The 72089-nt window shown below is 46.3% G+C and overlaps 1 protein-coding gene, 1 long non-coding RNA gene and 1 other non-coding gene across 3 annotated transcripts; 2 read left to right on the top strand and 1 right to left on the bottom strand.

Moving 5' to 3' along the window:
* Positions 1–2792: 2792 nt before the first annotated feature.
* Positions 2793–33115, bottom strand: LOC115329452. Its single transcript, XM_040211118.2, has 8 exons — positions 32984–33115; positions 10558–10595; positions 8668–8749; positions 6828–6856; positions 6648–6702; positions 6084–6127; positions 4304–4397; positions 2793–3103 (listed from the first exon to the last, which is right to left on the bottom strand). The coding sequence occupies exons 1-8, from the start codon at positions 33036–33038 to the stop codon at positions 2961–2963; spliced, it is 540 nt and encodes a 179-aa protein (XP_040067052.1). The 5' UTR covers positions 33039–33115; the 3' UTR covers positions 2793–2960.
* A 375-nt stretch (positions 33116–33490) lies between these two features.
* LOC121834570 lies at positions 33491–52475 on the top strand. The gene is made up of 3 exons (XR_006077260.1): positions 33491–33502; positions 34150–34153; positions 52345–52475. It is a non-coding gene; the product is annotated as an uncharacterized LOC121834570 (long non-coding RNA).
* Positions 33991–34078, top strand: Trnay-gua. The gene is given in 2 exon segments: positions 33991–34027; positions 34043–34078. It is a non-coding gene; the product is annotated as a tRNA-Tyr (tRNA).
* Positions 52476–72089: the final 19614 nt, after the last annotated feature.

Here is a 72089-nt window from a genome sequence, read left to right on the forward strand (position 1 = left end):
CTGGTTCCATAAAAATGTTTTTTTTTTCCTGTAGAAAGCGCCTTCATGAGCTTCGTCAACACGTAAGTATTCGCAAGAAGCTGCAGTTAAGCAATGTTAAGCACGCTAAGAGGTTCGTCCTGTGCTAAGAAAAAAAAGTTTATTTTACCCTTCGGGTTGCGTCAAAGTGAATAGATGCTTCACTCGCGAGTTTAGGGCCGCCATTGCCGACCTTCTCTCGTCTTACCGAGATGCCGAACTACTGAAGCAGACGTTGACAAGCCTCCACAAAGGCCTATGCTGGGGAGGAGGGCACAGTGGCACATAACGTGACAATAACCTGTCCTGCTCTGGAAATGATGAAGTGAAGCGAACGGAATAAGTGGAAACATAAACTGAACCCTTTCGAAATACTGCCCTTTATTGGCAGCTGTGGAATTCCTGCAGAATGGTGGACTGAAACTTCAACGTCGCGGCACACCGGAAAAAAAGACACCATAGAAAGCGATGATGAGCACAGTAACGTTCCACTTTCGACGCTGTTTGATTGGCTCGTCGGCTCGTAGTGTTGGCCACGCTCCGACGTTTGCTGTCTTATGAAATTACTTGCACGTTTCTGGAGGCAGTTATTCCGCCATTGTGCAGTGGTTCCGGCTTTCTGCTAATCGGCACGTGACTTTCGGAAGGGGTCTATATCGGGCAGACGGGAAGGTGTGTCAACCACAGGTACAAAAAGCATCATTTGAAAGTGTCACGACGCTCAGCTGAGTCCTATCACCCCGTTGTCGGGCATGCCACACATGCAATAACAGCGTTCCATGTTTTGAGAACACTAGAATTTGCTAGGGCATATTAACAAAGTTGGCAGGGAAATCATTGAATCATTCACCATGAACACTGTTGACAATAACATGTCTGCGCCATCACTTGTTCTTTCCAGAAACGAGATCGCCTACTTGCCTTCGGAACGAGCGTAGTTTCTAATCACTTGCCCTCAAACTGATATTGCAGCCTTTGTTTCAAGTCATCTATTATCTTTTAAAAAATATCTATAACTTTATGTATACACTTTCCTCTTTCTCTTTTAAATTTGCCGGGTGGAATTGCAAAGAAGGCTTTCATGTTGTTCCGAGTTGAAATATATGTTCCTCATCTCTTGTCCCGATTCTGTTTTATTCTTTCTGTGCCGAGGCAACCTTACCAACAGGCACCACCTTTTATTTGTCAAAATAAATGTGACCCCATCTTGCCTAGACTTGTATTACGCTGCGTGGCATGCTTGAAAAGCGTTACGTCAAAGGAACACCGAGGAAGCTCAACGACCGCAACCTTAGTGATGCGTCGTAGAAGCGACGGCATACCACTGATTGCACAAGAGAGTCAGCGTGCCGACTACGCGGTGTTCTATCTTGATACTGATGAAGTTGTTGATTTTTTTGACCCGCCGGCTGCAGTGCAAAGCACTGCAAAACATGAGTCATGCCGTACTTATTTCCGCTGAATTACCACTGAATGCGTCATGAGTCGTGACCATCATCAGTGTTCCTGATTTGTGACGTAACCAGGCTCACATTGTACTAATTATGTGAGGTGATCAAGAAGGCCACTAAGGTCATTTGCTAAAAAAAGGGCAGTTTCTTTTTTTACTTACGACATTTGTAACTGCATACGCGTATGCTTCGAAAAAAAAGAAGAATAAAAGTTGTAACGTGCGTATCGAAATGAAGTGTATACCAAGCATCACGCGGCTGGGGATATTGCCTCGTTGACTTCATTCTGCAGTTTTGTAGACGCTCGTTTCGTTTTTTGTATCTTTTTTTTTTTAAATTTAGCTGCAGTAGAAGTTGACGCGGAAATTGAGGGGGAGGGGGTGTAGCTCTCTGTTTTATTTAAAATAAAAAGTACTGAATTTGGTTTGTTTTGAAGGTTCCCGGCTTCTCAAAAACTCAGCGTAGTGAAGGTGCACAAACTGCAAACGCGGCTGCAGCCACATTACCTTTGCGGTGTCGCGACCAAGGGGTTCCCAGGCTGGATGAACTCGGCTGCGATTGTCAGGAGCCGAACCTGGCCCAGGGCAGGAGCGACAGGAGGCGGGGTCTCGTACAATCCTCATTTATTTACATAATATATACAAGTAAAGTGGTTGAAAGGCGACAACCGAGAGGCGGGGTGGTACCTTTAGTCAGATGTTTTTATACTACGGATTTTCCCTTGGTCCCCAGGTATGGACCCCTATGTCGTCAGAAGGAAACCAATCTATGTGAAAATATAGTTGTTGCTACCCTTCTGTCTTCCCATCACAATATTACACACAGACGTAAGGCGATCTCACACACTGTCTCGCAGACATTCGGCTGATCTGATTGTCTGAATGCCGTTCTCCTCTACCGGGTAGCTCAGATAACCCTGCCCCAAACGTTTCCTGCGTTCGGGCGGGTGAAAACTTCACAACGAGTCTACGACGCCGGTCGGACGACTTCACAGAGATCAGAGTTCGAGGAGGTTGATCGAACACCTGTGGTAGCGTAGGATGACGGCTGTCCTGAAAAGCTCGTCGCTCACCGATGGGAAAGTTTTGCGAGAGCAATCCACGACAGCTTGAGTTCTCTTCCGCCGGATCACAGGCATGATTCGAACGCCGATCGTAACAGCGGTAATATATATAAGGCAGGAATTATTTCGACATTAGCTGACTGATATCGATTTATATGGTAAGCCACTTTTTTCAAAAGTAGTTTTATTTCCCTTCTAGTAATTGTGACTTGTGTGAGCTGACAGTGGCAATGTGGCCATGGCAGTTGATAACCCGGCATTTAACGTGAATCACGCAACAACGTGGACCATAAAAAGAATTTGTTCGTGCCATATTTTATTGGTTAGCACTTTCATTCATATATTTATTGATCCATGCTGCATCTGGATTTTAGCAGTCATTCGACGTCTCTCAGGCACTTAAGCGCTTTGTGCCTTACTAGTTACAACTAGTCAGTTGGCTGGCGAGATCGGGCCGTCAGGACCGAGGCGTGGGATGCGCACTGCTTGCACACATAGCCAGTTGACCCCCTGCTTTCAACCTGGACCATGGCTTTGGGGTGACACACCTTCTGTGGGTCCCTGGGCACACCTGAATTTGCAATCGATACGCCATAACTTACCACACTGTCATATTTCTAGAGGTTTAAAGCACGTGTTAAATCATTCATTAAATCTTTACATGTACGTCTGCTACCTCCAACAAACTAAGCCACGCTCGCGTGTCAGATCATATCACTGCTTACACCGCTATCAGCATGAAATGTCGCTGAAATCTTGGTGTGCGTTGGACTTACACACAAAAAAAAAAAAAAAGTCATGAAAGTATCTGCTCACGGATAGGTCGGTAAAAAGGCACTGAGAAAGACGTAGTTGGTAATCGTTTTATTGCCAGAAGTCCCGAAGAATTCTGGTCCTACCGAGGAACCTAGCAATGCTCGGGTAGGCTTGTTATCTTATCTGCTGGTATGTTGCTCTGAATTGGTAGCTACCAGCACAAACACAATAAATCAATCAAAACTAGTATCGAACTTGGCTCTAAGGGGTCCCGGTGAGAGGCTTTGCTATTTATACTATATGTTTATCGTTCTAATTTAGGGGTACTGCGACCTTAGGAGACAAATACTGTAAGTGACGCCGTAGGGCTACTTGCTGATTTATATGTCAAAGACTGTAGCAGAGCATACAATGGCCGAGATGGCCACGTCCGTCTCTGCTTTATTTATATCGAGCAAATTTAGCTTTGAGTCGGAACTCTTAATTTTTTAAATGCTTCCGTGCTACCATACCATGAGCTCAAAGATAGGTCAGAGAATGTAGATATTTGTAATTCCAGCCTCTACTGAATTTTGACACTGATGAAAATGAGTGCCTCTTGTTTTTTCACGGACATACGGCTGAAGAAGAAGTCAGTTTATACACAAAAGCGTCAAAGAAGTTTGGCAACCGGGGAAGAAATCACCCAGTTTGCCATTTCCTTCTGTCGCTAAGTCAACTCGATTGTGCTGTGAACAGGCCCCGGACATAAGCAAATATCTTATGAAAATAAATATCTTCAGGTTTAAAATGATTTCTAACCTCAAGGCAGGGACTGATGCAATACTTTGATACTGCATGGCGGGGTTATTGAATTTCTGTGTCATTCATTTTGTTCTTTCAGTCCATCGTGTCAGTGTTTCCTTTAGCACCAACATATGTGTAGGAATTAACTCAAGTTGTTTCCTAAGTAAACTTATCAGCAGGATAGCAGATGACAGAGAGGGCACGAACAAAAAGGTAACTCATTACTCACAGACTGCTTCGTCTGTGCCGTAGCAAGGACACTTGATGCAGACAACGCCGGTGCGTCTATAGCCGCAGATCTCGTTGGTTGCGCACCTTGGCCCCTGGAATGACATCCCAAAACACATTTTACCAGGCTTTCCATTTGCATGCATCTTACCATAGGTGTGTACGATATACATTCTAATAAACCAAACAGAATAGCACGAAAACAAAAACCTCTACGCAATAACAAACCAATAATGTTAACATTAACCAAGACACCGAAATAACAAAGCGAAACAAGTGGACGCCACATTTTGATTACTAACTACTCTAGTCGTTACTGTTTCCTATTTCAGTCTAAATGTTAATACCATCATATATGTCACTCTCTCCAGCTTGTCAGCTCCTTACTTATTTATAAGGGCATTTCGGCGTAAGCCGACACCTAATGTGTTCGGAGTCAGCATACAAACATAGAAATTATAATTCCGTCAATTAAAGGCGTGCAAAGCACTTAAATGCGAATTTATGTAGGTATCAGACACTTAGGTAGCCAAGCTTTTGAGGAGGCTGTGTGTTTATTTGCGTCGTAAACTAACCTTGACCTGAAGCAATAGCACCTATAGAAGACAACGCAGGGAAGCTCTTCCCGCCTCTTTCCACTTTAGCAGAGCGGACGCTGGAGAGAAGGCAACTCTCTATTCAGCGTTCACTCTGCTAAACTTGAAAGAGGTGATAAAGAGCGTCAGCATCGCTGCAAACGCGTCTTGCAGCGTCTCCTCTCGACGAGCACGACGCTAGCACGAGACGTCGCCAAGACGGAAGCCTCTGCGGCTTCGCATCGACTCTCGTCGAGTTTTAGTGTGGTCGCCGAGAAAAGTAAGTCGGCTACCTTATTTAATTAGGCTAAGAGCAGTTTTTGTTTTTCGGCAGTATACAAGCAGGCTGCCAAGCAGTGGATACAAACATATGTAATGTGAAAAAGAAGGTACGAACGTTTTTGTGGACATAGTGGTAAAAAATAAATTTGATGACTTAATCAGTGAGCTCACGTAAAATGTTTGCTGAGTAACTGGTGCGCAATGAAATTGCTCTCCAATATCCAGTGCTGCCTGTTTCTGTTCTTACGAGGAAAGGCGTATTATACGAGACTCCACACGCCCAGCTAAGTCAATGTTAGGAAGTTTCCCAGATTTATTTTCGTGACTCGCCCTCTACTTCAGCTCGACTGTGTCTAAAATAACAAATAAGTTGACCAAATGGCTAAGTACGAATAAGTAACACTTTATTGAATAATGCGTGTTATAAAGATATTTCATCTGGGTGAAAACAAACGAGCTACCATAGGGTTAACGACACTCTCACTCAATAGTTTTCTCTGTAACATAATCAAGATAAAGATTCTTACACTGTCTATATCAAAGCCTTAAAGCGATCAACATACAAATTAAAAAGAACAAAACATGATCAACATATAAATTAAAAAAAAAATCTGATTACCGTGGTTTTAGCTTTGCTACCGTCTATCAAAGGATGAGGGAAACCTAAGTACGCACACAGGCACCCAGAAATGGCACTCCAAGTAAAGGCCCAGCGCCTTCGGCTGGGTTGAATATCGCATAGACGCGGTGATTCGACGACATATAATCGGTTAATTTGGGGTGAACTTACATTCACTTAGATTATGGAAGACACACTAATAAAATGTTGTATGTTTTAAATCTGGTTATTCCAACGCTAAGCGAAGGAAGAAACATATGTACTAAAAATGACAAAACGAAGGTGCCTTTTGCTACAATATTTACCTCAGATCCTCCGCACCTCGTATTCAAGTCCTCGAGAAGCAGGCCTGCGATAAAACATGGAGGAATGTTAAACCCACTGAAGAACAAAGCAATCGCACGCACCTAGAGCTCTATAAATTAAACCTCTGTCTTACTAGTATTTGTATGCCCGAATTCGGAACATGTGTAGCATGCAGGACACTATTTAGAAAATTATTTGTTTTTGTAAATTAAAGTACTGAACTTGTTGATAAATTTATCAATCAACCTTATTGTACCTCTATCGTAACTAAAAAAAGTCAGTTTAAGCATAAATTGCAAGTATAACTAAGTTACATTTTTTATGAGAATTTTTATATTAGACATTTTTTTTTTATCTTTCGAATTTTTTATCTTTTCTTACTCAGTACCTTTGTGAACTCCGATCACGGCATCATTTAGCCCTTCAGCATCATGAAAGGCATGCCATGAACAGAAACCACCACAATACGTACCACCTCGTTTTTATTGGCATGTTGTTTGCAGCCAATTATATTACTCACGTGTATTCATAGACGACATGGTGTTTGCTTGAAGTATACTCACATTCGAAAGGAGCTTCTTGACAGTCTTTCAGATAGCAAGCGTAGCCAGAATTGCACTGAAACAAGAGTTTCACTTTGAAAGAATGTCATTCTCGTGCCGCAGATATTTTCATGATTATGCTGGACACACGGGCAATGAAAGACGGAATGTTTATTTTAGAAAAACAATTAAAGCACTTACCGTGCATCCATCACTAGTCACAGTGATACCTGTATACAAGAAAAGGAAGAAAATCAAGCATAATATAATTAGGTAGTAGTGTATACACAGACAAATGAAGGAAAAGGGCTTAAAAAAGTGAAAGCCATTTACAACTCCCTGTAACGCCGAATTGGAGCGCAGCTCTTGAGGAGGAGGAGGGAAGTGTACTGAGGGGAGGGTAGACCCCTCCTCCTCCTCCCCTCATTCTTTAATATGATCCGGGGGGGTCACCTGACCTCGGGGGAGGGGTCACGTGACCTCGGGGGGGAGGGGGGGGGTCACGTGACCTCGGGGAGCGGGGTCACGTGACCTTGGGGTAACCTTGGGAGGGGTCACGTGACCTTGGGGGTCACGTGACCCCAAGGTCACGTGACCCCCAAGACCCCCAAGGTCACGTGACCCCCAAGGTCACGTGACCTTGGGGGTCACGTGACCTAGGGGTGACCTTGAGAGGGGTCACGTGTCCTGGGGGTCACGTAACCTTGGGGAGACCTTGGTTACGCCGACGCCGACGCCGCTCCAGCCGGAAACGGGCGCCTAAGGCCTCATTCACACAGCCGTTTTTTCTCCCGGCCCGGCGAAAACGCCGGCCGTCTTTTGCGCCGGGGGAGAGGGTGTTAGGACCGGTTTCCGGCCAAAATCGGGACGCCGGACCCGAAAAGAGCTGAACGAGGATGTTCAACGTCCCCGGCACCGGCGGGAAACCGGGAACGCCGGCGCCCCGCCCCATCGAGGGACGGCCAATCACAAAATCGGAAACTTTCGCTGAATCTGGCGGATTCGCAAAAGTTGGGTGACCATGGGCACGGCCCCGGGAGGGAGAGTTGACCGTACTGTGCCCTAACGCCCTAATCACCCTAACGGCGAAGCCAACGAAGCTTTTTTCGGGAAGGATGGAGGCCAGCGAGACGGCGGGCGCATTGTGTGATGTTTACGGCTCTTGAACAACGGGCAGAGATTTGGATTTACCGCTGAGCTGCTGCTCGAAATGGTGAGACCACATCGGTTCCTTTGTGATAGACGTAAATGCGATTTTAAGGAAGAACAGCCGAAGAAACAAAATACGGTCGTCGATCATCGTGGACGAAAGCGGCGCAAGGAGTGATTGATGTGAAACGTGCGCGCGGTGGGTCTTGTCGTTTTTGTTTCGAAACGTGGAGACAAATAAAATGTTTTGAAACATGCGAGATCGTTATCGGCGACCCAAACGCAAGCTCCGAGGAACAAAACAGTTGTGGCTTCGCCCGTCGACGCCGATCGTCTCTACATTTGGTGGTCCACGCCGCCACAAAGCAGCCACAAATACGGGATTACAAGATTGGTAATAAAGATGGAGGGAAGTGTGTGATTGCGCACGAAATAATAGGTAATACCGGTTATACAGTTTTACGAGATACAAACGTTGAAGCGGAATGTGAAAGGTGCACGAAGATTTCTAAGCTAGGTGGCGCAAGCTACCGCCCAATATAAGGGGGCGCAGCCGCCAGCATCGCCGGCAGCTTCGCCGCCGCTGGTTCGAACACTCCTCCGTCCCCGCACCGTCCCGTTTTCGGCACGGCGCCCACGGCGCTTTCGCCGGGACGGGGCGAAACGCCGGCTGTGTGAATAAGGCCTAAGAGCTGCGCTCTAAAACTTACGAAGTAATTACACAGAAAGGCCAGAACACAAACAGCGCAAGATGTGCTGTCCGTGTTCTCCCCTATGTGTGGTACTTTCGTAAGATTTTACACCTAGAAACGCTCTCACCACGAAACATACAAATGTTTACTAAAAGTTGTTATAAAAGCACGCCAAAAAAAAAAAAAAAAAAAGAACTCACATGTCCGGTACACCTCACAGTTGGCTCTGCGGGAATAGTTGCCATGGAGGACACATCTCTGTCCTCCAGCACACTCGGTGTCCTGGAACACACACGAGCACATTCCCTCGTTACCTAGCAAGCTCAGAAAGCTTACAATAAGAGCGTGAAGGAGAAAGGTCGCTCGATGCTCCCAAAACCACCATATGAATTGAAAAGTGTCGCATCTGGCCTTCTGATTCGCTGGCTGCTCCAGTCACGTGGGCATAATCGTCACGCAATTCCCATACTTGGTCAAGTTGCCATCTGTGCACCAGTGCTTTTTTTATGTGCTTCGAGCTTTGTTTTATTTGGGCACGCGCTTGGTAAGCAACCGTCAGTTGACTGCCGCAAGATTATTTTGTTATCGGAAACATTACGAGTAATATAATCGTCGGCGTGGCCACTGACAGCGTAAGAAACACTGGGCATGGCCTTTTATGTTAATACGTTTTGCTTTGTGATTAGCTCTTCGAAGTTCGTATCGGTTGACGCCAGAATCTGGTTGGCTGAGGAACGAGAATGAGATGCACGGAACTCGCCGCACTCTGTGTTACTTAAATTGTCACTCAGTAGAGTTCGCGAAGTGTGAGTCTCATCAAAACTACAGGGAAGAACTCGGTTTTGGTACCTCTGGTAGTAAGCCGATGGAACTACATTCTTTTTAACCGGCTATATATATATAACAACAAAAGAAACTGTACAATGATAAGGGCATAGCATACATCTGGATCGGTATTCGAAGAGCATAGGGGTTGGGATCAGAAATCGAGCATTGCGATCAGAGATCGAGTAAACAAATTCTTTATTCGGTTGAGGTGAGTTGCTTTTGTAACTGCTTTGGTGCGTGTCATACAAATACAGCATAAAAAATTAAGCTTTAATAAGTGCATTCTAATACAAAAAAAAAACACTCGGGAAACATGTGGTACCTAAAGTCCCTCAATAAAATTCACGCTTTCAAGCATGGGCGTACCAACTGGGGAAGGGGGGGGGGCTTGTCCCCCCCCCCCTTCCCCAGTTCTCAGAGTGGGAGGGCAATACATGTGTTTTGCACCTCCCTGAAACAGCCGCCATTGGGCAGGGAAAACACTGGCCAGCGGCGCCCAAGGGACTTCGAGGGATCGCCCCCGGCCCTGGGGGAAGGGGGGGGGGGTCTTGTGTGGCCCCCCCCCTTCTCCCCCCCACACACACACACTCATAAACAAGTTGGTACGCCACAGCCAAGGGCCGCTCGACACACGGGCTTGGTGAAGTTGCGTGTTTGACACTACTTGCAAGACAAACGGAAACACATCGAGGGGCTTTATGCCCCTGTCCCACTAGAGCGACATACAGAAACAAACGACAGTGGCGAGCCTCAATCAGAGTCTTTCGCAATTTGAGAGGCTTTGTAGAATAAAGGAGGCTATTCTGAAACACGAGCATCATGCACGCGATGGTATCTTTGGCAGGCAATCGCTCGTGCTTACTTCACGAGCACCGAACGACTAAACGCCTGCCAAAGGTACCATCGCGAGCGTGCTGCATGTGTTTGAGGCTTGTCGCTGTCTTTTGTCGCTGTCTGTCGCTCTAGAGGGAGACGGGCATTAGTGGTACCAGCTGGGAATCATCTTCTACGTCATAATTTATTTTTCCACTTGATGCATGACTATTATGTGTTTTAAAGTAAACAGGCCATTCTAAGGCGATCGATGAGTCAATTTTACATCCTTTATTGGCGATCGATGCGTCAATTTTAGATAGAGGATTATCGGATGGAAATACGGTTATATATACTACACGACGTAGTTAATACGAACACTGCTTTTTTTTTGTATGCCACTGGGAATGCCATTTGCTTTCATAACTTTTGTTCATAAAAATGCTTACCGATTCGCACGATGTGGCAGGTTGTCCAAGCGCAACGCCTGTAGAAATGGAGAGAAATAAGACAGGGTACATTATTACTATCGTATAACGAGTCTCCCTAAGGCGCCCGAAGTCCCCCAGTCATGTGTTTAGCGTCGTACTCCGCCCACACATCGAAAATGGCCCCGAAGTGGCAACAAATGACGTAAAAAAAGCCAGAGTGTCGTGCTGTAGGATGCGGTGATCCTGGAGGTTGATCGTAGAAATGCAGGCGGAAAGCACGAGCGTCGCTGTCGTCACCGCGTCCCAACTTCCGACTGCCAAAACTTTCGTGAAAAAAAAATGATTGTGTGTATGTTTATACAGCCTAGAACTTGGTCTGCCTCAACGGGCCACTTGTCCTCCAGCTATAGATGAGACATTTAGCCAGTGCAGTACAATCGCCAGCCTGGGGTCTTTCACGTGCAGCACGCAGTAGTGAAACACGATCGCACGCCGGTACGATGCTCATCCAGTTGAAAACGGGCAGGGGTGGCGATTGACCCCAGGATCGTGGGTTCTGCAACGCGAGCTTTCGCTCCACGTGCTCCGAGCTGGTGTGCGCTAGCCCACTCGGTCACCGATCCCCCCAAACTTCCGTGGACTGTCAAGCTGGGGCCCTAAACTCGCCAAACACAAAGTTCAAGCCGAAAGTTCGCGGAGCGCGTCGATTGGACGTCGGCGAAAGAAGCGCGAAGTCTTCGTCGAGATAGGCCAATTGCTGCGCACCGTCAACTTCGACCCCAACTTTGTGTTAGACGAGTTTGGAGGCCCTGGAGTGCGACTCGCGGCAGAACAGGTGTCTGCAAGATCAACCGCCGCTGCTGTTACACCGCCAGGATCGCGGTCGGCGACAGCGTGACACCTCTATGACGTCATCAAGCGGAAATTCTGGGACCGCTTTTTTGGACGCGATAGTATTACTGCTGGCCTCGAAATCATCCCTGCCAGTGTCTCTCAATAAACCACGTGTTTGAGGCTGTGTTCTAACGTTTACCCAAAAGGACCCGAGTCACTTGGACGGGTCGTGACACGTGCCAACACAGATAGAAAAGCGCTGGACGCGGTTAGGCTTTCGAACGCCAAAGTACAAGACGAAGATCGAGTAAATTTTGGAACACACCCTGAGTTACGACGCTTCAGTCGTCGTAACTCAGGCTGTTTCAAGTAGACATTCACAGATCTCTGTACATTATGATTGAAACCTGAGACAGACGTTTTTACAAAACTTAGTAACGCGAAATTAGAGCGCAGCTCTTGAAGAGGAGGAAGGGAGGGTACGGAGGGGGGGGGGGGTGTGCCCCTCCTCTCCTGCTCTCTCACCTCCTTCCAATCTTCCCTCCTCCTCCCCTACTCCTTCTCTCCCTTCCTCGTCCTCCTTTCACCTTCCTCTTCCCCTACCCCTCCTCCTCCCCTCCTCCTCGCCCTCTCCCCTCCTCAACACGGGACGTCGATTTTCCCGCTAAATTTAGCGTGGAATTGAATTGCTGTTGAGGTCACGTGGCGTCCATTTTTCCGCTAAATCTAGCGGAGAAACTAAATTTGTTCATAGGTGACGTGACACCAAGTCGTGTGATGTCATTTTCCCTGCTAAATTTAGCCGGAAATTGAATTCAATCAATCAATCCATTATTTGGCATCAGAAACTGATGTAGGATGCGGGGTCAAAAAGTCAGAATTTTGACTTGACAAGGCCTCTGCAGCCTTACAATTGGCACACGGCGACATACTACATATCAAGTGTTCATATTTACAGTTTTCACGCTTTTAACATCAAGGAAAAAAAAATACTATTAATCACACTATCAAAGATAACAATTAATAATATATATTAGGCATATGGCGACATATTTAGGTACATGACAGGACTAAAAATAATAATCATATAACCTCAAGGATAACAGATAATAATTGTTATTGAGGCCACGCGATGTCAGTTTTCCGCAAAATTTGCGCGGTTACGCCGACGCCGACGGGGACGCCAACGCCTCTCAACCCGGAAACGGACGCCTAGGAGCTGCGTTCTAAAACATACCCAAATTGCCTGCAATCAGGTAAGACCTAGGCAGGCTGTAGACCACCGCCTGTCTTCGTCGTCGTCGCAATGCTCAAGTGTATAATATGCGAATGATATACGGCCTCATTCAAAAGCAAAGAGCATGAGCACAGTTGACTAATGGCTAGTTAGCGGCTAGCAGCTGACGAAGCTGCGGAGCGGCCGTAGCGGAGACATTCCTGCAGAGGACGGGATTTTTGTTTGGCACGTGATTGAATTCGGCGAACAGCGACGGCGGCGGCGCATGGAAAACAGGCGTGCCACTGGAGCAACTGGCTCGGGAGAGGGGGGGGGGAATCGGTGGCCGAGTGGGCTAGCTACGTAGTGCCATAAAATGAGCTATACGCTTCATAGTAACGACACTTACGCTCTTACGCACTTACAAGACACTTACGCATCTTGTGGCTTAAAATCATGGTTGCCCGTTATATGAAGCTTTGTCTGCAATCACAGTAAACGCTTTTCCGTTCTCCACAAATCTTTAAACAGCGTACCTCATTTAGTGGCACTAATTCCTGCCCGTTTGGCGTGTTTACGAAACCTCGAACAACAGAAATATAAGTTTAATTGTCCTGCGTCTTGAGACAGTCGACAAAGTAAAGTGGCATCGAACTCCCAATTTTTTGTAAGTATCTGAATAGGACACATATGTCACGAATTGAACTTCCCCCAAAGTCAGACATTTCTAGCGCGATATTTACGTCCTGAGACTCATTTTGAATCTCGCTAGGCGATTCTATTATGAGATTATGATTTCAACACGACGTGGCGAAAGGAAAGCCCGTTTTTTAATTGTCCTTCACTGATAACGAGTCGCATATGTAAATATAGCGCAAAGTTGTTTGTTTTTCGTAGAAAGCTCTCTTTGTGGCATACCAGTCACTCAAGAAAAAGTGTTTTGAGAGTTCAGTGCCTCCTTAAAAAGCATCGTATTTATTGTACTCGCCGAGATCACTTGGAGCCATCAACTGATCGTGTTTTTCCCTGTGAACACTCATTCACACAATTTTGTTTCCCTACGTTTTAAATTCATTTTTGTGACTGTTTGGTTCCGTCAATATCTGACTTAATTAGTCAGACATCGAAGGGACGAAGGGTAAATATAACCTTTGGAGGGTCGGCGTTGCGTTCCAGGTATATAGTTCCAAGGCAAACTTACCTGAACAAAAGGTAAGGGCGCAAACGAGCTGGTGGTGGTTAAACATTTCGACAAAAACCCCGAGACTGGGACAAAAAGGGACGGACAAACACAAAGTCTCGGGGTTTTTGTCGAAATGTTAAACTTACCTCTCGCGGAACCCGTAGTCTAAACATTTGTAAACAAATTTCGGTGATGTTACGAGCGCTTATTGGTCATTATTTGGTCTAGACATTCGTTCGAATAATTTGATTTCTTGTTGTTTTCGGACACTTTTGGTACTTATCCAAACGAATGGATTTGTCGAGAATCCTAATGGTTAGGTGATGTATCCTTTGTTAATTTTGAACACCCAAGATATGAGAAATCAGTGAATTCGAAATGCTTAACAAAGTAATCCCTTTTTACCCTCTTCTTCTTTTGCCTCTTCAATGTATGTGACGATGCTCTCTCTTGAGTACGAGAGAATGCCGCCATACCCAAAATAAACAAAGAAAAGAAAAAACAAACAAAAAAACTGACAACATCATCGATTAAAACTAGTTATATGGTTGAACCGACGAAGTTATTTCGGCTTGATACATGGCTGGTTCAAGGCTTTCCGAGCGTGCATCATGCCGTAGTAATTGAACTAACGCATTTGGATACGACGCCTGCAGAGCGACCTTTCGCTCCACGCGCTGCTTAGCTGAAATGTTTTACCAGGTTCGGCCACCGAACCCCTCCGATGCTAACGAACTTACAACCAGTAAAGGGGGGTTCCTTCTTGGGAAGAAGAGGAAGCGAGCGAGCGTTCGCGCTTCACGAGCAACCATACCAAGACCCGTTCGACGAAGATGGCAATCAGATGGTTCATGCTATGTTTTGCTGTGTCACAGGAGAGTCTTCTCAGCGTCGCTGGGGTAAGTCGATTTTTAAGATGTTGCCCCACACTCTAAAGAAAAGTGCTTGAAAGGTTTTTCTACGACCCGAAGAACTCCTTCGGCTCGTGAAGAACGGTTTCGCCTCAAGCACCATCTCACCCTGGCGCACTAGAAAGACGACTGGGCGTTGGAAAACACTTTCGCATCAAATAAGCAGATTAAAAGAACCCATCGTAGGTCTTTAACGAAGAACCCTAGTAGGGGGTGCTTAAAATAACTTTTTAGGGTGCAAAATATGGACAAACCACGGACCTCCTAAAATGTCCTTTACGACCAGATTTTTTTTAGAGTGCACTGCCGTGTAGGACGACTCAACATCATTTTTGTTTCAAGTTGAACACACTCTCCCTGACCTCTAGTCTCACCATCATGTAGAAAAGCAAAGTGTAGATTACCCAATTTAAAATTAAGCCATATTCTGGTTGAGATGAGACGCTACAGGATCACAACTCGAAGTACAAACTTCGTGGTGTTGGCTGTTCGACATAATTGCAGAGCTTAGAAAACCAAAAGAAGAATAAAAAAGATGTAAGCTTTTTAAGGAAGAGAAGCGAGGGCAGACAGGCACGTTAAATACTGACTCAATATTTATTCAAACACTCCTGAAAAACTCAACTTTTTTTTTGTCAAACGAAATATATTTTTTTAAGAAGACTGCGCGAAAATTTGCGCATGCACCTCGAAATTGAAGGTAAATTTAGAAATCTTACAATTATGTAGCAGCTCTTTCCTGTTAAAATGTTTCCCAACAAGCAAAAGTCGTTTTTGTTATTTATTTAAAATTTGTTCAGTCTCACGCACTATATTTAAGTTCGAAGCAAAGATTATAAGAAAACACACCATCATCAATAGAAGGGCATACCTGAATATATGCAATTCCCTAAAAATATACGTGGAAAGTAACGGGAAGGAAATGTAAATTTGAAATACGCTGTCGTCAGCACACTTTTGATTCTGACCTGTTTCCGACTCAGAAGCTTAGAAGTACTCTCCCCATAACTAGCAGATAGCGGCGACCGAAGTGGATATATTCGCGAGCAAGCTTTCCAAGTTAGGCTGTGTTTAATGATCCCTCGTTGCAAAGGATTGCGCGTGAAACTTTTAAAATTAAGTGTTTACCCCCTTTCTCGCATCGAGTGGAACAGTTAACTATCGCCGGAAATGTTCGCCACGTAGACAGATTTTCACTTCAAAAAGAAAAAAAAAAATCTTTTTCCCTCAATCTATCAAGACTCATTGACTCAAGGTAAAAGCCGTGATATGAAAACGCATATTCTTCGCTTCAGCTTAAACCCCGACGACCAGTTCGCGCTTTCCACTTTTCCCCCGCTTGCTCCTCTCGTCCTGTGTACCCTGTCCGCCGTTGCCTGTTTCCTCCTCCCTTCTCCCCTCCCCCTCCCCCCCCTTCCCCCCTTAGTAAGGAAGATCTTCTGCCTTGCAGAATCTCGAGTTTGGTCGTCGGCCTTTAAGCGCAGACGCAGCCGACACTGCGAGATAATGGGACTAACTGCAGCGCAAAAAGCGCAAGTCACTAGGCCTCTTTTGTCTATGATTGGTTTCGCGACTATATGACACGTACAGACACACGAAAAACATCATGATGCCGCGCTTTTGATGCTGTCTGTTTGGATCCATCAGCTCGTTGCGTCAGCTGGTCAGACTTGAGGGGAAATTTGGGCCGACAAACGGCAATATTTAGCAAAAAAATGGTGATTTCGGGTTTTAGTGCGTTTTATTATCCATGAATATTCATATTTCATTTATAGAAAAATCAAAGACGGAATATGGTCGCAAAATTAGTCAAATTGGCATTTGAAGACCTCTCGGGCGACACAAAAAGGGATATATATGAGCCATGTTCGTGTGCGTGGTATTTTTCATATTTTGACATCGCCTGTCATCACGATTGTTTTGAGAAGTAGGCCTAGCTATCTCCTCTCCATCTCAATTTTTTGTAGCTTCAATTTCTCACAAGAACAATAATAAAAAAAAATGTATTTTTCCCTCCGCGAAGAAGTGCCGCTACATATCTATGGGAGTAAGCTATGAACGAGTAGCCCATTTAGAAAACTTTACTCCAGTAATATTCAAAAAAAGTGTTTTGCCATGCCCAGCATGCACGCGAGAACATTTTTGTTTTGCACGTACTTTGGATCCAGAAGGTCGAAAAACAAGCTGTATCAACACTAACACCAAATTTATAAAAAAAAAAAAAACAACAACAACATCAAAGGGGTCATGGGATGATATCGGGTAGGAATGTTTATGACTTTGCAGAGGCGTACTGGTCCTAGTTTGGCCCAAGTATACTTGCACAGACCGCCCCTGATCCAGGAGCTTCTTTGTCGCGGTGAAATTGCGAGGATAAAAGGGGACTTTTCTTTCAATCTTGCCTTCAAAAAAATTTCAAAAATTGATGACGTAATTGACCTTTTTCAGAGTTCGTTGAAGTGACCGTGGCGCACCCTCGTGGAGATAATTGAGACCGTTTGCGGGCTCAATCCGTCCTCCCGTCACCCCGTTCGCTTCCTCGACGCGATCGTTCTGGTGCGCTCGTCGTGGAAAGTTTTTCTCGCTGTTTTCCGGCTGACGTTCTCTACAAATGGCTGATGAGGATCCCGGAGGATCGAGTAAAGCAACCGTGTTCGACACTGCGGACTTTATCCGTCTGTACGCTTTTCAAGACGGATGGAGTGCCGATGCTGCATCGGTACCGGTCGTCAACACAGCGTGCGTCTATCGGTACTTCGCGAAGGACTGCAGACAACTCCGGAAAGGATGGGCCTTCAAAGAAGAAGCCTACGTAAAGAAAGTCATGGTGAACAACTTTGATCCCGACCACACCGTTCACCTTGTAAGGAGCACGTGTGCACCGTCTATGAAGCCGGGACATTACAGGCAACTGATATCGCTTTCCAAGAGCGCCGATATCGTTCAAGCGTCTTGCGACTGCGTTGCAGTGGGAGTTTATTTCTTCGGTAAAACCCGTGGCGATGTAATAATGTGTCTTAAGGATTATAAAATGTGTTAATATTTGTAAGGCGTGAGTGGCGTGAGGCCCTATAGTCGCTCTCCTTTCTGCACCTTGGTATCGAGATCTGTGTGTGCCAGTCCTTTGATCATATTTTATGCGTGACGCGATAAGTTATCTAAAAAAAAAAACAGAACAAACAACATTTGTCGTCTTCGTCTTTTTCGTGGTACTTCAGCATGCAACTAAAAAGGGCCAAGGTATGTCATCGATCTACTTATCGAACTAGATGACGTGTTGATATAAAATTCTGTAGTAGGACATTTGTTTATTCAATATTTTAATGAGTTTCAAGCGTAAATATAAATTTTGCAGGTTGAGCGGAACATGCCAGCATATAGCTGGCCTGCTCTTTACACTATGCGACAGTGTAAAGATCATTTTTCGTGAAAACAGCTTGACGTCCCGCCTCTTCGCTGCCCTGCTGTACCGTGCAAGCAAAGTCGGTGCGGAGGCAGGTGTCGGCTTGTATTTGTATACAAGGAGGGAGCGAAGTCCGGGTGATTCTGGTCTCGTGAAGATACCCCTGCCTCGTAAAAATCAGGAACAAAAATCTTGCTATGAATGACTAGCCTGCACAGAGTATGACGGATATCTCCTGAGTTCTGACAGATATGAATGAACTAACCTCCAATGAAGTGGACGCAGCAAACACGCGAGTTCACATATGGCTGCCAAGGCGTCCCGTCGGAGTTCTGGCGTCGCAGCGCTTGAATCCATTTTTCTCTTTTCTTGAGGTGCGCGGTAGCTTTCGGGAATCTAAAGAAGCTCACGTTCGGCGTGTTTTTCTTGCTCTTTGTACATCCAACAGCCGAGCAGCGGTGAGGCATCGCGATAGTGCCGGACAGACGCGCCTAGCAATGCGAGCGAAGCCAGGCAGCGTCTGACGAGAGCCCGCAAAGATGGCGCCTTTTCCTTTCCTACTTTCTCCTCAAGTTCGGGCATGCGCACAAAATTCTCTGAAAAAGGTCAATTGTGGAATCGAAACTACCCCCTTGACGACAGTCCAGCGCGGCTCATGAATTAGACACGAGAACTGCGTGAGCACTCGACTTCGGATCGTAACAACCGATGCTTTGGCGCAAACTCGGGTAGCGGCTCGCGTCCAACCACTGCGGTTACGACAATAGCCCAACTCCTGGAGCTCAGCAGGTGTTTTCTACTTTGCCGACCCCAGCACGTGGGTATGATTAACGTTGGCAGTATAGGTTAGGCACCAGCTAGGCCACGTGGCCGCCTGTTCTGGCTCCGAGTTGAGGAGATAAACGATGCTCATATTTCTGGGAATTTAGTTTGGTGACTACCATTGCCTAAAAATAAAAACGAAGGCAAGTTTAGTTACTAGCCTTTGGGAGTGGTTCTAAGTAGTATTTAGCGAAAGTATAAGAACCGTTTTATGACTCCTTTAAGGCGAAACGAAGTTTACTAGCCTTTCGTCATGAGGCAAACACAGCCAGCTTTTTTTCTTTTCCCATAGATTGCTTTAATATTTGACGTTACCTGTTATTTTCAGCCTCTCAACGCGACACAGCGCGCGCCAAGTGTAAATTCAATCCGAGGTACGTAAAGAAGCGTTCACGTCGTTTTTTAGCCCAAGAAAATATATCCAAAAGAGCCGACACAGTGCGAACACGCGATTGTCAGAAGGGCGATTCAGTGATCCATAACAACTGAAATGTTGCTATATGCCCTTGTAGTATCTTTGGATATGCTCACAGGGGCAACAACCTAGTATCACTTGCTGGGTTTACATGAATGTGATCGTTGGGATCGTAGCGCATCGAATCGAGTAAAGGCCAATCAAACGCACCCCGCCTCTCTACTTCTTCCTCTTTTACCCACCTACTACCAATCGAAATAGTCAAATCTCAATTCGATGCGCTATGGTCGCATTCATGTAAACACAGTCACTGACAGCTTATGAAACATGGGGCGTGTCTTTTATGACCGTGATTCCTGCTTCGTAATTTGACCTTTGGCCTCGCTATCGACAAATGCCTGAATTTAATTGACTACAGAGCAGGGTGTAAGATAGACAGGTGGGGAAACGGCCCATAGAAGCCTACCGCAGCGCCGTGACCGGATTGTGTACTCGTCTGCTTGCGGGTACCCCCGACTTGCGACAGATGGCGCTGCGGCGAGAGGAAAAAAATCGGAATCGGATTTGCGTGGAACTCTATAGGAGACTGCGCAAAATAAACCGAGAGCACGACAGTCTTTCATTAAAAATCCACAAAAAAACCATCTCCGTCAGTTTAGCCGGTCGCCATCGGTCGCCCACCCGGAGTGAGAGTTCGCGGTGCTCCACATAGATGGCGCCACAGAAAAAGAGAAAACCGAGGGGGACACAATGCGGTCACTCATTTGGCTCTCGTTTCCCCACCTGTCTATCTTACACCCTGCTACAGGGCTATAATTAGATGCTCGGACTCCCCACGCCCACCAAAATTGATCGTCTAGAGCCACCGGCAACTTAAGATACTTAAAGGGGCACTGACACATCAAAATCGTAATTTATTTTATTATCCGAAACGATTGAAAATGATGCCGGGACGTTACGCTCAAAATTCGAAACTTGGGAATTCAGTATTTGTGAATTAAAAAAACAATTTCCAAATGCCGAATTTGAAGTTCCCGCGCGATCGGCGCCAGCGCAGTGAGTCAAATTTTGCGGCCTCCTGCGACTCGACTTTCTTTCGGACCACCGCACCACGCTGTGAAGCAAAGCGCCGTTGCTACCGCGACCCGAAGAGAGGAGGGGGTGAGCAGGCGGGATAGAAGAAAGCCGGCGCGGGGAAAAACCGGTCTTCCCCGACTCAGCGATAAGCCTCTGCTCGAGCGCCGCCAAGGTTTCCGAGGGAGAACACAAATTCAGGAAGCGACATCACACTGAAATCTGATTTTTGGTATTTCAAAAAGAAAGGCCGTAGTGCGTTCTTCATTGCGTTAAAAAACATGTTTTACGATTGCCGTTATTAAATGTTATAGAAATGTCGCCTACAAAGCTTCTAAATTTCCTGATTTTTGACGTCACCGATCAAAAGAAGCAAGGAGGTTAACGCGGGAAATATAAACGCCAAAAATAAAAAGGCGCGCGCGCGCCCGGGGAAATTTTTTTTCGCGATGCGGTTTTTTTGGCGTGTCTATGACTACAACTTGCATCGTTTTAGACAATAAAAAAGAATACGACCTTTGGGGTGTCAGTGCCCCTTTAAGTTGCCGGTGGCTCTAGACTATCAATTTTGGTGTTCAATGCGGAGCGCAAGTTCGTCTGGTTCTTTCACAGGCGTTGCGATGATGTCAGAACGCCAAATTCTTATTGGCTGATGTAAAAAAAAAAAAAAAAGTGGGCGGACCCAAAGGCATCTAGCATCGAGGTCTATACCCACTATCCTGTCAATCAAAGCCAATCAGAACTCGGCGTCGTTCTGACGTCAACGGAATCCCTGCGCAGGAAGCAGACGACTTGCTCTCCGAATACCCTTCACAAATAATTACTGCTAAAAAGAAAAGAAAAAAAGAAAAGAAAAGCGGCGTTGATTTGTTTAGGGTAATTGTGTCGCGCAGCGTATCTATAGACGTATACAGACCGACACGCGCTGTTGACAAGCATGTCCGCGCTTGCCCACACCACGTGTAGGCACTGCACGTGCGTGGAAACCAGGTCCGCGTCAAATGATGCTTTTGCGCATGCGCCGCGGCGACGAGGGCAGCTGCGTTACGTGAGAGCCGCGTACTGGTCTATAGAGAATAAGATGGACGCGGCTGTCCGTTGTAGAACAATGTCTATACGTTGCTCAACAGGTGCAACCATTTGCGGCCGAAATACTGGAGCCAGAGTTGTAGACGGAGATCTTGTCCGAAGCAACAAGTATCCCTGGGTGGTATGTGTGCCCACGTTATTTTTCCTCAATAACTACCTTAATGTTGCACAGTATGTGTTTTTAATCAATTGAACTCTTTCTTATCTTATTACGCTGGCGTCAGCTCCGCAGCAGAAGATACACTTCGGAGCACAGAAACAATCCGCAGTTGACGGTTTAAGGGAGAAGCCGTTCACCCCATATTTAAGACGTCAGTTCATTTGTCGAAATGCGCACGCGTTTCTAGTAGCCAATTTAAGGATACCAAAATCCTAGTACTTGTGGAACCAAAACTGAGCTTTTCTTCTTGTTGACGCGCTGCCAAACAAGCACACGACATCAGATTCGCTCCACGTGCGTTTGCAGACCGAACTAGTTTATGCAAGCGTTTAAATCCGCCATCCAGTCGGAAGCAGCTGCTTCAGTTGGTGCTGCAAATTTTTCATTCCAGATTGTATAGAAATAATTAAAATATCACCTACCCTTCTGAGCAAAAAAAAAAAGAAGAAAAAAGGCAAGACACATTTTTGGCGCGTTACTATAGTTTCTGCAATAGCGCTGATGGCTGCAGTTTTGCTGTACCATGGCGCGTAGTGGTAGTTGTGTGGCTCCTCGAATCCTCATGAGCGGAGCCCTTCTGCTCAGCCGCAGCTACCACAACAGTTCTGGCTGAGTGGGACGCTACAGTTACAAAGATTGTTACTATCGAGACACAGCGCCACTCGAGGTGAGAACGAAGTGGCCTGCATAGCTATGCGATATTCTGCCTCAAAATGGACAAGGGCTGGCCACACTCCGTTCCAAGACTGACCGCAGCCAAGGCTACGATCCAATGATGACAACCAATCAGCGCAAAATAAAAATGCAACCTCACGGCGGCCGTCATTTTTGTACACTCAGTACCCCCGTCTAATTGCCACTCATGCACAGTGATTGCGCCGTGTTCTGACCCTTTTTTTTTTCCTGTGCGTGATCAAAAAAAAAAATAAGTGGTTAGAAACACAAAGTAGTCACTGTGCTAAACAGAATATAGGTAAAACGGCGCAGAATGACAAAGACTGGAAGAAAGGAACAAACAGGACGAAACAGGCGCTGACTCGCAACTGAAGGTTTTATTACCGAAAACATCAAAAGTAATCACGGTAAGGCAGCAATCTACACGTGCGCCAACCTTCCTCTTGAGCTATAAAGCCCGTAATCAACAACAGCCAACCTTTCTGCCACATCACATGGGGCACCGGTCATTTACGTGCCGCGACCGCACGCTGGGCTGAGGACTCGTTAATATTGAAATTGTGCTCGCACTGGTGAACCCAGATATCCTAGGTACGATCCTTACCACTGCCCGTTTTCATTTGAATGTACAGTGTACTCAACTGTTAAACATAATGCGGGAGCGGTGGCCGGAGAGACTGCATGCGCCATCTACCACCTCACTCTGGAATCTTATGCAGCTGCTGTTTTCTGGAGTTACACTCCCAGCTCCGAAACAATCACCGATGCGTGACTCGGCGATAAAAAAACCGCTTTTTGATTTTTTGTTGTTGTTGTTTAAAGAAGGTGGCCTTTATTAGAGAAACTGCGAGATCACCGAGATATGGTAGCCCGGCATGGTAAATGTGTAGATGTGACTAAACAGACTGGAAAAAACAACAAAACAAACAAGTAAAAATTTAAAGCGTGGGTTATAAAGAAAGGAACGAGGAGGTCGTGCGATAATTGTATCGGGGAGTGGCGACAATCCCAAGAAGAGCCGGCTTATTCTCTGCCGCATCATTGATTTAATCGCTAGACAGCTCTGGTATCAGCATCGGCCACCGCTCCCGCGTTATGTTTAACAGTTGAGCACACTGTACATCGTACCGCGGCGTGCGGTCGCCTATCACCACTCCCTGGCACAGGTTAAAGGGACACTGAACCAGGCATTGCAGTGTCCATAATAAGTGGCGCATGATCTTTCCATGAGCCAGAAGCTGCCGGTGTGCGCGAGCACACGCAACGAGATTGACAATATAGTCCTTTATTCACGCTTAAGATGACGGAGAAACGTGTGGTATCCGGGCAAAAGGAGAATAAAGACAGTCTTTTTATCCACACAAGTGGAAGCTACGTGCTTGTTGGACCAATTAATCGCCTACATCTTACACCAGACCCCACTGTGGAGATGAAAAGCCTGTCTTTATTGTCGTTTTCCCCAGAGCCAACACAGCTCACTGTCATTTTAGGTCCGGTTCTCACATGCAGCGAAGCGCTGATGTTCCGCTGCTCACGTGTCGTCAGTTACTTATCGTCTGCCATTAGCAACAGTTTTGACGATGCGATACGAAGCTGGTGAAAGCTCCCGTCAGCACGCGCTTAGCGCGAGGACAGCGCTATGCTTCTAGCGCTCCGCTGCATGCATGAACAGGGGGACTATTCCGTCAATAACGTTGCGTGTGCTCGCGCACACCGGCGGCTGCTGGCTTGTGGAAAGATCGTTCGCCACTTAGCATGAAGACTGGAGTGTTTGGTTCAGCATCCCTTAAAAGACCCCAGGCTAGGAGTTGTACTGCACCTCCTAAGTTTATCATACAGCTTAGACTTCAGACGCCCATTAAAGGGGCGTTGCAACGATTTTGTACTTTGCGCGAATGCCGCTTAGAACGGATTCCTGACGTTAATGACCTGTGAAATACGCGTTCGTTTTTCACCACACGCAAACGAAGTCACACAAAAAATTAAAGCAAAACCAAGCAGCGTTCACCTCCAACTCGTAGCCAGAACAAGCTACCACGTGATCTGGAGCCGATTATATGCCGCCAATTGTAATCATAGCCACGCGCATGAGTTGGCAAGACACACGCACTGAGTTCCAGACATTGGTATGGGTCGGCTATTATCGTCATTGCAGCGACTGGACACGGGCAACTACCCGAATACTTCTCAAGTTATCGATTATCACGAGCCCTAATCGAGTGCCTACGCAATGCTCGGGTACAATCTATGAGCCGCATTCAAATATCGTCACTGGGCGGTACTGCGACCTCTTAGCTACGTCATCAAGTTTTGCGAAGCAGAAATTGAGTAACGATGCTCGCTTTTGTCCTTGGAATTACACCGCAACAAGGAAGTTTCTTGGCCAGTGGCATTGCGTGCGAGTATCCTTGAGTCCCACTACTACCAGTAAGCTCGGGTAAAGTGAAAAACATTCCAATTGAATATCGTTGCACCGCCCCTTTAAGGCTGACTAACTTCCAGCTGTATAAACATACAATTCAACACAATTGTTTTGTATTATTGGTTTAGCCAGTGTTTAGCAAACGCACGAAAACAATGAGCGCCGTAACGCTGCACTTTCGACGCTGCCTGATTGATACCATCGTTACGTAGCGTCTACTGCGGTCGGACTTGATGTGAAACGAAGTAGAGGTTCACGCCAGAATGAAAACCATGTGTGAGCGGAGGTTAACGCTGTCGGGGCGCCTGTCTTAGTTTCACAAGCTGTGTGCCGTTAGGAAGAGCACGGGGGTGATGATATCGCTCAGCAAATTGCCTTGTTTACACGAACGCTTGCTGAAAGAAAACTCGAGCACGTACTTGTGCATGCATGTGCCTCTTACAGGTACACAAAATGCACAAAATAGTGTGTTGAAAGTAATGTTAATTTATTTCAATTTAATTCCCTCAAAACGTTCAAGTTCGTATGCATCACGACGGAATATACCGAAAAATGTTACATATGTTCGAATTCTTCAGTTACTGACCTGCGTTTTGTTTGTAGATTTAGTAACTCTCCGAGTTCGCTTGTCGGTGATATTACTTTGTTTTTGTCAATTTAAATTTAATAAATGATTACCCGCTGGGTAATGTGCATTTCGTTGAAGAGATCTTTACGCTAAAGTCAGTTAAAATTAGTAACATCGACGGATGCTTCCACCGCAGGTTCGGATCTCTGCCTACTACCAGCCGATTGAGAACTTCGATAAAAACGGAACATCCGCTTGCTCTATTGTGAAGACTGAAAGAGTGAGTATCGAATGTGTGACGCTTCTCTACAATGGGGTGAGCGTCGAGAGGGCTGTACACATGCGCCTCTTTGAAGTGAAACACTATTTGTGCTCCGTGGGATTTATTTTAGAAAACGCGTTAGGTTCATTAATATATGTAGGTAGCTTGCCTCCCGCCGGTGCGGCGCACCGCGCATTCGCGAGGGCGCCCATCAAACCATTCTGCCTATCTTGGCCGCAAGTTAGCTATGTAGCTGCCTCGCCTCAGACACGATCACATGGTCGTGTCGCCGCGGGGTCAATCGGGATCTCGAATTCGGCTCCCGACGTGCCGCTTTCTCTCCTAGCCACTGGATGGCGCTGCAGGCGCCCCGTGGTGGGCGAGGAGAAACCTCCTCGCCCATCGACCGATATATACTCGGTGGGCTAGGGGGCGAAGGGCCTCTTAGAACTTCGGACGCCATCGAGCCCAGGCAAGTGTAGGGCGACCGGATCTAGGGTAATCGTGGGACACGAGGCCGGGCGGCGGAGAAAAGCTCACCGGAGATAAGCTCACCGGAGATAAGCTCACCGGAGAAAAGCTCACCGGAGAAAAGCTCACCGGAGAAAAGCTCACCGGAGAAAAGCTCACCGGAGAAAAGCTCACCGCAAAACCGGAAGATGCGGAGAAAAGCTCACCAGCCTTTTAGCGGATGCGGAGAAAAGCTCACCGATTTTTTCTTTAACTTAGTGGATTCTGAGTGAAACGTGGTAATTTAACACAATTCGCATTCGTCACTTTATTAAAAATATGTCCTCTTCTTTTTTTGTGATATCCTTGAAGTTCATTGGGCATATTTACTGAATTCTCAGAAATTTGTAATCACCCATTTTGTATATTATTGAAGCCGCAAGGGGGGGGGGGGGGGGGGGGGGAGGAGGAGGAGGAGGAGGTATAAAATCAGAACATCACTCACCGTTAAAAAAGACAACAATTTATTGACAACTGACAGTGCGCCGTTGGTAGCTCTGTCAAATAAAGAGGTTTGTTCTTTGCGAGCTAATATGAATAGCGGTGTGTGAAGCGTTTCAGCTCCAAATATTGCGCAGTGCCTAATAGGTAAGTAGGTGTTAATGTAATCAGTGTCGGCTACGCTGTTTTCTTTCTGTTAATTTCAGTAACAAAACTTCAGTTGCAAGAACAGCTTCGTCCTGTCGCGTTAATTGTCTTCACTCTGTCGTCGCCGCGTGAGCGGTTTTCATCATGTATAACGTTTACCAACTCGCCCTATTTGCTACTTTACTGAAGACTAGTTCTTGCATAGGTCACGAGTAACAACGGTGACAGTGTGCAGCCTAAAGGTCATGGGTGGCTCACCGTAGAAGGGCACTATGACACAAAGGCAAGATGTGGAAACACCAGCACGAACGGCTAGAAAACGTGCATGTTCGTGGACGAAAGAAGCGTCGATATCCTACTGACTGTTTTATCCTTTTTTCAAAGGTGAACAAAAGCTTCAATGAGAATTTCAGGCACCGCGTTGTTGCGCATGCACTTTCGGCATTTATAGTTTTGATTTCTACGTTTTGGGCAGACATTATTAAGTTTTCGAACGTTTTCCTGTTCTTCAAGTTCATGAAGTTTTCAGTTAAGCTTTCGTTGCCTAGAGAGTAAGCCACAGAAGACACCCGCCGGCAATTATTAATTTGGGAGCAATATACGCAATAAGCTTGACAAATAATACAAAAAAGGACATTTTCTTTTTTACAAAGCTGAGGAATTTTAGCGATAATAACTTGAAATATGTTATGCATGATCCAACAACCTCCATATAAAAAGAAGAAAAAAAATCGGTGAGCTTTTCTCCGCATGCGCTCAAGGGCCGGTGAGTTTTTCTCCGCATACGCCGGTTTTGCGGTGAGCTTTTCTCCGGTGAGCTTTTCTCCGGTGAGCTTATCTCCGGTGAGCTTATCTCCGGTGAGCTTATCTCCGGTGAGCTTTTCTCCGGTGAGCTTTTCTCCGGTGAGCTTTTCTCCGGTGAGCTTTTCTCCGGGATTCCACGAGGCCTGAGGGCCCTCTTTGTGTTTAGCTTTGGGCTTAACGTGCATTTGTAAATATTCTTGTAATGTCGCGTGTATTTCTAGTGTAGATTGAGTGTTTTGTAGCGTTGTGTTTTATTGTACTAATAAACGGGGAGCGGAATCCCGCTCCCGTGAAAGAACCAGGCTGGACTCGGTTTGTTGACGGACCACGTGGGAAATGGCGAATCGGCGGCGCTACGTGATTTCCTACACCGGAAAACCTAATCACCTAAGCCACGCTTCCCATTTCACTTCCAGGCAAAGCTAAAAGCAGCCCGCTCAGTGTCCAAAAACTTGCAAGCCATCGTCTCTCTTTGTGGCGGCTCGATGATTACTCGACAGCACGTGCTGACAGCTGGACACTGCCTTATGCCAGAGTAAGCTTTCACATACTTGTGATACATGCGAGCCACCCTAAAGTGTGATCCTCATAGAGAGTATACCGCAATTAACGGTCGTATTTCTTCTTTTTTTGTAAGTACAGTGCGCAGCAATATAAGCTGGCCTAGCGATGTTCATAACTGACCCGGGGGGGGGGGGGGGGGGGTACAAAAGGCACTCGGGGAGCCTCGTGTATGTTAAGCTAGTAAAGAGGTTGGAATAGAGTGCCACATTTTCTATTGCCGCAATGTGGCAGTAAGTTTTATAGCTGAGCGCTCTGAAGGCACACCATATGGCATTTTACTCCTTTCGGCTGGTACTGTTCAAGGCCCCATCATAATGTAAAGGACTCAACGTGTGACTTCTATATCAAAGCGGCTCGCCGAGACCACATCTGTATACTACTGCCTTTCTGCTGCAAGTTACCTCAATGTAGTTTCTTAGCATCGTGCAGATAACAAGACGGGTATGCTAAAAGTCAGTCGTAAGAAGGTTTGCAGCACAGTGGGACTAGAGGGTGTTAGAACGAGCTGTTAAAGAGACAGTGAGCTTGAACAAATTTCTGGTGGTACGTAGCATGTTTCGCTTGTGCGGTGGAAGTGTAGTTCACATTGAACGTCGGTGACAGTGCTCAACTAACGCTCAAACGTTTCAGGGAGTTCCAACCCCGCTACGTGGTGCGTTATGGCTCGTCACAGACCTCCCGTCAGTCTACAGCTTTCGTGGCCAAGATCTACAAACACCCCAACTGCCATCTTGTGAACATGGACCGTGCGGTAGATGACGTAGCAGTGATGGTTCTCAAGTCTCCACTGGCAGTGCCACCCGTCTGCCTGCCCAGCTTGGGGGCGCCGCTACCATCGCAAGTCACCATAGCTGGATGGGGCAACACCATACCGAGTTGAGTCAACGCCCCCCTATAGAGCAAGGCCGTAGTGCAAGATTTGCAACGTCACTTAGTGGGGGCCAGCGCGGGACACTGACCAGATAAGTGCAGCGTCAGTGTTTAGCTAAAGCTTGTCCTCACTGATTGAATATGGGTTCCAACCGAGCGACAGAGTTCACAATTTGTTTGCGATCTGCACTCCGCGCTGACCTCTGGTCAAGTGTGCCAATGTTCCTCGTTAAAGGGGTTGACTGACTTCAAGCCCCTTGTTGTAACGTAAAATGTTCCAAAGCAGGAGGACCACACACTATTGAAATGAACGGTCCTTGGAAGCGAATAGGGGTGCAATACTTGCTTGTAGCTCATGTTCCGCGTTTTCGCATAACGATGGTTGGCGGGACTTGCGAGAAGCGTTAATTTATTAAGAGGCATTTGCATGTCGAAAATGGTTAAAATCGCGCACAAAGAGACGAGGACAAACGAGGAAGGAACACAGAACACAGACACACAAACGAGGAAGGAACACAGAACACAGACAGGCGCGCCTGTCTGTGTTCTGTGTTCCTTCCTCGTTTGTCCTCGTCTCTTTGTGCGCGATTTTACCCATGTTCAACGTTTACCAACTCGCCCAACTTACAACTCTTCTGCATGTCGAAATTGAAGATCCAGATGAGTTAAGATGGAAGATTTCGCGGTTTGAATTAAACGCAAGTTTCTCTGTGCATAAAATGTTCCCTCTGGTAGGCTTATGGTATCGTACCTATTCCGAAGGCTGATCGCACTCTCCCCGGATAGATTAAAACTGCATTACACTCTTAATAGATTTCCGCTCGCCGGCTTGCTCGCAAGGCACGCAGTGGCCCATCACTCTAATCTGCACGGGAAATTAGCTGGTGATTCGCAAGAGCAATTTGACCACACTTTACGATCTTTGTTAGGACGATGAGGAAAGATTTCGGCAAATTTTTGCTGCCCAACGCATATTGCAGTTTTCTTTTTTATCTTTCTGGAAATTTAATATTTGTTCGGCGACCTGTGCGTCACTGTGCGTTTTGTGTAAAGGGGAAGAACGAACATTTCTTAGACTGCAGGCAACAGCAAGAAGAAAAAAAGAAAACAACGTGGTGCTAATTGTTCTTTGAAATAAGGAAAAGTGACTGAACAAATTTTCGGGAACGTTTCTCAGATGTGGACGACTGTTTTATTGGTTTATTTATTTTCCCTTTCTCGAATATACTTTCAGGTAGGCACGAGTGCAGTCTTAAGCTTGCAGTATCAGAAAGATAATTCGCAAATACGACGGCAGCAGCAGTTATGAATCCCTATAAGTTCGCGTGCTCAATTAATTTTAACCCACATTGTCAATGGCGAAACCTTCTAAGTTGCACACCTCTGTAGCTTGGTCACACCACGACATAAAAAAGTTCAAACAGTTTTCACACGTGTCAAAATTGAAGGGGCCTTCAGTGTATGCATAGAAACGACATTCTAGCTATTGCAAATATATTTTAAGACCTTGTGAAGTAGCGCAGGCACGACAATACAGTTCCCGCTTGTTTTCTCTTGTCTAATGCTTATCACATTTAAGAGAAAAGAACGTTTTGTTGGAGAGAAAGACTTCCTAGCTATCGCTCAGTCTCCCTGGCAGGCATCGACACTCTACAGCTTCCGGACCTGCTCAAGGAGGCCCAGATGCAAGTGATCACGGCACAAGAATGCAAGGAGGAACACTCGTACGCTGACCTTGAGCGCCAGATTTGCGCCAAACCGGCCTCAGGCTTTCCGGGAGTGGTCAGTTTGCATAGTCTTCCTTTCATAAAAGACTACGTATTCCAATTTCTAGAGGGTTCGCCAGCTTCAACCATTCTTGCTTTGACTCGCAGAACACTTACTCACATTAAGTAATAAACATTTCATAATCGTTAGGGCTGAACGGTTGATAGACTAACCTTCCGATTAATCGATAAATGCTCTAATCGTGTTTAAGTTTTTAACCAGTTAATCGGTTGAGTTTTAAGTTGAGAACCTCAGGGAGGACTTAAGGCGGATGTTTCGCTACTTGGTACACATTTTGTGTATTTTAGGAGGCAGCCCTCTTGTATTCCACGGCAATCGACTTCGCATTCTCTGGATTTTAATCCAGTGATTATCAATCAGGCTCATATATATATAAAATATTTAAGTTCTATTATGGTTTGTCTGTTTCTTTTTGTTTTTCCAGGCGATACAGCGTAAATATTTAAACGAGGCTTGTGTATTTCACCATAGATGGAATAGTAAGGAAGAGCAAAAAGAAATATGTAGTTTTGACGTTCTTTTTAGGTATTAAGCCTGGATGTCACCGCAACCGATTAAATTGATTTATTAATTGATTAGCTATAACGATTTATCGGGTTAAACTAGTTAATGGACGCCCAGCCTTAGTAAATATATACAAGGAAAAAACAAACAAAACTGGTGAAACATTGTAGGAAGAACTAGAGAAGGATAAGATTGGCAGCTGAAAGTTTGCTAAGAAACGTCGCTTTTGTGAGAGTAAAATAATCTGTTTAAGGGCGAGACTCTGGTTGTTTTCTGGTGACTCTTTTACAATTCTCTCTAACAGCTTAAGCTTCCTTTGAAAAGTCCGCGACCTTCAAACACGTTTGTAATGGTATAAGAATGGTGAATATGTTCAACCAACACACTCCTTGGAACCTGTTAATTTTTGTTTATGTGGCTGGGCTCTGCGGTAACTTGAAAGCGTGCTTAAGTGGTGAGTTACACCCACTAAAATTTTAGAGTGCTACGTTGACTCGATTGAAGAACGTCTCCATGTTCTGATAAAAGGCGACCAGCTCAAAAATCAGGACGGTTGTTCTCCTAATTTGTAGAAATGAATAAAGTCTTGGAACTAAAACAAGTAAAATACATATAAAGCATACTTCAAAGAATCAATATTTTGGCGTTTATTTTGCTTTATGTTTATCTTTATTTTTTTGCCAACTCAATTAATAAAAAAAAGTCATAAAGAAAACGCCCATTTACCTGTTGGTTTGCCGGGAGGACCCGGCATATGATGATACATTCAAAACAGTGTTAGGGACTACATTCCCTTCTGACGGCCATTTTTTCTTTAGTGATAAAAGTTTTGTGGAAAGCGTCAAATCAAAACTATAAAAAAAACTATATTCGTTAAATGCATCCGTTTCACTCAATGCCGCAGTTTCTGTTGAGAAAAACGAAAATCACTGATCCACAAAAAAACATAATATCCAATAGAGTATACTTTTAGATGCCATATAAGCTGCTTAAAGTTTATGCTTTAGAGCCCTAATACCTTATATGACATACACCTTTAAGGCTTGATAGTATAGCTCTGAAGGTATACCCACGATTCATTATTAAAATACGGCTATGTTGGAACGCAATATACGTTAAATGAAATCGCGGTTTACGCTTACTCATTAGTCACTCGAAATTGTGCACTGCGTATCTCCTGCGCCCAAGAAAACGATCACGTGGCTATGACCTGGTAACTCATAACTAGTCAGCTCTTAGCGTTCACTACATATATTATACCGGTTGTCCAAAATAGTGGCCAGGCTCTTCAAATCGACCGCCAAATTCGGTTTCTTAACCTATCGCGCTACGATTTTGTGCAGCGTTACCCACATATGGTGCTTTTTTTTTAATTTGCAAAGTGCAAACTTACCTGAGGAAAAAGGAAAGAAAGAAAAAATCTTAGCACCTATGAAAACGCAGCGAAGCCGCCGGTCTTCAAAACCATAGGGCGCCCTATTGTTTGAAGATCGGCGGCTTCGCTGAGTTTCCATATGAATTAAGCCTTTTTCTTTCTTTACTTTTTCTTCAGTTAAGTTCGCTCTTTGCAAATTTTACAAAAAAAAAAAAATAAAATAAATAAAATGCACCATCTGTGGGCATCGCTGCACAAAATCGTAGCGCGAGAGGTTAAGAAACTGAATTTTGCGGTCAATTTAAAGAGGCTGGCCGCTATTTGAAACACCCAATATATACGGTGAAGTGCATCTGGTACCTAACGCTAAACTCAGACCGCAGCCAAGCCTACTCTCCGAGTCTTACCTAGAAAGACGACGCAGAAGCTTGCCACAAGCAGCAGAACCGTACGACCCTCCATCTTCAGAAACGAATTGGGTCTGGGAAAAGAACGTGGCTTATGGCGCGGATGTAACCGAGAACAGAGCTTCCTAAAACGCCGATGTATGTGCTTATAAAGCAGGAGATAACTTTTTTTTTCTTTTTGTTCTTTTACAGTTGTGTCACTCTTCACAACTCTTTGTGTTTTGCTTGTTTTTTTAGATTTTTTGGGTTTTTTTTTTTTTTTTTTTTTGCGGTGACTCTCGTCTCTTCAAACTAGTTGCCGATAGCATTTATCGAAACCATGAGTCAAGAAGTGGAGTTATCTTACGGCACGTGTAGATACTGACTGCCTCGTAAGACTGGGGAACCCTCGAGAATCTTTTTTTTTTTTTTAGATTGAATACATTTTTGGAGCGGTAGTTTTAGTAATAAGTGACTTCAAAAGCGCGAAACGGAAAAGAGGAACGCTCTATTTCCATTAAATTACGTGTGTCATGTTTAGTTGTTGTTTTCTGTGTTACACTAACTCACGTGTTGCATAGCAATCCTGAATTGAACATTAGTTAAAGTACTCCGCTGTCAGGACGGCTGCTTTGGGGTAACCCAGTGAAGTTTGTAGGTTGTCTGTTACCTTTTTTGTGAGGAGATGCTTTTGCAACCATCGGAGGCGTTTGAGGTATGTATATACAGGCAACATTATGAACTATATAGCAGGAGCTGTGCTTGAGACATTGTGTGCGGTTTCCGTGTTTCTTCAACATTCCCGGTGTCAGGTTTATTATAGAGAGGTCGCTTTATTCTATCCGAAATTTAAAAATTAAGAGGAAAGCACTAATTGGAGCGTGTTGCATGCCGGCTTATTCATTCAGTAGCACCGATTGGTCGGGATGATTCAATTAGCAGGAATCACGAAACAAAACTTAAAAAAAAAAAAAACTTCACCCACAGAAATACTGCTCGTTAGAGGAAGCTGCTGTGTGCCTCTCCATCCGTCGATAGCTCAGTTGGTAGAGCGGTGGACTGTAGAAGTGAAGTGCCGTTATCCATAGGTCGCTGGTTCGAATCCGGCTCGACGGAGCTTCTTTTTGTGTTCGTCAATTTTTGTTTTTTCGGCGGTAGTGCCTGTGTTAGCAAGAAGTCATTAAAAGCACTGTCAAAGCTTTTTCTCTTTTTATGAGTTTGGGCTTTCTTGGTAAATACTTGTTTTTATGTTCATCTCTGATTTGCGATGGCTGGCATGCATTGTACACGCTTGCCGGTCAAATGTGGTTCATAAAAAAAGGAGCCTGTAAGTTGTGGGCCGTTTGCGACCCCACTGCGACCCGCGTGTTTACAGTTTTAGTCTAATGAATATTGAGTCGATGTTCCCATTTTGACCCTAGACACTAGAGTTAAACGCTTCATGTGCAGTTTTTGCTTACAAGTGCTTGTTCTCCGGAAAGATAATTAGTGAGGAACTACTCTTCATCATTACCGCACTTTTACACAAACGGACAGTTGACTTGCGTTCGTTGTCAAAACATAGAATAGAAGGGTTATTTCTTGGCCATTGATGATCTGCCTACTCCAGGTCGCAGGAAGTTGAGCGCGTGAAGTCAAAATCTTTTAATTTTTAAGGAAGTTGTTAATTCATATAATTCCTTCAGGCAGGGGTCCCAAAGTTTTCAAAAAACAAACAAAACTAGCAAGGGATTTAAGAAAACCCTTGCTAATGAAGGTTTGGTTGGTGATCAAAAGTCAACAAAAGTTAATCAAAAGTTTATCAAAGGAAGAACACTGTAAATAAACAAGAACAAAATTACACCAAGTAAAGGGGCAACTGAAGTACATTCGCGATAAAAAATATAAAACCGATTAAAAAGCTATAAAACAAGATAAACCCCAAAACAGTCAAAACAGAGAAAGGAACGTTTTCCCACCTTCAGTCTTCACATCGGAACTGTGTGCGCGGCACACCACGGTCCTGGCACCGTTACGAGACCAAGAAGGGTGGTCTGCTCAAACACTACCTTATTGGGCCGAATGTAATGGATTTTCTACGTTATCTAAGGGGGTCAGTGCGGGGCACAAGTTGGACACCAGTGTGTGTCATTGTCTCGGCTAAAGCTCGTGTTCGCAGTGATTAAGCTCAAGCCCCAGTCGAGCGCTGACGCAGCTCTCGCTTCCAATCTGCTCCATGAGTTGGCCTCCGGTTGGTGACGTCGAAACTTCTGGCACTATTGTACTCGTTGTCTCATCAAGAAAGGGGGGATCGATGGCCGAGTGGGCTAGCGCACACCAGCTTGGAGCACGTGGAGCGAAAGCTCGTGCTGCAGAACCCAGGGATCCTAAATTCAATCCCCACCCCTGCCCGATTCGATCTGGATATACATCGTACCGTGGTGCGGTCGTGTATCACTACTGCGTGATGCACGTTAAAGACCCCAGGCTACCGGTTGTACTGCACTGGCTATATTGCTCATCTACAGCTGGGAGACTCGTCGCCCGTTGGTGCAGACCAAGTTCTAGGCTGTATAAACATACACACAACCCAATTTCTCATCAAGAAAAAATTGTATGGCCAATTGCTAGGCAATCGTGTTGCACACAGAAAACGTTCTAGCATCACGTGACATGAGGTCACATGACGTCAATTTCCCCGAAAAAATTTAGCAAGGAAACTTAAATTGTGTATAGGTCACGTGCCATGAGGTCATGTGACAGTAATTTCCCGCCTAAATTTAGCCGGAAACTGTATCGGCGATGAAGACACGTGACGCCAATTTTCCTACTAAATCTTGCTAAGAAACTGTCTTCGTGTAAGGCCACGTGGTACTAAGTCATGTGACGCCAATTTTTCTGCTAAATATAGCGGGAAAATTGAATTGGTGTTGAGGTCACGTGATGTCAATTTTCCAGCTAAATCTAGCGGGGAAGTTTAAGTTATGTGACGTCACAGGCCACGGCTTCCCGAAATCCGGAGCAACTAGCCAAAGAACGTTTCACGTCAAAATGACATTTTGCGCATTAATAATGCGCTGCGCAAAGTAGTTCTTACAAGATTTGAGTGTTGAAGGAAGAAACGACGCTTTCAACGTTTCAAAGGTATACGCCTTGTTAACGTAACATTAAGCTAATCTAAGGTGTACCCAAACATATTTGAATTCAACTGACGATGGTGGAAATTAGTAACCTTCCGCAAGGAGCCGGACTTTTTTTTGTTACTCTGGTCCTTAATAAGGTGCGTACGAGTATAGTCGTTATACAAGCAGCCGCACTTTGAGATCTAGTCTGGACACCGTGAATGGAAAGCGCTTTGTTTGAGTGCCAGTCTGGAAACTATGGGTACGCCTCAGTAATACTTGACGATCAGACGATCTATACGCACACCAGCAGGAAGATGGATTGCAAACGTCTATCCGATTCGCCCCTGACAGCTTTTTTTTCCTGGCTCGTTTAGGTATACTAGGATGCAGCAGTGCGGTTATAGTTCACTTTAAGTGCGATGGCAGCCAACGCTAGATCCGCACGAGCCACTCAAGCAGCACCAAAAGTGCATCGTCACGGCGCTCGACGCCTTTGTGCATTTGCTATCAAGGAAACCAACCGCGCAGAGTGAAGGTGCCGCGATTCTGCGCCTTTAATTTTAACCTTTAACGGGACACGTTCCTTGGTAAGCTGCTCCGGATTTCTCGAAGCCTCGTCTCGTGAAGCCGCGTGGCCCGAGACGTCAGAAGATTTCAGTTTCCCCGCTAGATTTAGCGGAAAATCGATGCGATGATGCTGTGTTTCGAGGTTTGTGTTGCTCCGTTGTGCCCCTTTGTTCCTTTTCTCCTGCGTTTATTTTCGCCAAATTGACATCACGTGACCTCAACGCCAATTCTGTATCCCCCGCCAAATTCAGTGGGGTGGCCGATGCGCAAATTTGGTTTTCCCGCTAAGTGTAGCGGGGAAATTGACATCACGTGACCAGATGTCACGTGTTGGTGGTACGTTTCACGTACGCAACAAATTGAGTATCAATGCGCCGTACTTTTTTTTGCTGTGGGTGATTGATTGGTTTCGCCGCGATAGCAAAGCCACGGAAACAATGTGCGCCATGACGATGCACTTTTGGCGCTGTCTGATTGAATCCATCTGATCGTAGCGTCGGCTGTGGTAGGAGTGAAGCGGAGCATAGTTCGTAACAATTTCCTCGACAAGGATTTCGATCTTTCAAATACAAATAACTCGAAGATCGTTTTATTCAGATAAACCTCCAGGAGGATGGGTTCAAGGCAACTCATATCGCCCTACTAGGTCAATTCAACAACACAGCAGCAAACAAAACAAAAAAGAAGAAAGTTTCAACGTTGTTAAAATAAATTGTAAGCGATGTAAAATGCAATATTGTGTCGCTATATGTTCTATATTAAATTTCATAAAATGTAATTTAATATAGAGCGAAATAATATAATTATACAAACTAATACACTATATACAGACACTTTTCAAGCATGACAAAGTTATTTCCATACGTTATACTACAGCTAAACATACATGTTTTTGAAATGGTTCTAAATGTGTGTATTCTTTTTGAGCTATGAATAACTGACAATAGCTCTGGGTTGGTGGTTAATGGCTGTGAAATTTGAGGAGAAATTTTCTTACCATTGGTGGTAAAGGATGTTGCGTAATATACATCACTTGGTATATTTATAACAGATCCGTTGAGGATCTTTTTTTTTTTTTTTCGTGGAACAAATATTGTTATTTGTTTTTGCGTGAGTGATTGTTCTACTATATGAAGACAGTTCCGAATAAAATACGGAGGTCGATACTGAACATCGGCGACTGATCGTACGGTTCGTTTCTGCAGAATTTGGAGCTGGTACGTTAGGGACTTTTCTTTCTTAAATAGTATGCGTGTAAATCTTCGGCAGGGTGATTCCGGGGGTCCCCTGATGACTCGAGGTACGAGCGGAGAGTGGACCCTGGTGGGGGTCGTGTCGTGGGGCAACGAGACCAGGTTTCGGTCATCTCCCTTCGTCTTCTCGGACGTGTCGGCGCTTCTTTCCTGGATACAAGACGTGGTCTCGCTGCCCGCATAGGACTGCCATTCATCGACATGGAAAATAAACGCGTTCCGCGTTCTCTTTTTAAACCATGGAATACTTTTGAATGCATACCTCTCATCCCAAAATTTTGTCCACTCGCCCGTCTGCGCATGTTCTCGCTAAATGTAGCAAGAAAATTGTTAAAAAATGTAAGTTTTTCTTATCTCCCGTAATGTATTTTAAACAAATTATAAATCATCGCTCCCTAAAGACTGTATTCCATCTTGCATGATAGGTTTCTAAAGATAAAGGGCTGCGGTCAATTGTCACAAAGCATCGCTGTCTGACTGAAAGGCTTCGGCTTTGTCCGGCCACCTTTGCTTTCTCGTACTGCGCTTGTTTCGCACTCTATACTCTTGGGCCATTTCGCTAAACATTGCAAACAGACAAATATTGCGAAAGACGAGAACGAGTATAGAAAAAATGAACAGGACCCGCTAAGTATACTCGTCGTCTTTTGTGCGTTCGCTATCATCGAAACACTGGAGAAAAAAATCGCAGGTTCGCTACGCATTTGCTGTGCGTGTGCGGTTGGGAGATGCGATCTAGGCACTTAGCCAGGGGGGGGGGGGGGGGGGGGGAAGGGGGGGCATGGGGTCCCCCCCCCCCTTTCCGAAATCTTCCATTTTGCTGGGGCCTCCTCTCTCCTTTTCCACCTCCCCCCGAAACAAAATCCTCTTTACGTGCCTGCAATGATCGTTGGCTTAATGGCAGTTAAGAGCGTTTGAGTAATTAGGGGATTAGTGTGCTCCGCCAAACTTCCCACGACATTGTTTATTTTTTTCAATCTCTCTCTGTAAGTATGATCAGTTTGATATTTATGTGCTACCCCTCAGAGAACCTTCAATTAAGATATCCCATGGAAGATTTTGATTTTGGTGCTCTATGAAACCTTAGACAGCAGAGGCGGCAGATTTATGGAGACTGCAAACACGGGGTAATACAGGGCTTGCACTGACTTCGGTTCAGCTGCCATTGGTGTCCAAGTGCTGCTGCGGGCGCACCTTCTGCTACACGCATTTGGCAGAACCGAAATTGTTTTTCATCTCTCAGTGCAAATACTAATGGCCACCAGCATGGTGTCATTATGTCACGTGCAAGCCTTGTATAGGCGTCGCACCCTAGTTTCGAAGAATTAGCGGACGATGTACGCTTTTAAGTAGGTCCTAAACTTGAGCGCGTAAGTGGAGTCGCATTTCTTCACGGCTTCATAGCCACGATCATAATGCAGGGGATTAGGATTGGGGATGATATCAAAAAGGAGATTTCCAAACCGTAGAGCGTTGCCTCAAGAAAACGCATCTTCGTTAGTATTTAGAGTTCCTTGGTTAATCTGATAAGCCGGTTGATTCTAGCCAAAGTTTTATACTCTATTTATGAAGTCAAAGTTGCTGAAAAGTAATCGAACTACTCTACCTCTCTGCCTTTGGAGCCACATAGTCACTGAGTGAGAGCTCAGGAAGCTCTGGGCGTAGCTTATTATGGTAATGCTTCTTGCTTCGTGATTCGACATCGGCTGAAGCTCTGATTGACTGCAGAGCGATGATATCAAAGGATTTACCACGCCATTCTTAAAGGGGAGCTCCGGCGTCAATTTGAACGTTTTCAACTAAACATATGTTCTGAAAGGGCCAGAAACTGAGCCTAGAGCAACAAGAAAATTTCCCCAAAACTTTTAAAATTATAATCGCAGAAATACGATAAAGCCGAAACCGAAACTAATCTGCAACTTTACTGGTCCGCCATGTTGTTGTGACGTCACATGTTGTATCAACATCAGCTCGTGGTCGGCTTGAGCCTGTTTCGCCCAGCGTCAAGAAAGCTGTAGCGATCGTTCCTTGGGAAATGATGTACTACGATTCATCAAGCTTGTCTGAGTCAAGCAGTGGTCAGCAAATGTTATAGGATTTTCAGCACAAGATTTGGGAGGATAGAGTGTTAGCATTCGATCTGCCGGCACCAGATCTGAAAGCGGACTACCCATGGCGGTTGCATTCGCGATCCGCCTTTATGTGAACCTAGAGGCCGCCTCAGAAGCAGAATAATATTTTAGGTTTTGTTTGCTAGCATGGTGCGAAATGTTTTTCTAGCACGACGCGAAATCTAGGAGCCAGCGTTCCCGTCGGACTGCTCGGACCCACTACCGTTGCAGCGAATTATTTGGTCAAAAACCAATAGGATGTCACTGTTCTGAATTTATTCGTGGTGCTATCGCCCCCCACAGCCCATCACCGATTCCTCCCGCCCTCCATCGAAAGCTGCAAACAACCCAAGCCGAACGCAATTCGGAAAACCACACAGGCTCAGTGTCACTAAAACGCGCACCGCCGTGGAGTAGGGTGCGTCATCTGCTCTCGGATACAACATTTGTCGTCACGAGTGCCCCTGTTCGTTGTTGCCAGTAGACCGGCAACAAGTGATTCGGAGGTGTACGCGTAAACTCAATAAAAAGAAAATTAATATTTTGATTAGGAACGCGTCTTAATCAAAAGGCACAGTCTTATTTCGTATAGTCATACTAAAACGTGGATATTTAGAACATAACAAAATTTTATAAAAATCAATGACCATCAGTACTTTGCCGGAACTCATTTTTAAGATGTCAGTGACTACAGCGTTGTTCCAATCGAGAAAATTGTGTCCACTCAAGGACATAGTATACGTTCAAGCTGACAAATGGCGCGCCTACGTGTTGGTATGTCATAAACAGGTGTCGTGGGCTGGCGACATTTTGCAACAGTTGTATATAAGAACCGATGACCTTTCGTTCGTTGTTTTCAGTTTCTTTTTTTGTTTGATCTGCTAGCGGAAGCGGCAGCGTAGGTGAGCCATAAGACGACGAAGGCGGAGAGCGCCGGCATCTTGGCAACGCGGATGGATTGAAGTTGACAGGCCCGTGGGCTGCTTTAGGATTTGTTCAAGTTCGCACGTCACCATGGGTGTCAATTCGTTTTACCCAAAGCACAACCCATTGTTGCTCGTTTCCCGTTTGTGGACAGACCTTTCGTCGACATGTGTCCGTATTCTGTTCGGAATGCACATACGAAGCGTATGACCTAGAGCTGCCCACAGGATCTCCATCGTTCCAGGCAAGGACAAGGTTCTTTGAAAGATGGCGGAACAAATAGTGTAGGATTCGGAATGAGTACACATGCAGTGTAAGTTCGGCGCGAACATATGCCCATTGACAACAATCGCATCTATAGCACAAAAAAAAAATTTAGTGTTACTTTTCTGGAAAGCACTGAAGCAGCCAAATGCCGCAACCTACAGAGGAAGGTTGGTCAATGACAAGTCTTAAAATAGCTTCAGAAACACAAACGCAAAATATTACGATGTAGCACTGAACATGACGTAAGCACGTAAAACTTCGTGCTAAGTGTAACAGTGCAGACCGTTTTTTAGGTCTACTCTATGCGGAGCGCAAGTCCGTCTGCTTCTCTTGCCACGGGTTGTGGTGACGTCAGAAAGCCGAGCTCTGATTGGCTCTGATTGGAAGGATAGTGCGTGGACCTCAAGGCAACTAGAATTGAAGTATATTCACTATCCTTGCAATCAGAACCAATCGGAGCTCGGCGCTCTTACGTCATTGCAACCCCTGTGCAAGAAGCAGTCGAACTTGCGCTCCGCATACACTAACACGCTGCTTACAAGCAAGTGGACGCGTACTAGATATGCAAATCATTAGGCAGCATAACAGTTGGAGCGATAAAATCCTATTATTACCAATTCAGCTGTCTCAGTGATTCAGCCCGCAGAAATTCGTAAAGCAAATTATTAAATATATCATGCGCATAAAAGTCGCGTGTACTAATAATAATAATAACATTAATAATAATAATAATATTTACGCATGTAGTTCACTTGATAGATAGGCGGGTCTGTGAAATCCAAACTAAAGACTTGTTGGACAGACAGTTGGTGATAAAAAAGCGTCCCCACATACGTAAAGTTACATACATCACATATGCGCATATACATACATAACAAATAATAATAATAATAATAATAATAATAATAAAATTCTTCAGAATCATCATTTCTTCGTGAGAGCGATGGCACCGCAGAAAAACAACTGCCCGTCCCACGGAAACCCGCGGTGCCGCGTGTAGTGATTATCTGAAGTCATTCTATACAAGATGAAGACGACATGGTCTTCTGAACGTTGCGAAAACCGTTTTTCCGTGCTCGGGGACGGTCCAGGTAAGTCAGCCAGCGAGCCGAGGTGAACTTTGGCGGGCTAGTCGATGGATGTACTGGATGGTGTATCCCGGGCAGTTAGGGGGTAAGGTTGCTCACTTCAGTAAACGCAGCGGCTCCAGGAGGTGTCCCAGTCGGTAGACAGGGGCCACCCACAAGACATTCACGTCCAGGGCTTGGAACGCTTAGCGCGGCAGTCACCCGGTATGGTTTCTTATCATCGCCGTCCGCTAATTATTATACTCATTATTATCCTTCTATGCAGGGCGAAAACTCGCACACGTATAGGGGGCGAGTAATATAATGGAGGAATTATTATCTACAATCTGGTTATTAGGCGGCTTTAATCAAATAATTGAAGAAAAAAAAAGAACTCAGGCCGCGTTTCTTCAGAGCAGGCTTCAATGAAGAACCTAAAATGAGTAATGAGTCGGCTCATGAACGACGTGGCATTACGACAGGACTTACGAGCGCTCAGTGGCGTCGCTAGGATTAGAAAGACCCGGGGCCCGCCGCAATAACCCCCCTCCCCTCAGCCCCCCCCCCCCCCCCCCCCCCCCCCCGCCCATAAATGCTGAGCATTTGGCTGTAGACGCAGGCGTGGTATTTGATATTATGCAGCAAAGAGCGTGCTCGTAACCCGTCCTACAGCCCTGCAGATAAAAATGGCAGCACTCAAAAAACGATTACTGGAATGGTCCGCTCATTTCTTTTAACTCACGAATAACGTATTGAGGAAAGATATACATTACTTATGTTGCCGTCCAGTAGGCCGATAACGCTTTTTATCTGCTAATCGCCTAAAGAACAGCTCTCGAGCTGTGGACATACGCATTTCTAAGAACGCAGAATGTGCCTCATGTGGTCGGCCTCTGGGTGAGGTTTCCTCTTATCACTAGTAGGAGGGTGAGCCAGAGATCTGGGCAGGTTGGCCAAACCATAAAAATGCCGGTCTTTGGAGCCAAGTTTATTCCACGAGGGACGATAACTTTTGCAAATATAGAGAATTCAACTTGAACTGATGGTGTCGAATTTTCGTTCTTTCCACGTGCAGTCAAAAAATGGGATCGGCTAACAAGTAATGGTTTGCGAGGACTTTCAATACCTTCTTTTTGAATGTTTTGCTGAGCAAACAATTAATGTTTGCTTTTATATCTCATAAGAAAACATGTTTGTGTCTCCCTGAGAGTCGAGTTGATTAATGATTGCACTTTTTTGTGCTTGTGGGAATGTATCTTTTTGCAAAATGATCATATATTTTCACCACTTCCCTACCATAATACACTTGGGCACAGCTGGGTACTCTGAAGAAACATATGCATATCCAAATTCAAAGTACAAGTAAAAAAAATCACTAAAAGCTGTTAGAAATGCAGGGGTCGGGACAAATGCGGAATGAAGCAACCGAGGGATCCTGGGTTCAATCCCCACCCCTGCCCTTTTCGATCTAGATGAGCATCGTACCGGCGTGCGGTCCTGAATCACTACTGCGTGGTGCACGTTAAAGACCCCAGGCTACCGTTTGTACTGCACTGGCTAAATTTCTCATCTACAGCTGGGAGACTCGTCGCCCGTTGAGGCAGACCAAGTTCTAGACCGTATGAACATACACACAACCCAATTTTTCTTGGAATGAAGCTTTCACCAGTACCAGTATTAAACGCCAAAAGGGGTTCATTGCATATATAAAAAAGCGAAAACTTACGTTTTGCCCTAAACCCTAACAACTTGTATGCTTCGAACAAAGATCAAAGTGTAACAAAAAACAAGCCAGTATTTCCAGTGGAGGAAATTCCTTCTTGCTCATGTCTCATAAAAACTGTAGAAACACTTTCTTTTTTTTTTCCTGCGATACCGCTAAGAGGAGAGAGGCCAACGAAGACGCCGTGCTTAGATAGACCTAAAACTAGCCAGTGTTCAAACGCATAAGACTACCCAGAACTCTCAGGAAGTGAGTGCGCCACACTAAGAGCTGCTCTTCTCCTAATTTATTCCGTAATCTCATCACTTTGCTGCTCACTTCCCACCCTTCCTTTTTTTTTTTCTCTCTGACGTTTTCTATTTCGTTTTTGCAGTCACGTCGTTGTTATCCGACAGCGTTTCCGGTGGACACATTTCCTTCTTTTTTACGGGCGCGCGGCACGCGTGCTCGCGTGCACTGGGCTGGGCGCCCACGTTGCTTCGCTCGCTGTCGCCTTCCCCGTGCCAAGTTGACTCCGCTTCGTAGTACTATTTTTTTAGATTTAATTTTGCTCCTATTTTACTCTCTCAATGTACTCCTTTTCCCTTCCCCTCCTTCTTTCTCGTACGCGGCGTCTCGACGGCCATGAATGAAACCTGGCGAGCTGCTCTCTCGTATACGAGGGGAAAAGAAATGCGTCGTATTATCTTTTCGTTGGTCGGTGCATTCGACCCTCGTACGTTGTAGCGCTTGCCGCGCAAGCTCACTCGAACTGTGCGCACGTACACCGTCGCGTGGGCCTTGCCGCCGTCGCTGTGTTGTGTTTGCGTCTTTCTTTTTCTTTTTTTTGGAGGGCGGTGTTTGTAGCGCGTGTGGTTCGGACAGGAAGAGACGGGGTGACGCCCTGCGCGCCCTCTCGACGCTGCGACGTCGGGGGCCGGTGAACTTGGAAGGCCCACTTGACCGACAGGTGTAACTGACGGGATTTCGGGCGTTTTATCTCCCAGTCTGACTACGGTGAGGTCCACCTTGCTAAAAAGAAGAAAAGAAAGTCATGCTTTTTACAACGAATATATCCAAAATGATACAGATCATGAAGGTTGAATATAAGAGGAGATTTAGCCACTGGAGTGCGACTGATAGTCTGGGGACTTTAAAACGACACTGACACCCCCCCCTCCCCCTTATTTTTTTTTTTTTGCCAAGCGATTTAATAGGGTGTCAGGAGACTACTCAATCAATATTTTGCTGAAGTCTCGTACATTTTCTAATAAAGCCAAAAAAACTTTACTGCCCGAAACCGAAGCACGAGCACGGAAGCTCATGGCCGGAAGTCACGTGGCTACACCCGACCGCGTTTTTTATTTCTCCGCTTCTCCTGCTTATGAAGCAGACGACGACTACAACGGCGAAGTTGCGTGCCCCGTTTGTTGTGCGATTGTTTTGCAATTATATGCTTTCCGCTCGATGTTGTGCGCTTGAAGATCGGTCAGCCGGTACCACAAACGACAGTTCCGAAGTAGCGGCCCCACGTCCGTCGAAACGTTGGTCCATCGTGCGCCGCCATCGCGTCGTCCAGCGCGCGGGGACGTCGCCATCATGAGATTTACATTTACATGTACTCCCTGTGATACGTCCAACAATTGTTTTCATCAACCCATTGACAGCTTCTTGAAGGCCGCAAAAATCGGCTTTATAGTCTTTTCAAATTTTTTCATTAAATACCTGCCTTAGATAACACATTACTTTGAATATATTTTGTACACATAGTTTGAACTTATGTGACCACGAGAAAGAGAGTGAGCGCGACTGAAGCAGGCCAATTCACGACCGGCTATTTAAGGGCGGGAGGAAAACAAATTTTGAGCCGCAAATTTTAATATGGGTAGTTGGACTCTTATAGGTTACGTTCCAGTAAACCCCTCGGCGAGCATAAATACCCTGTCAGTGTTCCTTTAACGCACGTGAATCACGCAGTAGTGGCACACTACCGCATACTGGCATTACCTGTATGATCTGTTACGATGTCCACACAGGTCTAAACTCTATCTTAGAAACATCTGCAGCACTAACCGCTCATTCACACTGGAAGCGGATCCGCGTTCGCAAAGCGGTGGCGAACGGGGTTGTATAAAGATCCAGTATACAATTGCACGCGCACTCGATGACGTCAAGTGCACGTGACATTGTACTGAATCTTTATAGACGCTTTGCAGCAGCTGTGCATGGACGCCGCCATAACTGACCTTCAGTTTTTGTTTCCTCTTATTCCGTTCGCTTCACTTCACCATTGCCACAGCAGGCCAGGTTATTGTCACTTTAAGGCCACGGTCCCACTGAATCTGGCAATTTAGGTACTTTTTGGCAGGTCATTACTCATCTCCTTTTAAATCCTGTTTTGTGGGATTGATGTCATTCGAAAGGCAATGCAATCCTCTTTCATTTGATATTATGTGTGTATTGGTTTATACTGCTCATGCGCATTTGTAGCGTTGCGAATATGATGGCAGGACCCTCACTTGCTCCGCTAGTTCATGTTTTACGAACGATCCATTAAAGATAACACGGTTCCAATATAGCAGTTTTGTTAAGATGATGTCGGAGCAGATTGTGACGATACTCTATTTTGGTGTTTGCAGTACTTTGTTTTTTTCATCCCTCCAAATATTGTCCTAAAATTGACATATTTCAGCACAAATATGTTTTTATTGACAACCGTTAGGACAATGAAATTAGCTACAGATGTAGTGCTTATAATTAGTAATATGCAGAAAAAAATTTAATGTTGTGTAAAATTTTTTTGTTTAGATATTTTATATCAAACGTAGCACTTTTTTGTGCTTCGAGTCATGGTACTTCATATGCCACTTAGGAAAATTTTCAACTATGATAAATTTTTTTATAACATTTAGAGCTACAATGGTTGCCCAAGAGGTGGACGATGGCTTTTTTTTTATTTTCAAAGTCATAAAGCTCCAGGAGTCCTTCAAACTTACCTGTTTTTGACGCATATCTTTTTTAGACATCAAACAGATTTACTGGCATCTAATAATATTTATTGTTTGGAATAGATACACATTCCGTTGTACTAAATGCTCCCAATGATCTTGCTTTGGTTTTTTAATAGGTCTAGAGCTTAGCTAATTTTAAAAACAATTAAAAACTGTTTGGGTGTTTTGTTGCGCTACCTGGCGGATGGCAGACAAACTGCTGATTTCTAATGTTCAAAAAATTTCCGAGGGCGGCGTTGGCGTCTGTATCATCATCACGTGCGCGCTAATTTCGAATCTGGAGGATCGTTTCTTTTCGGGGTCTCCCTTTAAACGTCGCGACGTGCTTGACGCCGTGGGTTTTTTCACGCGAAACAATCGCACACCGTTGCCAAGATGTCCAAGGGGAGGAGCCGCAAGGTTGCGAAGCCAGAGGACCCCCTCATCGGCTGCGACAAATGCGGGAGATGGGCCTATGTTTCCGAGAGCGATTTCAAGAACACTCAAGAGGCTGAAAATGCTGACTTCGTCTGCAGAATATGCAAGATGATTGACGAGGTGGACACGACACACAGAAACAAGAGTGAGGAACTGGAAATGACCATATCGGACATGATTAAAAGGTGGGAAGACACCAACAAAGCAGGTGCCGTGGATCAGACCGACATGCTACATGCACTCCTCGACCGGGTGGATAAATTAGAGCATTGTGTCGAAGAGCTTGTGAAGCAAATGTCGTCCAGTCGAACTGACAAGGTAACTCTGGACACAACAATGGAGGTTTCTCCAGAGTACAGTGCGCGACGTGAGCAAGAAAATGAAAAAACGCCTAACCAGATTGACTATCAGCGACATGGGCCTGTGACGTTCGAAAGTGGTACCCCACTTCCTGAGACCTACGACAGCGGAGCAGGACCTCACCTTCAACATGAAAATGGCATGATGCAGGTACAAACAGAGCAGCAAGTGGCAACCACATCAGTCAAGGACTTGCCCAACCAGGTGGAAGACAATAGCAACACTACCACCATAAATGGGACTCGCATAAACCAAAGGCACATCGATGAACACATCCGACCTCCTCAAGGAGTGACACGAGAAGTGATTGTTGCAGGTGATAATAATGTTGCACGGTTTGCACGCACTCTCGTAGATCGAGTAGGGGACCATCGCCGAATAGAAATCCTATATAACAGAGGTGGAACAATCGCAGATGTGCACCACCTAATATACGAATATGAAAAGAAAGCAAGGAAAGTACCCCGAATGTATATATTGCATGTGGGTGTATATGACATCTTGCACGGCGAACAGCCTGCGGCGATTGTAGAGCAACTGAGGCTGAAATGGACAAATCACAAAGACGCATTGGCCATATGCTCAATACCAGAGATTGAGGGCAGAGGCAAAGGAATTCAAGCAGCAACCATGCTGCTGAATGCCCAACTAAAGAAGCTCTGTAAGGACCTCAAGGCGCGATTTATAGACCTGAGTCGAGATCTCAAAGCTGAGGATGCAATGGAGAGAGGCAGGCTACACTATAAGGAAGATGGGGTGCGAAACGTGGTCAACAGGCTAGGAGCCGTGGACAGCCTTTCTTTAGGCATACAATGGCGAAGAGATTCACCAACCTCGAAGATCGGTCAGCAGAGGAGTCCACTGGTAGAGCACAAAAACGAACCAGTGCAGGGACGGAGTACAACAACAATGTATGGCAAACCTCAAGCTTATCGCCCAGCCGAGGAGCACCGCATGATGCATCAAGCAATGGGGTGCCTGTATGCACAACACACGGACCACCCTGCGAACAGATGGCACGCCGGCAAGACCGAAGTGCTGACTGGAAAGCCTTGCGATCACTATCCGGTCGAAGAGCAACGCTCGGACTACCAGAGAAGTGTTCCGCCATTGGGCCCAGTTCGCGAATCGGGGAGAGGGACACCGCGACCCCAAGACATAGTACATTGCTTAGACTTGAACAGGCAACTTCCACCATCGCAAAACAGTCATGTAGCACTTGGGCCGGCTCCACAAATGGACCCTCTACAGCCTCAGAGGCAAACACTGTCAAACGGGGGACTCCCACGGTACTACCCCCAATCCTGGACACCCCCAACGTCAACACGTCTCTCCCAAATGTATACACCGGCGCTGCCTCAACCCCAAGACCTGCGTGCAATCGTGGCCGAGATGGTGAGCCAACAACTCGGTTACCACTACCAGCGGCACAGGATATAGGGCCGCTTTCGGGGAGGGGGGTCGGAGATAAGAGGGTGAGAAACAAGAGTAGGTGTGGCAAAAAAAGACGGAGACGACGTAGACGCAGCAGACGACTGACAGATGTGGTAGGATTTCTGAACCTCCAAGGAGCGAGACGTGAACACAAATGGGAAGAGCTATATAGGGAGTTGGAGGCGGAAGGAATGACGCTTTTTGGAGTGGCAGAGACGCACCTATATGATATTGAAGAAGCTCCAACCGATGCAAATTGGTGTTGGGCTGGACGCAATCGTGTGGAGGGACAGCGTCGAGGTGGGGGAGTTGGCGTGGTGTGGCGCAGTACATCAGTATGGTGCAAGGAGCCACGAGACTGTTGGGACCATATTTGGGTAACGGGAGAGATCATCGGGATTCCTGTTGCCGTCTGTATAGTATACGTGTCGGTGGGAGCTGCGCGCAGAGAGGAGAATCAAAGTTTAATGAGCTGTGTGGAAACCGAAGTCAAGGACTTGGCTGCTACTAAAGACATTCTCATCATGGGGGATTTTAATGGACACCTGCATGAACTGGACGGATGGGAAGACGAAAATGGGCGAGCGATGCTGCGGATGGCCGAAGATAACGCCTTGGAGATACTAAATCTCAGGGCCTCATGTGAGGGTCAATATACATGGAATGCCCGGGAGAGCAAAACGTGCATTGATTACGCCTTAGTCTCACAGAATTTGGCCCGCTATCTGGTTCACACACACATTGATGAAGCTGGTGAACACAGTATTGGGAGTGATCACAACCGGATACGGTTAGAATTCTCCAAAGCTACACCAAAAATAATAAGAGAAAAGCACTCTCCGACAGGTCGTTCCCGGCTATCTCCATCGGCAATGGAGAAGGTGGTGGAGGAGTTCGAAAACAGCACCAAGAGAAAGAGCGCGGATGGATACGCAGAATATGTGGCAGAATTAAAGCGCCTCATCCGACAACATTCTACAAAGGAACGAGGTGGGCGACGACTAAGAAAGCGTTGGTGGGACGCGGAAGTTCAAGCCGCCATCAGATTAAGACAGGAGCTAAACAGGGAGCATCGCATGGTTCTCCATGGCGGCCCGGCAGACGCTGTCGCAATAAGGTGGCAAAAGTACAGGTTGCAGAAGCAGGCCGCAAAACAGCTTGTGCAGGACAAAATGGCCCAGGCTGATGTAGCTACAATGAGAGACATCAGTTCAAGTGGTCGAGACGCACCCAGAAAGTTCTGGCGATATATGGGAACTCTCAATGGAAGAGACCAGTGCCCAGCAATCCTGGACGAAGACACAGGGCTGCCCACAGAGAGACTTGGGCAATGCCTTACAGACCATCTCGTTGAAATTTTCTCGCCTCCAGGAGAGACACCACTACAAAATCTCTGCCCCAAGCAAGGCGCAGACTGTGCACCGGATTGCGATAATGTAACAATTGGTAGGGTATCAGTTATACGCGCACTAGCGCATATTAAGAACAACACCGCCCAGGGATTAGATAACATTCCGGCAAGGGTACTCAAAGCACTGGGCAAGGATTCCAGGGACCAACTCGCAGCACTTTTTAATGATATTGCAGCTGGGAAAGAAGAGATTCCTCGAGACTGGAGATGCGGCAGGGTTGTCATGATTCCTAAAAAAGGATGTGACCGTCAGTACCTTCGACAGTACAGACCCCTGACCGTGACAAGTGCGGTGTATAGGGTATTCGCCCACATCATGAAAAAGCGCATGACCGCATGGGCAGAGGAGGAGGGTATACTGACAGAAATCCAAGGAGGCTTCCGTCGGGGACGCCGATTAGAGGACCATCTTTTTACCTTAACACAATGTATTGAGGTTGCACGGAAAGAGGAGAGGAGCCTAATATGTTGTTTTCTTGACATCGCAAAGGCCTATGATAGTGTTTCCCATGCCCAGCTTATTGTTAGCCTACAACAGCTTGACATGCCGCCGGAGTGGACAACACTCATCTCCCGCTTATATCATGGCAACACGGTTATGACCCACCTTGATGATGCTCACTCTGATGAGGTGCTGGTGACGAGGGGCTTACGCCAAGGGTGCCCACTTTCTCCCCTATTGTATATGTTATATGTATCCACCCTAGAGAAGCAACTTATACAATCAGGACTGGGCTTTTCACTAGCACATTTGGAGCATGGTGATCGAGTTGACTGGGTTCTACCGGGATTGACGTACGCGGACGATGTGGTACTGACCGCAGAATCAGTGTTGGAAATGCAAAAACTTCTTGACATATGCTCCAAGGAGGCTATGGGACTTCGTTTAAATTTTAATACCAGCAAGTCAGCGGCGGTAGTGTTTTCGGGCTCCCTCGAGACAACTCTCGATAGCCTTCGTCTCGGAGGGTCCGATGTACCAATTCTTAATTTTTACAAGTACTTGGGCATCACAATGTCGAACGACACAGACTACCTTCAAGGCCATCACACCCATCTCCGCCAAGCAGCCCTACGAGGAGCCAGCATTCTCCGTAAGCGAAGCCTCTGGAGTTGCAACAGGTTCATCGTTTCGCGGGAATTGTGGAAAGCAGTAATGGTACCCGGACTAACATTTGCAAATGCAGTGGTATGTGTCCCAGGAGATGTCCGCGCCAATATGGAGCGTAGGCAGAGAGACGTGGGACGCCAGGCACTGGGCTGCCATGGAGCGGTCGCCAACGAGGCAGTGCAGGGTGACCTGGGCTGGTCCTCCTTTGAGGCTCGGGAGGCTTCAAGCAAGATTGCGTATGACGGACGCCTTCGACTTATGGATAGATGCCGTTGGGCGAAGAGACTGTTTATATACACCAACTTGACTGGGCTGCGGACCCGCTGGCAGAAGCGCCTCTATCAGCTTCAACACAAGTACGGCTTCTTCTCCGAGCCTCAGTTGATGCGTCGACAGAGACTGAGTGGACGTCGGAAGTTAGGCAGAGAGTCCGAGACTGCGAGACCAAACAATGGCTCCAACAAGCCCGAACGAAATCGACGCTGGAGGTGTACCTCGCCAACAAAATAACCATCGCCTCGGAAGTCCGGCTGTATGACAACAGCCTGGGTAGCCGCTTCTTGTTCGAGGCACGTGCTGGGGCACTGCGGACGCTGTGTTATAGGCGTCGTTTCGACACCACTGTCACGTCAACAATGTGTAGGGTGTGTGGGGTAAATGACGAAACGGTGGAGCATATTGTGCTAGACTGCGCGAGACTCAAGCCGTCCCGGTCACAGGACAATGGCCCAAGGCGTCCGAGACCCTTAGCGCTCGCTGAAGCGTTGGGCTTCACTGACATAGAAATTGGACAATCCACAGAAGTCTGCCCAGCTACGGGGCTGAAGGTAGCCTCCAACGACACAAAAAGGCTTGTTGCAGACACAAAAAGGAGACTGGAGGACTGGTGGCAGAAGATCCACCTCAGGGAGCATTAAGACACCTACGCTCCCAGGCTTGGGCACAAACCTTGTTTGAGTCCTCCCGATTGAAAGGGAAATAGCCGCAGCATCATCATCATCATCATCAATCTCCGTGTCTTTTTACCTTCACATTTAAAAAATATATTGCAAGATTTACTATCGATAAATGAATGGTTTATGTACTGGGTCAGGTTCATAAATCTAAAACAAATAATTAGACAAGCGTAGCGTGATATAATGTGCTCATTATTCGATATGATTGAAATCAATAAACAATAAAGACGAAGAGGAAAAGAATACACCCGAGTTCACTTCATGCCTAGAGTCACTAAATGAGCTGCGCTTAGAGTATCAGACCTCCGTTCCTCAACATTGTTTTGGGCGCCGCCATTTTGGGTCCTGTGCAGAGCAAACGCAACTGCCGATCGTCATGATTCAAAAGTGCGACTTCCTCAGCATTAGATCCGGTGTCAGGAAGCTGATGCAATATTGCTTTGCTCTGTCGCGGAGTGTTTAAATATTTGTGGCGGACGGAAAAGCGTTTTCTGTGATTTTAGATAAAGCTTCAGATAACTGGCAACCGTGATTTTAAGTCACAATATGGCCAAGTGTCGCTACTCTGAAGCGTAGCTAATTTAGTGGCACTAGCGGGAACAATGAGGAAGAAGCAGGCGTCAAAAGGTAGTGGTTTGTGGAACCCACGGGGCTTACGTCATGGCGCCTTCATGTATTACAAGCTCCTTGAACAAGGGCATGAATAGTGTCATTAAATGAGCTACGTTTCAGAGTAACGACACTTGGGGATATTGTGACTTAAAACCAAGGTTGCCAGTTATCTGAAGCTTTGTCTAAAATCACAAAAACGCTTTTCCGTCCTCCACAAATGTTTAAACAGTCCGCGACAGAGCAAAGCAATATTGCATCAGCTTCCTGACACCGGATCTAATGCTGAGGAAGTCGCACTTTTGAATCATGACAATCGGCAGTTGCGTTTGCTCTGCACAAGACCCATAATGGCGGCCTTCACAACACTGTCGGGGAAGAGAGTGCTGATACTCTAAACGCAGCTCATTTATTGGCTCTAGTTCCCGCGAAACTCCTTTTCCCTGACTGAAACTGAAAATAAATATGAACAATACACCATTATTATAGCTTATTTAGTTATAACCAACTACACATAATGAGAGGAGGAAGGGGCTGGGTAGGAGAAACGCGGGTTTTATGTGCGACCGTTCTAACCGTCTCAAAAGAGAGAACGCGCGAGCTTTCGCTGGTTTAAAAAAGGCATCCAAAGAAAAGAGGCGGCACGCTGTGTTCTTTGTGTTTATGCGTCTAATTGCAAATTGTTGTGTGTATGTTTATACAGCCGGAAGTTAGTCCGCCTCATTGGGCGTCTAGTGTCTCAGCTGTAGATGAGCAATTTAGCCAGTGCCGCGCAACCGAAAACCTGGGGTCTTTAACGTGCACCACGCAGTAGGGATACACGACCGCACGCCGGTACGATGCTCTTCCATATCAAAACGGGCAGGGGCGGGGAGGGTTCTGCAGTGGTCCGAGCTGGTGTGCGCTAGATCATGCACTCGGTCACCAACCCCCCCCCCCTCCCCCCCCCCCCCCCTTGTGCGTCTAATTTATATACAGGTATAAGTATTTGAAGATCGACGATGGACGTCGATCGTCTCGAGGTAATGTAACGTAATAACATTATATAAATAATAAGTTTGTTGAAGGACTGAACGACTCAATTTTTCAATTCTTGGATTGTAATATGGCGGTAGCCTATTGTACTTACTGTTGATGAAGAGCAATATGAGGTGACGAGGTAATGATTAAATGATGAGGCTCTATAAGGACGACGACATTAGTGGGTGTCGAACCACAACGTTCAGAGCCTGACTTGTTTCAAGTATCGTGTACCCGAAGACTTTCTTCACCCGTAACAGAATATGGTAGAATCAATGAGGATGCTGCTTTACAACTGTACGTGGGACCGGAAAACTGCACTGTGCAGAAGCGCGGCTTATTCGTTAATATGAGGGACGGATCTCTAGCAGCATTCCCTGATTGACTACTTGAAACAAATGGCCTCGTTGACATAAAGTGTCCCCGTTCCAAAAGATTCTTGAAGCATACTTAAACCGCAAAGGAGTATGAGGCGAAAAATAAGAAAAAGGAGCCTGGTGTGAAAGGTCCAAATCACCACCATAGCTTCTACTACCAAATACAAAGGCAGTTACACAATACACAAGGAGAGTTTTGTGATTTAGTTATATTTACACTCAAGGGCATTGATATTCAACGTATTCAGAGGGATGACACCTTCTGGTCAACTAATATAGAGCCTTTTCTACTCAAGTTTTACATGGAAGGCCCAACTTCCGCTGAAATTACTCATGATCTGGGAATCTCTCGATCTTCGTTCGTAGGATCATCAGATCAAGGGGTGTGGCTCTTCGTCCGCCGAATATTGCTTCGGTGGGTGTTTTTACCGTGTAATATGAGACCGTCGCGTGCTGCTGGAACAAGAACCTGGCGATTCTTCACTGAACTGCTTCTTCCGTAAGCCTCAAAAGGGCTTTTTTTCGTTTCGCACACCATCTGTTCTGCTTGCCCGTTAGTTGCAGGATGGTATGGTGCACTAGTGTGATGCCTGGTGCCGTTTTTTTTTTTTTTTCTTCAAAAACTTGTTTATTTTATTTGAAGCAAGATTTGGTGCGTTACTAGAGAAAAGTATTTTCGGTAGGGCAAAAGTGGGTAAAAGAGATCGTAGAACGTCAATGACGTGTTTGGACGTCGTGGCAGGCATCGTGTAAACTTCCAGCCACTTAGAGTACGCATCGACCATGACTCCGCAGATGCGGATACGTTTCGCCACCCACCGACTGAATAGTGGATCGTTTTCAGTTACTGTTCATGATGGCGTTGGACTCAACGAAGACTTCGAGTCTTTCCAGAAAGTTTCTGGGAACTATATCGTAACAACCTTTACAACATCTTCCGGACCCCGTGAAACACAATAGTTCGTGACGTTATTTTAGTCGTCATTAAAATGGTGAGGTAAGTACTGTAAATCCCGAAGCAGTTTAGTTGACGTCCGCTTCCACTGGCGTCTTGGAAGATTGAGTCTACTGAGCGTGCATTCCTTCAGAGGAAATTTTTATCGATAGAATATTGACACGTCAATCAACATTTGATTCCTTCTTGGTAAGATTTATTGCGAAAGCCCGTTACACCCGCCGAACCGCATCTCCCTATATCAGAGAACAATTTATACCCAGCCTGACATTCTCGCATACATCCGTTAACTGGGCCACGCTACTTGAGCTAGCTGAGCACAGCTGGCAGCGGCGCGAGCAAGGCCACGAGGGGAACGTGATGGTGCTCGAGCCATCCCACTGTGAACCAAGAGAAGGGCGGCTATGGCGGCTCAATTTGGCGCGTGTGTAAAGCGTGTTAACCGCGTTCGCAACCGCTTCGCTAACGCGGATTCGCTTCCAGTGTGAATGAGCGGTTACAGAGGTATTGGCGCGAAAGCGTGAATTTGAATAGTGTCTTCTATGTGCGAGCTCTTGAGCAAATTAGAGCGCGCATGAAGGTACACTTCGTTTCAGCTTAACTCTTGGCGCAGCCGATGCTACAAGCACGAGCATGTGGCCCTTAACAGTGCTTGCACTGTACGAGCGCGCGTGTTTGGCAGGGGCGCTGAAAGCCCGGAGCTCGGGCTTGTAGCATCGGCTGCATCTGGACTTAAACTGAAACGAAGAATAGTGCAAACAAGGCAATCTACTAAACTATGACCCAAGCGCCTGTGCATTTGTCTGGACTGTAGACATTTGTGAAATAATAGTATAAACAGGCAGCGTGGGCACTGATCCCAAGATTTGTGGTTATACAAGAAAAAAATCCTCGAAGAAGAAGAGGTTTCTGGATTAGCACGTTTGTTCCGAGCTCGCGACGAAGCCGCTCTTATCCATTTGCATCGGGTCACCGGCTGCGATTTAACGCCAGAACGTCCCCTCAGGCCAAGGCCATTACTGGGAGGTTTGTACTCTCCAGTTGAGTAATCTAGCCAGCACATCTCGACGTACGAGAGACGAAGGTCTGCGAGGGCAGAGCATTGCTTCGAGAAAAGACATCGCGACTTCGTCACCCAAGACAGCCCCCGCTCAGCTGAAGATAGACAAGGTCATTGCAATTCGCCAAGCCGCCGAAGCCTTACATACCCCACACCTCAGAGTAGCAACGTCTGCAGGAGGATTTCAACAAAATCATATCCACAAAAGTATTCGAAGGATAAAAAAAAAAATTATTTAGAATAAGAACTGTTTGAAAAGAAGAAGACAGGAGACCAACAGAGAGAAGGGACAGCCCTACGAGAGTCTTTAAAGAAAAATATATAAATCATTATCTCAATGACGGCGAATTTAGACGGACCACGGGCAAACCGTCCTCGAGAGGCAGCAGCAGCTCCTTCCGGCAGCCTGAAGGCTACCAGCAGTGTGGCACATCCAGAGCCCAAGACACCCCGTCGTGTCTCCGTGTTTGCACCACATGTTGCCGCCCCGGCGACAGACAAGCTGACCACAGCATCCACCCGAAAAAGTCGTGGCGGTCCCAGTGCCTCTCTTCAAACGCCGTCGGCGCAGGCGGCCGGTCAAGTTTTTAAGGCTGCTTTGAAGAGCATCCCCAAGTAGGTGTTTACGAGTAATGGGCCCATTCTTCGTGAAATACTGAGTGGATCGAGGAGACCACAGGGGGGGAGTGCGCTATACTCCGTTCCCAACGCGAAGCGCAAGTTCGTCTGCTTCTTGCGTAGGGGGTCGCGGTGACGTCAGAACACCGAGCTCTGATTGGCTCGATTGGAAGGATAGTGGGTAGACTTTTAGGTAGCTAGCATTGAGCTCTACCCATCATCCTTCCGATCAGAGCCAATTAGTACTTAGTGTTCTGACGTCACAGCGATCCTCGCGCAAAAAGCAGACGAACTTGCGGTCCGTATAAGGTCCAACCGCTGCCGATGCTACGATCTGATGCAGCCGATCAATGAGTGCCAAAATGTGCATTGTCACGGCACTCGTTGTCTTCGTGCGTTTGCTTTCGCCGACTAGACCGTCCACGCACTGGAAGAAAATCGCACAATCACGCCGCACTCACTGTGCCTAGCTGGTTTAGCCGGTGATTTATCAAACGCACAAAAGGCGGCAAGCAAGCGTCATATGACGATATGCTTGTTTGGAGCTATTGGACTGGCTCCATCAAACCGCAGTATTGGCTGCGGTCGAGTTTAATGCGGAACTATAGTGCTGCATAGAACGCGTCTCAAGCTGATGACTTTACCGCGAGAAAAGAAAAAGTTCCTTCGATTTCCGCTTGATGACGTCATAGAAATGTCATGCTGTCGACGGTTGCGATCCTGGCGGTTTCACAGCAGCTTTGGTGTATGTCGCAGACGCCGCCTTCTGCTGCAGGCAGCTCTCCAGTTTGACGGTGCACGGAATCTTCTGCAGTGAGAAGTTGGGACGCCGCGACGACAGCGACACCCGCACTTGGTCCTTCTTTTAGTCTGAACTTCTACGCCAAACCGCCAGGATCGCGACATCCGACAGCATGACGCTCCGGCTTTTGTGACGTCTTTTTTTTTTGTTTGTTTACTTCTTCGGGGCTACTTTTGATACATGGGCGGTATATGACGCTAAACACGCCAGTTGGAGACCCTTGTCAGGCACCGTAGGGCAAACGGAGTTTAGAACCTCCATGTAAACAATACGTTTAGGAGAAACAACGCTCCCGCCTCAGGATGTTGGATGGATGGATGTTAATGGCTATACTCTTAGTAACGGGCGGTAGCCTGCGCCACCTAGTCTAAGTCTAAGAAGATGATTCCTCCCGCCCTTCAAAGGCCAATTTCCTCCTAACTATCACCAGGCAGTGTGGGATATATCACCAGGATAACCTTGGGGGGAATCGGGCAAAAAAACTAAAAATATCACCCCCACCTTTTTTCCCCGGCGAGGGAGTCGCCAATTTTCCTCTGGTTAAACCTTGTCGGCGTTACCCCAGCACCGGACCCATTGGGAGACAGGGTTGAGACTTAGGGCCGGAGCCACGCGGGAGGGAGTCCCAATTTTCCTCTGTCCCGCCTGTCCCCAGCTGTGCTAGTTAGTTGTCCATCATTCAACTTTACCTAGATAATTTCCCCCAATCTTCTAATCGCCTCTTTGTGACTGTGATGCTTTTTTCTTCCGTCCTTCCATAGTTGCCAGTAAAACCCAGGGCTTCGGCCAAATCCCTTATCCCTTCAGGGAGGGCAGGGCGAAGCCCCGTACACTTCGAAGCCAAGTGCTCTAGTGTCTCGATATAATTATGGCAGGCGGCAGATAGTGGAGTGGGTAGACCTCAGTGCTAGATGCCTCGAGGTCTACCTATCCTTCCAATCATAGCCAATCAGAACTCGGCGTCGTTCTGACGTCACCGAAACTCTCGCGCTACAAGCAGACGACTTTCTCTCCGTATTACGAAAACATAAATACACACTAAGAACACGATTAGAATTGATAATGTGGTGTGTGCAGGGACAATGAGCAGATAAAACGTCACGCTAAGTCCTTTCTTTTTATTGGCTAATCAAATTCTGAGCTTCGTCATTCGCTGTGATTCATATGCTGCTCTTCGTGATCGGCTGCTTTTGAGTTCTGCTGAAAAGTGCACTCAAAGAATGCCTCGAGGTCTTCCAACTATTTTTTTTTTTAATCAGTCAATAGAAGTTCTTTGTTCTGACATTGTCGCAATTCCTGTGCAAGAAGCAGATGAACTTGCGCTCCGGATTGGCTCCAATGGCTCATGGAGTACTTTGCGGTCCATCGTAAAATGAACGGGAGCACAGAGTGCGCACATTTGGAATAGTCAACTTCTACTTCGTCTCAGCTCAAGTCGAGATGCAGCCGCCGCCACGAGGTAATGGCAGCGATCAAGCAGCGTCAAAAACGCGTCATTTTGGCCTTTTCTGTTTGTGATTGGTTCAGCGATGATAGAGCACGCACAGAAACATGACGAACGCCATGATGGTGCCCTCTTGACGTTGTCCGATTGGTCCCATCAGCTCTTAGCGTCGTCTGAATCTGGACTTCAAGGAAACTCCGGTCAATAACGTTTTTTTTTTTTAGTTTGGGATTACGATTGTTTTTAGCTAAAGCAGTGTCCCTGATTTACAAGGTATCTTTTTTTTTTTGATATTTGTGTAGTTTTATAAATTTTACGGGCTTAAAGGGCAACTCCGCTTTATTTTTGATATTTAGAAAACTATGCAGTCCTCTTTAGTATCATATAGGAAGACCACATGTAAAATATTACGATCTAATTCCGTCTATATATTTAATAAACTGGCCACAAAACTTTCAAATGAGCCATGTCGCCGAAATCTGCCAACTCTGGCCTGCGACGCGAGGCGCAATCATCAGCGCAGTCAATGCCACGGAGTTGGGGCAGCCAACATTGAGCCACTACGTCAGAGGCATTACTATGTCATCCTCACGTTTTGTTTGTTTTTACCTCTCAGGGCGAAATTGAACGATGACGTCATGAGTTTCTCCTCCCGGTTGTTGGCTCAATGGCGTCACGTGATCACCGTAACACGGATGCGCTAGTTAGCGCTGTCCTGTGCGCTTCCCGGAGCTGAGAGCTGGGAGCATTCTGTTTTGTCTCGGCGCTGCTATAGCTTGAGAAGGACGTTTTGTTTGATACGAGCGCCGGCCGTATCTCCGATGCCTAGCTGCGATGAATGTCGAAGGATCCATAGGCTCACAACGTTGTGTTGCCGCCTGCTCGAATTACCACTTGACCAGCCCGGGAGGTGTCTTTCACAAGTTTCCTCGCGATCTTGTAGCAAACTATACATTGGCGAAAATTGAGGAGCAGACGACACTTGCGCTTTGCTCCGTTCGCCCGTCGTCGCATAAAGGGGACTGTGACGATCCCCTGGGGAAGGTAGAGACTCGCTGGGGCGGGCCCACGCTGAGGTGAGGAAAGACGAGGCAAAAACGATCCTTACTGTTTAATAATAATAGGAGTCGGTGCTGGTGCCGCCCGCAGCTCACCGACCGTAGCGGCGTTCTGATGGGGTGGTGTCCTGGGCTGTCCATCACGGTGCTGGTGCGTGGGCGAGTTGGCGCCGGGGCCCACAGGGCTCAGGGGCTTGGAGCGCTGACGCCAGCGGGTGGCCTTGCGATTGAGGTGATCCGGGCTTCACAGGGCTCGGAGGGTTCGGGGGTTTGGGGTGCTGACGCCGGCGGGAAGGAAGCCTTTCCACTGTGCTTCTCTGGTGCGTTGTTTCCCGCGCTCCCTCCGGCGCGCTCCCTGGCACTTTTCTCGGCGCGTCTTCGCGCTCAACCTCGCTTCCTCCGACCTGTCCCAACTTGTTCCCCATGTCCGGTTTCTCCACTCCCCGTCTCCTCTTTCGTCTCCTCTTCCCCGTCTGCTCCGGGCTGTCACTAGGGAGTTTTAGAATAACGTACGCAATTTTAGCGCACGCTAGCGCTAAATTTAGCGCTTGTATTAGCGCACGCGACGCAGGGGAGTTTTAGAGTAGCGTTTCTCCGCCGCGACGCAAAAGCCCAAGCATCTCGCGCTTGCGACGCCACCAAGATACAGTCAAATTTTTATTTCACACACGAAATGATGTAACTTTAAAAGAAAACGAGTTTTCTGGCCCAGAGTAGCATTTTAATTCGTTTAAACATGAGAACACGACGCGAGCGGTTGACCGGTCGTGTCCGCTTGCGTCGCCTCGGCAAGAGAGGTCTCGTGTACTGACCTTCGCACATCGTTCCTTCGCCGTGAAATGTTCGCGCGTCGCAAGCATCAAGTTGCCGGTGATCGCTGTTAAACCGAGTACAATGTCGTCCCGTATTGAAAATTGCAGTCGCGAGGATGCCGCCGACGTCGCACTCACGATGCCGCCAAAGCAGCCGCCGACATAATCCTGGAAGCCGCCATTTTTATTAACTGTGCTCGTCTTGGCTTTAGCCAACTTCTCATCACGAATCCTCCTTGGAGAAGCGCAAAGACTCTTTGCGTACGCACGCTATTTCCGAGAAATAGCGCGCGCTAAAATTGCGCACGCAAAGCGCAAAACCTGGTTTGCGTTCGGAGCATGCGCAGTGGCGACGACGCTATTCTTTGCTTACGCAAAGCTTTAGCGTGCGCTATTTTAAAACTCCCTACTTTTTGCACCATCTGAAGCGGCCTGCCCGCGTCACGTGTCCTGTACCTTGCCTCCACAAACGTCACAAGACTACGTGGTTCGACGTGACGTCGCCATGACCCTGATGATACGACACCAATGTTTGCGTGGCGCAACCGAAGTTTCGGTTTCGGTATCTGCTGATGTTTAAATTGAGATTACACGAATAATATTCCACATTTCGCGAACCCGAATACGTAGAGCGGTTTAGCAGTTTTGGAAAATGAATCGCAAATAAGCCCGAAATTTTTGGAATTGAGCGGAGTTGCCCTTTCAAGGTTGGTTTCGGGTGTCTACGGCAAAATCAAAACTATCTGCTAGAGGTATGGCAACACTGATCATCAGCCATACGGCCGGGACGTGACGTCACTGTGGTGCTGTGGTACGCGGTACAACCAATCAACCGCAGTTCCACCGCGACGGGACGTCACGGGTGTGCTGCTTCAGTGCTGCTTGACTAAAAGCTAACCAGCTCGCCACCCGCTAAAGAGCAGCTGGTCGCATTTTCAAAATTGGTATTAGTGGAGCACGCGGTTTCATCTTGCCGTAATATTTCGGCTGTGATCATATTCCGTGCCACCAAGGGATGACCGCTCAATCGGGGACAAGTGGCTTTTGGGCCGCGTTAGCAATAGGAGCTCCGACGAGGGGACAGAAGCGTTGAACGTTTTTGCAAGTGCCTCTGCCATTCCGCTCACATTGCTCCCGTCCCCGAGAGAACTCAACAAATGCGCTCTTAGTGACTAATTCGCACAAGAGGCGCCCGCCATTGAATTGCAAACGTCCTCCGTGGTCTGAGCTTCTCCCTTTCCCATATCAAGACGCTATGTGTGTACTAATGCTCGATCTCCGTCGTGCCCAGGGCCCCTCCGGATGACGGCAAACCGACCCCGGTCCCTCGGGCTTCCTTGGTACCAGCGCCGGGGGCTCCAGCGATTGCCCCGGCGGTAGCCCCAACAGCCGCCCCCGCTCCTGCTGCTGCTGGCGCTGCCGGTATGCAATGGGCAGCTGCCTTCTTGGGGAACATTCAAAGGCTGGTTCATGCACTTCAGTTTTGCTTACGATCGAGTTCTTGTGATCTTTTCGTCGAGAAAACACATTGGCACACTGGCGTCATCTATGAGGTGGATCTGGAACTAACTTTTACCGGAGAAAAGGTTTTGCGGTATATGCGAGATGAAATGTACGTACTGTTGATAAGAAATTATCGTTCAAAACATTGTCAGGAGTTTTTTAAGCCAACAGAAAATGAATGATGCTCTAAAAAGAAAATAGAATATATACGAAACTTGTAGGTGTTCCACGGCTGTCCGGTAGATGGCGCGAGTGTGTAGAGTTTGCTCGGTTTGCTCAATGGGAGGAAACAGCGGGAGCCGGCGTGAAGCGGCGAAAGCGTCGCTGCCGCCAGCGCCGCATATTCCAGCCGTGAACTTTCGAAGTATGAATGAGCTGGGATGACCTTGAAGAATTCGCGTAGCGCGGCGCAGGTATCTTTTGTTTCTGGATATATCTGAAGTACATGAATGTATAAGCGTAAGAGATTGGTCGAAAAGGGGAGTGTCCAGGTGCTGAGTCCGTTTACTGAGCCAGGAAATGTGACATTGACGAGACAAATTTCCTGAAACATGAGGCAAAACTGCGAATGTGGGGTGCGCTCTGCGCGGTCGGGGTTTGGATCGAAACTTCCATGGAGCCGAGTCCGCAGTTTTCACCGTCCACTGTGTTGTTATATGTGGGACCCTCAAACCCACCCCATTCGGGAAGGCTGCCATGCTTGTTGGGTCTGTGACGTCATTCGACCGCAAAGCGCTGCGTCTCCCTTCACGCGCTCGCAGACTCGGCTCTTGGCACGTCGCGTTTTTAAGGTTCCTCGTTTACCTCCCGCGTTTTGAGCACGCGGTTTCCAGACGATGACGTCTACGGCATCGCTCGCTTCTTCGGAGTCTTCGACACTGGCCGCAGCAGCGACGAGAGTGATCGTTATCGAGAGATGTTAGATGCTGGTAATTTTTACTTCGACCCGCTGGCCACCAGCTTCGGTCACGAAAACGAGATCGTCAGGGACGATCCCAACGTCGTCCTCGACGATGTCGCATGTGCATGCAGGGTGGAAGGTCAAGGGGCAATGGGACGAAAGGGAGAGTAGCGTGATAGTGTACAATCGCACCGCGGGGAGGCTAGCTTGGGCGAGCATGAGGGCCTCTAGAATGAGAGAGCGTTCCAATAAATATCAGGATCACGTGGTTTATGAGCACCATGGTGTGACTAACTTGGGCAGTGTTTCCCGGTCGCCAGACCAAAATTATCAACACTCGTAAATTGATCTTTTTTCCAATCACTTGAGCTCTCAGAATCGCGAAACTTAGTGTATATATTAAGTAAGCTAAGAACATTCCATTTCAAGAATGATCTGCCCGTTTAAATTTTTGAGTCATAAACCCATGCACTGAGTATGTCTACAAAATATCTCATCAAAATAACAATTTTCTTCCGAGAAAAAAACATTTTGAAGTTTATGCATACACCTCCGAATCGCTGGCTGCCGCACTTCTTGCAACAACGAGTAGGTTCATTTGTGACGTCAAAGGACGTATCCGAGAGCAGAAGACGCCCCTCCCTCCCCAGCGTTGTGCGTTGTAACGATAGCGAGCGTCTATTGTTTCGCATATTCTGTCTGATTCGGGCTATTTGGTGATGTGCTGTTGGGTGCAATAGCACCACGAATAAATGCAGAACAGTCAGATCTCATTGGCTTCCGACCGAGAATTCTCTATGGCGGAAATCGGTCCGAGCAGTCCGACGCGAACGCTGGATCTTAGTGTTTGTGTCGTGCTAGAAAAAAATCTCGCACCATGCTAGCAAACAAAGCCTTCCATAACATCCTGCTTTTGAAGCGGCATCTGTGTCCATAGGACGGCGGATCTCGAATGCAACCTCCACGGGTTGCATTCGCGACCCTTGGCGGTTGCCGTCAGAGGAGGTGCAGACGTACCGAATGCCAATAATCTCTCGTAAATTTCGTGCTGAAGATCTTACAACATTTGCTCAGCACTGCTCAACTCAGACAAGCTTGATGAATTGTAGACCATTATAATTCCCACGGACGATCGCGACAGCTTTTGAATGCGTTTGACGTTAGGAGAAACAGGCTCAAGCTGCCTATCACCTGATGCTTATACAACATCTGACGTCTGAAGATGGCGGGTCGGTAAAGTTGCAGGTTAGTTTAGGTTACGGCTTCATTGTATTTCTAGGATTAAAAATTATTTTAAAACGTTTTAGGGAAGTTTATTTGTTGCTTGCTCTATAGGCTCAGTTTCTGGCGCTTCCTCCGAGAATATGTTTAGTTAAAAATGTTGAAATAAACACGGGGCGGGGCTTATTATGTTAATTCACACTCCTTGCTTCGTGATTGGCTCTCCTGCGTTCTTATAGGGTAAGGCGGCGAAGCGGTGACGCTCATTGGCTGCGAAGCGGTAACGAAATGTACCGGGGGTTTGCCACGCCCCTCGTTTTTTAAGTTGTCGGTGTCTATAGAATATACAAATATCTGTACCTGGCTCAATGCCACAGCATTTATTTTGGATTTATTTTCAAGTTCAAAGACGTAGCTGTTCCAATAACAAAGTGTAAAAAAATGGCAAACCCTGTTTTGTTTGACTTCAGTCAGTTGAATCTATAGCGAGCCACGAGCCGGCACAGTTTTCATAGATCCGCAGCAGGAACGGTTCTCAGTAGCAGGTGTTTTATAGCACCGCCTAAATTCTGTTTTAATAAAGCTGACTATAATGCAATTTTCCAACGTGTCTCTTTTCTTTTTTTGCGCCAGTACCCGAAGAGGCCGAGGAGAAGGTCTACGACGAAGACGGATTTCCATCAGAGTAAGGTTTAGCTTGCTTGCCAGCAATATGAAAAAAAAAAAAAAAAAAAGAGGCTTGCTTGAGAAATATAGACCAGGTTCTCGAAACATTATGTGATACCTTAACACATTGTTTTAATCATGATTTTTTATATATTTAACCTGTATGTTTGGTGTCAGTGAGGTCTTGAAAGTTATATCAGTCTTTTCTGCCGGTGAGTTCGAGAAGGCTACGATTTTCCGCATCTTCAGAAAGAAGACTATGCTTTTAATCTCCCTGCAAGGATTGTTCCGCATCTGCTGAGGCTTTAGATCGACCACGTTTGAATTTCCTAGACTTTTAGCGCATAATTTGATGAAAGTTGTAGTGAAGTTTGACTGTTATACGCATGCGCGGAAATTGAGATCGAGCCGACACCACCTGGCTGAGGAGAGTAACAAACCCAATGAATTAATAAACTATTACGCTTGATTTGATATTGCCTAAAAATCAATATTAGTATTCTAAAAAATTTAGATAAACTGTAGTATAATTTTATATTTAATATTTTAGTTGTTTTTTTTTTGTAGAATTCAGTTAGCACTGTTTAAAAAACGGACTTCGACAAATTTTGCCAAACGTTTCAAGGTTCGGCGATCCAATCAAACTTCATGTCTCTGACAGAGCTTGTGAGGTCTGTCCAGTGCCTCTCGAATATGACAATCCTTGTGTCAAACCTTTCAAAAAACAAAATTCTAGTGCTGCTATCATTATACATATTAAAGCGTTGAATGCTGGTAATGCTCGCTTGACAAGTTAACGCCACGCGCTCGACGGGCTGTGATGTTTGCAAGCTGGGTTGGGACCTAGAGTTCTCTTTAAATCCATGGACCGTTGAAAATCGAGATGTAAACATTGGAGGCCAAACCGCGACTGCGGTAAATCAGATATTATGTGACTCTTAAACGGATATTCAACTGCCAAGAACAGGGCGAGGTTTTTACGTGCTACGAAGAATGCATGAGCCAATTGTCACAAGACAAAATAAAACTACATAAAATGTTTAGAAGTGTTGTTACGTCCCGGAGATATGTCTGCTCAGGAAGCTTTTATATTTTATTTTTCTTCCTAATAGATTTTAGTATGCCACAGGCTTCTTCGATCCTTTCAGGTGGTAAAAACGCGTTCGTGAACCCAAAAGTTTCTAAAGTACGTGTGAACGACAAGATACCGGGGAGGGAGGAAATTTGAGCGCGGTTGCAGTTCGATTTACCGGTTTCGCCCTCTTGACACCATCGCAGACGAATTAATCGGTCTCAATATTTGACACCAAAACGTTTAATGGAAATAAATCACTTAAATCAAACTGATCCACCGCCAAACCGGCATTGTTCAAACCGCCCGAACTTCCTTCCTTCCTCCGCCGCGGAGATGACATCACAGCACTGCAGTGGAAAAGCCTGACGTTTTCGTCGCGTGATACGCGCGCCATCGACAAAATCTCCAGGATTTTTATATATCGTGAACACCGCGTCAGTAACCAGAGCAGGATGGAACGCATGTGCGAAAAACCAACCGCGAATTCGTACAAAAATCGGCCCGCGACAAAATCGTTTCACCTTTTTTTTTTTTTTCTTATTTTTTGTTTCAATAAAAGACCGCATTTATGCGCGGAAATTGCAAATATGGTCTCGGTAATTGCATATGGGTGATTTCCCTAACACAAGATCCCCACGGATGTTTTTGTTAAACGATCAACTATTTTCCCAAGTTTAAATTTGTATGCACAATTTCGCTTGATTTTCCGCACATTGCTCTGCCGTTAACCAACATTTCTAGAAAAAAATCGCGATCTGCCTTTGCGAAATCTAAGTCTGGCGTACAAGCATTCTGCACATTAACCCTAAAGGCACTTTGCGTGAAAAAAATAACTCAAACTTAAAAAATACACAAAAACATATCTCCCATAAAATCTGTCGTACACTTTTTTTTTTTTTTTTTACAATAATACATTTGTTCAGAGGGCACGGGAGTCATTCGTTGATTCTTGGTGTAGGATCAAGGCGGTGGAAAGGCGCAACACGCTCCTGCTTTGTTTGGTGATGCTCACCTACCTGCTGTTCGTCGGGGCATGCGTGGTCATCGTCCGGCACGCGTACCACGGCTATGGTATGAATGACTAACTCTCTCACACTGCCTCGAACAGTACAAAAACCGAGCGAGACTTCATTGGTGCCACTCGAAGTACTGCTACGGTGCACAGGGCGCGTCTCCGGCTGGTGTGTATAGCGCCCTATTTCACCGATACATCAAAAGTGATGCCTAAGTGGCACCAAATGGTGCCAGGCTAAAAGTCCTGGTTGCTGAAGAAGCTTCAGCAACCAAGAGCCACAGCTCCTGGTGGCTGACGCTTCCGCGGACTGTCAGGCTGGAGGGCAACCTGTAGCAGAACGTGCGTCTACCAGGTACAGCACGGCCACTGTGACACCACCAGAATTTCGGCCTGCGACATCAGGACACTTTCATGACGTCATCAGGCGGAATCTAGGGTCCACTTATTAAGACACGGTAAACGCGCCAGTCGAAGACGCGTTCCAAGCACCATGTAGATAGACCTTTGCATCACTTGTCCCCCGGGATAAAAATGCTGAGTCACTCAGCTGTGGACACATGCGCAGCGTTCGATATACCACACAACAGATCAACAGCGCATGCTCAGAAGGCGTTACACAGCCCAGCAGACAAAGATGGCAATTCGCAGAAGGCGATTTTTGCAAAGGTCTGTAGTGCCGCCACGGATAAGGCTCATGAATGTGAAGAATGTGTCGAGTGCTCCCCCTTTCTCAACTACAAATCAGTGACGCAAAGAGATGCTGATAACAGAAAGTACTATAGGAAGTGATGTCTTTCTGCAATTAGTGGAATCGTCTCCAGCGTTGCCTTTTGTTTCTCTGTGTCATTGCAGCTGAGATATGAATGTAACCTCCTACAAGGACGCTCAAAAAGAAACCTGCAGTGACCTTCAATAGTAGGGCTTCATCAGAAACAAACGGAAGACATTGAAGAACCTCTTCCTAGACAGTCTCAACCTAAAATGATTTCTTTTTTTTTTTTTTTTTTTTTTAAGTAGGCAGCGTCATCGCTTTGCGTAGTTCCCGTGAGAAAGTGACGTCCCAAGACATTCTGAGCGTGCGCCTGCTACCTTGAGAAACATGACTCAAGAATATCCTAGCAGGTGTCACATGTGGTCCAGCTAGTGCAGGGAACGTAACTAGCGCCCTCTATTTAGGGAATCAGGCTTTTTTTTTTCTGCAATCACAAGGGGGCACGGATTCCTTTTGACTTTGCGTTTAGAAGAAATAACTCGACTGCTTAGCATACAGAAGTTCGTGAAGCTTCGCGTAAATATCTCTAATCGATGAGTAGCAGGTGTGAATTTCGTACATGACTTTAGCACTAGATTCGAAGCTGGGGAGAATGTTGGAGTGAAAATGGTGACCACCATTTCAGGAAACTTAATGAGCATTGCTCTCTGTTGGCGTGGAAAACACCGACGTATTCACACTGAAAATGTTATAAAACGCGAACTAAATTTTAATAAAATAAAAGCATCACAGCAATGCGGCTTACACATTTACGAAATAAAAAACAAAATAAGTTAAATATAAAATACACAAACAATATGCCAAGATACAGGCTCATCATCTGCTTCATTTATAAGTACGATCGTTATTGTATACCTGTATGTCGGCTCTTATACACAGGTTGAAAGCGCCCAGCATCCGATGCTTCTAGGATTTTTGAAGTGTGCGAAGCTCCGGGATGAAGCCAGTCCCAACCATTTTATCAACATTGGGAGCCAATCCATCATTGCATTATCAACCGCAGGAACAATGCGAAACCGAATGCTAGGTAGAGAGTGAACTTTTCGGCGAACGCAGAGATACATTTTTAAATGTGGCAGCAATCTTCTATGGCACTTCTCCCCTAAAAATTCGCACATTTCATCGAAATGCAGGCGCATGCGTGGGATATTAGGGTTCATGGGCCGTTCTTTTTGGGTTCCTTGTTTAACGTGCGCATGCCCGGGTCGCGGTACGAGAGGTTCACTGGATGAGCCGCAGTCCTCGCAACGCTCCGCGAGGGGGAGCGGCGGGCTGAAGGAGGAGGCTGAGCAGAAGTGGTTCCGTGTGAATTAGGACCGTGCTTGACGTGCCAAAAAAGACGCCGGAGGAAATAGAGCGATGTCTCTGACAAGGGATGGCGAGGCGAGCCCTAGAAGACAAGCAAGGCTACCGCATTTCGACGCCGTCTGTAGCCTAGTAGTACTACAGAGCCATGTGCAGCCCATTTAGTTTTCTGAGATACTTTCGGATATAAGTTTCGGCTGCCACTGCATTCTGAAGGTGTAGTGAGGTGATTAATGAACAAACGTGCCTGATGTGTGGTCACATCAGTCTTGTAGACGTCACTGAAAAAAAAAAAATCGGTTACAATTGCAATCACTTTTGGTTAAACATATTCAGTTATATTACTTGATTATTCAAGACAAAAATTAATTGGCAGTTACTTGAGAAAGTAAGCATTTCTTCTCCAATTACTTCAGATCTACAAACCGACAGAGTTATCTGCCGGCTTGAAAAGGGAGTATTTCGTACCGCAGTCATTATTGAATTAGGCTCAGCGAATTATGAACTACTTCTTCATCCACGAATTTCGGTAAACTGTCCACCTGCCGGAGATTTTTTTCAAGGATTCATTGGTAGGAAACTTGTACGAACAAAAGGGTGTCATTAAAAACTGAAGGAAAGAAGAGAAAAAAAAAAGTTATAAGTAATTTTCGTACTTACAAAAGTAATACGAGCGCAGTTGTGACTACTTCGTTGTAAATTAAAAAAAAAACGACAACAAAATTACCCCCAAAAGCGATCGATTACAAGCAATGTGATTACTCGCAATGTGTACCGTACAAGTCTTGCCATCATCTCTGTATATTTCTGCACAAAAGTGAAAATAGTAATGGCCGAAAACGCGAAGCGGCCAGGACTGGAGCGAATTCAGAAACAAAATAATGCGTTACACTACCTAAGGAGAGAGCGTCAAGTTGCGAAATTAGATTGGCGGAAGTTTCCGCGTGCTCATGACGTTATTCTAACCCATTACGACGATCGTAGTCACTGCAATTTAACCTTCAGCCACTCGCTGTGACCATAAGGTTTTGTGTTCGAACCAGGGCGCATTTGACCGATTGACTGCACTACTGACGCTTTACTCCTACCACTCTTCTTGGTGCAGACATTGAGGCTAAGGACCTCTACACAAAGACGGAGGACCCGAACCTCCAATTAGCGATAACCCCGTCGCCAGGTAAGCAAGGCCCAGAGAAAATTGATGGTGCCAAACCAATGCGGACCGCAAGTTCGTCTGCTGTTTTTGTTTTTTGCGGGGGTCGTGGCAGTGACGTCAGAACGTCGAGCTTTGGTTGGCTCTGACTGGAAGGATAGTGGGTAGACCTCAAAGCAAGCTGCCTTGAGGTCTACCCACTATCCTTTCAATCGGAGCCAATCAGAGCTTGGCGTCGTCCTGACGTCACCAAAACACCTGCAAAAGAAGCAGACGAACTTGCGCTCCGCGTACCATTTAGAAGGCACCGCCCGTGCGTAGCGTCGACGGTAACGGACCCCCTACCGACCCGCCCCAAGCGGCAAACACGCTGAAGCTGTACGAGAGACGCCGCGCAAAGGGGCAGCCGCGTCCGTCTTGGCGTTGCCGCGGGCTATCATCGCACTCGTTGTGAAACGCTGTATAACGTTCTGGCGGCGATGCGGAGGCAGGCTATAGGGGGTGTTGTGTGGATTCATTAGAGGTGACGTTTCGGCGGGGGAAATGCTCAGGATTTGTCTTCTAAGTGGCATATTGGCCAAACAGGATCCACGAAATATTTTGCGGGGTCGCTTATAAAGAATGTTTTTTTACACTATGTGGTGCCCGCTGAATCGGTTATACAATGCTGTAAGATGCAGATGAGGTTATATTGTAGCACAGACTCAGGCTAGAATACGTTGGCTTGCACGTGACGTGAATGTACCACGTTGGTTTTCATTCCTACCTATTTTTGCTAAGAAAAAAAAAAATCGGTGCTGCGAAATGTGCTTTGGAGAAGGTATACGCGCTCCGGACCAAGGCCAATACAACGAGTGTTATCGTGACCTTAGTGCAAACCATGCATTGCTATTAGCTCTCGCCTATACGCACCTTGCAACAGCAATAAAAATAGTGCACGTATTTGCCTTTATTTTTTTTAACGGCATGTGGTAAGATATGGAAAAACGTTGCAGTGGGCATATTTTCTAAACTTTATCTGTTTCTAACCCCGCTGCTAAATCTATTAAAATGAGGGCCAACTGTG

This window comes from Ixodes scapularis, unplaced genomic scaffold (assembly GCF_016920785.2).
Source record: "Ixodes scapularis isolate PalLabHiFi unplaced genomic scaffold, ASM1692078v2 PGA_scaffold10__122_contigs__length_95168666, whole genome shotgun sequence".
Classification (NCBI taxonomy): Eukaryota; Metazoa; Arthropoda; class Arachnida; order Ixodida; family Ixodidae; genus Ixodes; species Ixodes scapularis.

Coding starts and splice junctions, on each gene's coding strand:
- LOC115329452 (XM_040211118.2), bottom strand. CDS start 33,038: ATGGAGGGTCGTACGGTTCTGCTGCTTGTGGCAAGCTTCTGCGTCGTC. Junction 10,596..32,983: donor CTTCTGCGTCGTCTTTCTAG/GTAAGACTCGGA, acceptor CCATTTCTACAG/GCGTTGCGCTTGGACAACCT. Junction 3,104..4,303: donor CGGCACAGACGAAGCAGTCT/GTGAGTAATGAG, acceptor TTGCAAATTCAG/GTGTGCCCAGGGACCCACAG.